Source organism: Oryzias latipes, chromosome 18, assembly GCF_053564925.1.
Source record: "Oryzias latipes strain Hd-rR chromosome 18, Olatipes_Hd-rR_3.1".
NCBI classification, from domain to species: Eukaryota; Metazoa; Chordata; class Actinopteri; order Beloniformes; family Adrianichthyidae; genus Oryzias; species Oryzias latipes.
Window position 1 is genome coordinate 11,250,691 of NC_136254.1, and position 72,089 is coordinate 11,322,779.

Sequence of the window (72,089 nt, forward strand, 5' to 3'; positions counted from 1 at the left end):
CAATATGCTGGCTCAACTCCATTCACATCCAACATCTCCCCACTAAACAAACCTCTCTGTTTGTATAGCTTCACTTCAATTGTTTCAAACCAAGACAAAAGGGTTGTTGTTGTTTTTTAAACATTAACCAACTGCTTGGCAGCCAAAATGGCTGCCAAGCAGTTGGTTAATGTTTAAGGGGTATGTGAGGCCTGTAGGGTTTAAAGATGGGTTGAATAAATAAAATGAATGAGGATATTAAAGGGCTAGGGGAATGATCTGGGGAGAGCGCACACACACCACCAAAGAGGACCCGAGTTCTTGGCCACTATGATAATTTATTAGAATATAAAAATATGAATGGCCACAGGGTTCCAGTTAAAATACACTTAAACAAGGATAAAATGCGTCTAAAAATTCTAGGCACAGGTTAAAACAGTAAAACACGATAAAAATCCCAGGAACAGTTAAAAAGGATAAAAGAGAGCTAAACAGTCCAAAGAACGGTTAAAACCCCTTTGAAAATGCAGCTCAAAGGGAGGGGTCACTGATCCCAACCAGGGGGCGTCCTCTCCACGCCAGGCTTGGCTTTTGGGGCCGACTTCTCCCGACGCTGCGCCGAGGGTCCCTCCGGACATGCACACCTGGACCTGGGAAGCGGGGCTCCCCTCGCCTCTGGGGTTGCGAGTAACGCGGACACTCCTCCGTGTCACCTCCAGCTGGCCACCCGGACACGCTGGAATCCTGCGGAGACAGGCAGACGGCAGCACCAAGCAATCTCCGATGCAGGCTGCCACCAGCCTTCCCGCCGACTTAGTTCGACCAGTCTGCAAAATCACGTCCGGCTACTTACAACACAGGCAGGGTCCCTGCCCTGCCACTGCGTGTTGACCGCGTTGCAGACTGGTGTTTCCAGCGTTCCAAGCGCTCCCGGTGCGTGTGCGGTCACGGTGGGTCCCCACTGCGTCTGTCGCTCCGGTGCTCCAACCGCGCCCCGTGTGCGTGTGCCCTGCTGCCGGCATGCGACTTCCCTGTGCGCGTGCGCGCGTTCGCTCTCTGCCGGCGTGCGTGCGACCTTCCGGCCGGCGTGCGACCCTCCGGCCGGCGGGCGGCCTCGCGGCCGGCGCGTGACGCCTCTCCCAAAGCGCGGACCTCCTGCGCTTTTCCCCTGATGACTCTTAGTCCTCTTCTAATTTGGAACAGGTGTTGTTGATCGCCAGCTGTGTTTCAAGGGGGCGTGTCCATAGCATGCAAAAACAGGTACCACAAACATGCAAAACATGCACAAAAGAAAACACACTAAAACATGCAATCTCCCCACATCATCACACCTGTCATATTCGTGATAAAATAGAAAAAGATAAATTAAGTAAATATTATTTTCCACTGATCTGTGTTAAATATACATTTTCAGTCAACTCAACACGATTTCCACAGTTTCTGAGGTTAAAATTGCAGAATTTGAGTGTTGTTACTGACGGAGCTGAATCCCTGGGTGAGGCTCTGGAGCGCTGTGCCTCGTGTCTGACGGCAGGACTCAATCCTAACCCTTGTGCTATCCTAGGCACTATACCATTGGGAGTGGGGTCATCTGGACCCACTAGACAGTGCTCTGAACCTTTTTTCTTAAATGATTTGTGATCTTCACTGGTGTCCATACATGAAATCTTTCCACCTTTATCCACCTTTGTCATTGTAGGAATAATGTAACGGTGACAGAAAGTGATGAGCGGGCCTGACATGACGTCAGAGGCAGACGAAGGCGCGAGGACACAGACGTTGGAAAAGAAAAAAGGAAGATAACGGTTGGACGGAGGGAGAAACTTGTCGGATGGGAAGTCACAGCTTCTTAAAAAATTTTGAAGAAAATAACCTGGAGCAGGTTCGACGGTGATTTTGGGGCGGCAGTATCTCACTTGTTACGTGAGCAGTGCAGGAAGACAGCCAGCACGTAGAAGGAGATTCCCCAGGCCGCGAGCATCGGGATTTCGGAGGCGGAGCGCGGAGGCAGGGCACGGAGGCGGGGCGTGGAGTGACAGCTCCGTCAGCGGAGAAGAGCAGTTCCCGCAGAGCGGCCGTGTTTGAAAAGGTTATTCCCCTGCCATACAGCTAACATCGCAGTGATACGCTGTGGTGATTCAACAACTGTACACCATTCTACTGGTCTGGAGAGAAGGTACTGTTTTTTTTAAATTCATTTTCTAAAGCTGAGAATTCAGTTCAAGTCGGGAAAACAGCTGAAGCCAAGGAGGCGAGCATCACTGACTTTGAACATTTACATTTTTGAAGACCATTCGGGATTAGCGACCAGTCTGATTTACCTGCAGAAAAGAACCGTCCGAACCGTTTGTTTAACCGACTGTTACGCCGTTCGGGCTTTTCGTGCCCATTCTGGAAGGACACTGTTTTCAACGTCTGGTGTTAGTTGATCAGAGGAAGTCAAGAGCCTCACTGTTTTGAGTTATTCGTTCCTATCTGGTCATTTGTTTGATTGCCATTTTATATTGTATCTATCTATCTATCTATCTATCTATCTATCTATCTATCTATCTATCTATCTATCTATCTATCTATCTATCTATCTATCTATCTATCTATCTATCTATCTATCTATCCATCCATCTATCTATCTATCCATCTATCCATCTATCCATCTATCTATCCATCTATCTATCTATCTATCTATCTATCTATTTATTGAGTGATTTATTGACTTTCAAGTTTTGTTTCTTGTTATCAGACTTTCAAATAATTCACCTGGTGTTTTATCTTTGTGTTTTCTTTTGAACATTCAAAATGGAGAGTAATATTTCTTTGATACTGTAGAGGGGTAACACAAATTAATCCTTGTTAAAATAAATATTTGCCGTTTTCATTGAGCCAGTTACAAAGGTTTAGGTTTTACTTTTTGAAGATTGTTCTGGGTTAGGGGCACTCCATCACCCTGGCTGGTTGTTGTAAAGGCAGGATCTGTGCAAGTGAGCTTCAAGTGCACTGCAGAACGACGCTTCAGCTGACTGTCAGGGATCAACTTCTGAAGCCTGTCTTACTACACCTTTTCACAATTACAAAGTTTTAGAGTTAGGCCAGGGTGACAGGACACACACCTTCCAAACGAAGGCACAGGAGTTAAAGTGACTGACAGGTGCGGGCAGAGACCTGCTTTACTGTTAGTCGACCAGAGCAAGCTTAATATTGCTACCCCTATTAGTTAGGATTACAATCCTTTACATTTGGCGTCACGAACAGGATCTACATTACATTGGAAACCCAGATTTAGTGCAGGAATATTGATTCGTAGTCATAGCTTCAACATGTCGGAGTTGGAGGGTTTAAAGAGAGATTTTGCTGATTTACAAAGGAGGCTCGCAGAGCAGGCTGGTGCCTTGGAACAGGCTAGGAATGAACAAAGAGAAGCTCTCTCCCTTGCCAAGGCAGTTATTGATCAGCAGGCTACAGCATTGAGAACACCAGCTGCGGTCGTCATCCACAGAGACCGTAAACTACCAGACTTTGGGGGTGGATCAGTAAGAGGCGGGGATGAATCTGTTGAAGAATGGATTGCCGAAATGAAGTCAGCTTTTCGAGTGATGAAAAAACACCCCATGACGATAGAGTTGAGCTGGTTAAGCAACACCTGAAGGGTGAAGCAAAGGCGACAGTTAAATTTATGCTAACAGAGCCGATAGACAGTGTCGAGGAAATATTTGACATTCTTATTCAGACCTATGGAGATAAGATCCCGATTGGCACAAGGTTAAAAGAATTCTATGAAAGAAAACAAATGCCCGGGGAGACCATTCGGTCTTATGCATATGATCTACAGGACAGGCTAGAACATGTGATAAGAAGAGAACCAAAGCGTGTCCCAGACCCCGATGTTGTATTAAAGGAACAGTTGGTCTTAGGACTGAAAGAGGACTTTTTGAGGAGGGAATTGAAGAGGAAAGTTCACGAAATGAGGAGCCTCACTTTTGTCGAGCTGTTACAGGCTGCAATTGACTGGTCAGAAGAAGAAGAGATGCCATCTGACCCAGCTACCTAGTGTAGACCCAAAATAAGGGGGGGTGTAAATGCTGCTGTGGCAATGGAGGAGAAACCATTATCTCTGACAATGGAGATGCTACATGAGGAGATAAAACGAATATCTGCTCGTCAGGAAGAGTTGTACCATGCTCTGCAGAGAAAAGGGGAGGAGGCAGGACAGCGAGCTGCAGCCCCCAGGAGGGGAGTTCAAGTCGGGAAAACAGCTGAAGCCAAGGAGGCGAGCATCACTGACTTTGAACATTTACATTTTTGAAGACCATTCGGGATTAGCGACCAGTCTGATTTACCTGCAGAAAAGAACCTTCCGAACCGTTTGTTTAACCGACTGTTACGCCGTTCGGACTTTTCGTGCCCATTTTGGAAGGACACTGTTTTCAACGTCTGGTGTTAGTTGATCAGAGGAAGTCAAGAGCCTCACTGTTTTGAGTTATTCGTTCCTATCTGGTCATTTGTTTGATTGCCATTTTATATTGTATCTATCTATCTATCTATCTATCTATCTATCTATCTATCTATCTATCTATCTATCTATCTATTGAGTGATTTATTGACTTTCAGGTTTTGTTTCTTGTTATCAGACTTTCAAATAATTCACCTGGTGTTTTATCTTTGTGTTTTCTTTTGAACATTCAAAATGGAGAGTAATATTTCTTTGATACTGTAGAGGGGTAACACAAATTAATCCTTGTTAAAATAAATATTTGCCGTTTTCATTGAGCCAGTTACAAAGGTTTAGGTTTTACTTTTTGAAGATTGTTCTGGGTTAGGGGCACTCCATCACCCTGGCTGGTTGTTGTAAAGGCAGGATCTGTGCAAGTGAGCTTCAAGTGCACTGCAGAACGACGCTTCAGCTGACTGTCAGGGATCAACTTCTGAAGCCTGTCTTACTACACCCGTTCACAATTACAAAGTTTTAGAATTAGGCCAGGGTGACAGGACACACACCTTCCAAACGAAGGCACAGGAGTTAAAGTGACTGACAGGTGCGGGCAGAGACCTGCTTTACTGTTAGTCGACCAGAGCAATCTGAATATTTCTACCCCTATTAGTTAGGATTACAATCCTTTACAATAACACATCAATAAGATAGCACAAGAGTTAGAGACATGCGGTGGAAGCACTGCTGTAGGCCTGCAGAAAGGGCTTCAGGTAAGGCGAGCCTCACCAGCAGGGGGCAGATGTGAGTTGACAGCTGCTTTGTAGCTACACTGCTGCCGCAGAAACAGACTAAGAAAGTCTTTCTCTATTGAGAGGGAGAAACTCATATAAACTAAAAGAAAATAAGGAAAACTTTACAACAGATCATAGGGATTTTTGTGGAGAATGATTGGAGGACAGACTCAAAAAGAAAGGCCAAACATGGTTTTCAATGTGTTTTTTTAAAATATGGGAGTAGGTAGAAAAAAAATAATTTCATTTTTATCATCATTTTCACAGACAACTTTTGATAACACTGATTGAAGCTCCAGAATTTGAAGTTGGAAAAATACCAGAAATAGTTACTGAGGGTCAAATGTGTGCTGAACACATCTGTATACTTTTATTTGTTTACAGTACATATGAATAATGTATGCACAAGAAGACTGTTCCATTTGTCTATAAAAAAAATGTTCTCTGTAGGACAATTTTTTTCTTGTGTGTATTTTATAAACTGTTAGCTGCTGTTGGATAAATGCTGAAATATTGAGTTATTTCATTGTAAATCTGACTCCAGAGGAGTTAGTGCCTCGGCAGCCAGCAACCTCACTGCACGTCACTGCAGTTGCAGCTTAAACATTTGTCCAATCATGGCCTAAGGAGGAAGTAGGCAATTACAACAGAAATACATGTACAAGAAACAGGGAAACATAAGTGGACACAAAGGTAACAAATGTCACTTTCTTACAAGCACACATTCAGCCAGGATAAGCAGTGGCGGTTCTACACTAACTTACTCCCTGGGCGAGTAACCCCACCAGCCCCCCCGCACACATACAAAATTTGACAACATCCTGTTGTGTTCCCTATCTTCTATTTAGCCATTTTACACAAAAAATGCATGAATTTTCTAGACTCGTATTACAGGGGGGGTCAAACTCAGTCACACAGGGGCCTAAGTTAAAAACACGCTTAAGGTTTTGGGCCGAAGAAGATAAACATTTACTGAACACACTAAAGCTAAACTTTTAAACTGAACTTTTTGAACATAATATGAATAAAAACAGGAACATTAACCCAGCATAACTCAAGTTAAGCCTTAAATATGTCATGATACGGACGTGAGTTCAGAATGACCCAGATGCTGGAACCCGGAAGGAGGCTAGGACTCAACGTTAAGTTTCAAGAGATTTAATCAGAACCAGATCTTGACAGGTTTTTCCCTAGGAAGAGGGCGGTGGCAGGCTGGAGGAATCTTGAGGCGGCGTAGGCGAGGCTTGAACCAAGACGAGAAGAGGCGGCTGGCTGGAGGTTTCTTGAGGCGGCGTGACAGCAGCGTAGGAGGACAGTGACCAGGTGAGGATCCAACAGGTTTATAGTCCTGAAGCAGAGCGAGAGAAAACCATGAGCATGAGGCAACAAGACGTGAGTCAAAAACATGAGCTGACCAGACTATGCACCATAGGAGGAACAACGAACTGGCACCGGCTAATGATCCTGGAGGAGCTTATGAAGGCAGGTGTAGATGAGGTAAATGGATCCAGCTGGTCGCATCCAACACAGGAAGGAGGGGGGAGGAGGGAGTAGCTGACAGGCCATGACAAAATAACTTGTAATATTTTGCTCTCCATAGAAATATATTCTGTCAAAATTATACAAATATGAAAATGCTGCAGGACAAAACAAACAAAGCCTGGAAATATTAATAAGAAATTACAAATCAAATAATTCTTTTTTTTTTGCTCTTTTATCATTTTTAAGAGCATTTTTTTAGAGCTGGACTCCTGCTTCATTTTTAGAAATAATGTCTTAATGTGTGACGTCCTGTGTGTGTCTTTGTGAAACATATCAGAGGTATTAGATTTAAAAAATAAAACTTATTGTGATTAATATGTTTAGGTCTTATAAAACATTAAAGACTAAATCATAGAACTCATCAGTGGGATTACTCCAAAAATATTTGGCATTTCCCTAAATTTGTGCAACACCAACAGTAGAAATCCTCTAAAAAAATTAAATCCATAAAAAATTGCGCCCACCACCCCTCCCCTTCCCTCTGACACACGCGGCTCCGTCTCTATGACGGGAGGCGCAGCTGCGGCCCAGAGTTGATTGTCAGATAGAAAAGACTCCCAATCACCTGTTAGTGTGATTCAGCCAGCCACCGGCGAGTTGCGCTCCCCTCTAGAGTTTTTTGACTTATGTTCCAAAGACTACCGCAAAAAGGTGTGGCCGCAAGCGTCTTGCAGCAGAGGGCAGTGGTCACGTGCGCGTAGGGTCTGCTGTGTCGGAGCAAGGGATTGTGGGAAATAATCCCCATTGCCTGCTTTTGTCGAAATTGGGTTGAGCACGGATGTTTGTTATGCCTAATTCCTTTTCATGTGCCTGGTTTACGTTGTTTCACTCTGAGTTATTTCATCTTTTTTTTTTTTTTTTGCACCATAAGTGTGAAGACGAAATAGGAGGAAGACATTCTTAACAGTCTGATGTGTCAACATTAAAGCGTAAAGTGTCGGCAGCTGAAGCAATTTCAAATTAAAAGCTCCAAGCTTCCTCTTTGAAGATAGTAGCACATTATGTGTAACGCATCGGACACAGCAAATGCCGCCCCCTATGACGTGCCGCCCTGGGTGACCGCCCACATCGCCCATATCAAAAACCGCCACTGATGACAAGCAAGGAGTGCTCCGTAAGAAGGATGTCAGGGGTCTGGAGTGGCCTCCAGTCTTCAGATCTCAACTCAATAGAAAAACTTTGGATGGAGCTCGAACTCCGTGTTTCTCAACATCAGACAAGAAACCTGATTGACCTAGAGAAGATTTGTGTGAAGAAGTGGGCCAAAGTCCCTCCTGCAGTGAGTGCAAACATGGTGAAATACTACAGGAAATGTTTTATCTGTGAAAAACAAGTAGCTGAAGAGGTATTGTCTTGCCACAGGTTTTACCATCAGATTTTGTCATCTTTTGAAATTCTGCAGCATCTGTTGGAATTGGTTCGGTGTCCAATTTTTCCTGTCTAAGAATTCTGTAGATCCCATTTTTCCCAACAAAGCTGTCTGTTCTCAGTGACCTTGCATAGAGGAAAACAACTAAAATGTTTTTTTCTGCTCAACCACTGAACTTAATGTATTATACAACCCTCACAACAGAAGGACTAACATATTAAAGACAACTTCAAACATATTTCTAGAAATATAGATTCTCACCTGAAGCTTTGGATAGCAACCACTCTCCAGTAAGGCTTTGCATTGAGAGAATGCTTTAAGTAGAACTTGAGAAATCCGTGTTCATATGGGAATTGTTTTCTTAGTCCCAGCTTTCTGGGCCTCACTGTTAACATTAGTAAAATAAACTATACCTCTTTATGCTCAGCATGGTCTTCAATGCTGATTGGTTTGTTTTCCTGCTAGGAGAAATGCCGCTTTAAATTTAGGAGTTTTAGTTGGACTTTCGGGTAGCAAACAAAAGTTCAATTCCGATTATTTCCTTAATGGAATCACGAATGGGAAATAGTCTTTTATCTCGACTCCTTCTTCCTTGAAAGACAACCAGAAATGATCTTTCAGCAAAAGTCTTTTATTGTAAAACAATTGTTCTAAAAAACCGATGGATGGGGACCCTGTGGCAGTGAACCCAATACCTGTGGATCCACTGGTTGCATCCAAAGGCTTTAAGAAATAAAAAAAAGAGAAAATTCAAACCAAAGTTGACAAGCAAACAATTATACAGTAGAAAGTTGTTAATTTAGCAAAAAAAAGGACCCACGTCATGCTTGTCAGGCTTACATAGTAAGCTATATCCGTATACATGATTATATTTTAGCTCTAATGAAATATGAGTTATTTTCACAGCTCGAGAGCTCTATCTGTGAGACTCTGGCTTTCGCTCCTTGTGGGGGCCCCCCCATTTCATGACTGACATGCATGACTGGATGAAAATATTGCTTTTGGGTTGTTTAAAGTGAAGAATGAATATCATAAATCTTAAAATCTCAAAAAGTAGGTTTTTCCTGATATAGGCCCTTTAAATATTTTTATACAAAAACATAACATTTATGTTGTAATAAAAACTTATGTAAAAAAGCTGTTTGGCATTAAGTTTGCCAAGACTCACTGTTGCAAGAAGAACTATACAAAATGGGTTTGCTGTAGTCTGAGTGAACAACTAAAAATTGCAGTCAGACTAAAAGTTTAAAGACCAAAATAAACAACAATAAAAGTAATAAATTACGTAATTACTTTTGATGACCAGAGGAGGATGGATAGTTAGATACATGATGCCAACACTTAACGAATTAAAGTAAAGCAATAAGTGATCAGACAAAATACAGAAAAAGCTGATAATTCAGAACTGCAATTGAGAATCTAACCTTTGCATATTCATCTGTACATGTGAAGCAGTTAGCCACTCTGTTGATTCCTGTGATACACTAAAGGACACAATAAACTTCATTTATCTATTTAAAATAATTTGATTTATCTAAAAGAAAAGGTAAAAATAATCCTTAACATTCAGATAAAGCTTTAGGATCCAAATCCACACCTGTCGTGTTTTTGTGTACTTTATTGCCGGCCCCCACCTGCCTTTGCAGCTTCACATAAATCAACATAAAGAAAGTTCAGAAAAGACAAATAATATATTTTAACTCATTTTTTTGCATCCTGAAAAACAAAATTAAACATCTTTTTCTGAACAATAAAACTACTTTTACTCTACGGTGTTTTGCTGTGATGTTTGTTGATAAAATAAGCAGGAAGAACAAAACAGACAGGTGATATCAGGACATGAACAAAACGGACACAGATCATGTCTATGACGACTTTTAATTGCAGGTCATCTCATGGTCTTCAGTAACAGATAGGGTTAGTTCCCCCACCTGTTTGTAGTTCTTTGATTTGGTAGTTCTTAAAACATTAGCACACATAACATGAAAAATGAAAATGAAAACTTTCTAAGTTGTTCATGTTTGTACAATAACATCATGGAGTACCAATATATGCACAGAGAAAAAAAAAGCATCTTTCATGTATGAAACCAAATAAGAAGGAAACATTCTGACAAGACCTTCATGTGGATAACAAGAAGGAGAATAAAGTTTTCCTGTTCACCATTAGAAACATGAAAAGCTCTAGAATTCTTCATTTTAATGTAGAGGAACCATAGAGGTTCAACTGAAATTCTGCTTTTAACAAAGAAATGTCTAATTTGTTTGGAAAAACAAAATTTTAACTGTTACAAGAAGGCAATCAGGTTGAAATGCAGATGGAGGAAGGACTCTGACATGGCCAAAATAGACGTTCACTGTCCTAAGAAAGAAAAGCTCAGAGCAGAACACATAAAACGCAGTGGTATGGAACACAGAAAGAAACCTGCTTAAATACAAAAACCCTCATTAGTGATTGCAGGCAAGTTTGACCAACTCATAAGGAAGCCACAGCTAACCTGCATGAACAAAGCATTAGAAAAACATAATAAAACAAAACCAAGAGACAATTCATGACACTAAGAACAGTTTTAAGATGTGGAACAGAAAAAGTTGAACTTCTCCTCATCATGTTTCTTGAACCACTTGTGTTCTCCTCCTGTCTCCATGGCTCCTGACATGTCACACTCATTCACCTGTCCAGGTGAGGCCCAGTTCTTGTAGTGGACCACCTCATCACTGACCCAGAACCAGAACCCCAGAGAGCAGGTGTAGCGCAGTCCAGTCCACACAAAGGGAGAGGAGGCATTCTTGGTTTTCTCCTGGACCCATCTCTGTTCATCCATGTTAGTGATGGTGACCAGGTCATGGTGGTGATGTCTGCAGTAGTATAAGGCCTCCTCCCAGGTCATGTTCTCTTTGATCAGGATCACATGATCTGTTAGTGAAGGAACATGTGAAAAAAAGAACCAAAACAGAAACTGAGAGTCATTTCAAAGATAATGGCTGCAAAAGGAATTTTCCAAAAACACAAAAATATGTATTCAATAGTAAAGACGGTTAAAATATTTATAAATCTCTGTAGCTTTGAATAAATAGTAGTTTCACAGTTGTACTTTCAGAAGAAAAGCTTGACATAAAGTATTGGGGTGTGACTCACTAGCAAAAAAACAAATTGTGTTAAGACGAAGAGGAGAAACATTGAAGACTTCTGACAGAAATCCTAATCTTTTACTCTGAAGTTAATCTGTCTTCTGCTTCTGATTGCCAAGTTTGTTTGAAATGTAAAAAACATTTAAGTAAAAAATGTGTTTCCTGAAACTGAATGAGAGAAAGACAAAAAGAGACTGTTCTTAACATCTGATCCTTTTAAAAACTGTCGTAATCAAATTATGAGTAATAAAAGAACAATTAACAATTTAAGAAATTAACATTTCGAACCATAGATAAATTCCCAGAATAAAAAAAGGAAAGGTAATTAGAAATAGACCTAATAATATAAATTTCACGACAGAGAATCCAAAATCCACTAAACTACATTTTATCAAGAGAGTAAAACAATTTTCCTAAAACAAACAGAGGAGGCCTGTTAAACATGCAGACACAGCAGCTGAACATCCACCTCCACTGATCTGTCACTTTCAAACTCCTCTTACCATCATAGCAGATGAAGGGATGTTCTTTATTACATTTCTCAGAACTCCACCTTCCTCCCTCATTCAGCATGGCACAACTGCTGTCCTTTATCTCATCATCATACTGCAGATTCCAGAACCTGAAGGAAAAGCTGCTCCCATCAGACCACTGCCAGGCGTCTCTAAACAGGCCGATGAAAATGAAATCATACGGGGATTGTGGGAACAACTCCTTCGTCTTCCCCTCATCCACTTTTTTCATCTGCTCTGGTCCACTGATCAGGTCTGTGTGACGGTTCCTGCAGAAGCTCTGAGCATCAGTCCAGTTCAGACTCTTGTTAGCATAAATGACATCAGATGTGGTTTCTGTGGAGGCAACAAATATTCATACAATTCTGTCAAAAATGTTTTATAAAGAATGGAAGAAGTTTGTATTATTTGTATTCTCACCATTATAGCAGATAAAAGGTTGTTTGCTCTTGCAGGACAGGTCCGCCCACTTATTGTTGGGCCTTAAAGTCCCACAGTTTTCTGTTATCACATCATTTGGTTCTCCTGTATCCCATTCTTTCTTTTGGCTGGCATTGAACTGCACATCAGGCTGAGACCATTGCCACATTCTGATGCCATTAGCTTCTCTGTACAGACCAATCCAAGCCTTCCTGGTTCCTAAATCCTGCCTGAGTCTGTTCATGTCTGCCATGCTGCTCACTGTGGCCAGGTCAGTGTGATTGTTGTCTTTGCAGTAGCGCCGGGCTTCATCCCAACTCTTGTCTTCATCGATGAAGTGATACTGGAGAAGCTGGTTTGTCATGAAGCAACAAGGACCTGAGAGAAAAACAAAAATCTGCTTCTGAACAATCTGATCAAATGCAAACATTCTTCTTCTAAATCAGACTTTTTCTGTTTCACTGTGACTGTCAAAGAAAAGGAGATGATCAGAGAGCAGCTGACGGTCAACTCACCAACAAGGATGAACAGGAACAAACTCAGCTTCATCTTTGCTCTGCTACTTCTGTAACTGCTGAGACAGATATGAGAATAGTTTAAAAACTGGATTTATGATTATGATACTTAAATAAATGTGGTGGCCATAAAAACCTGATCAGAAACAAAGAATATATTAATAAAATGGAAATAAAAAGCGTTCCCACTGGTCTTTCATTAAGATTGACCTTTTAAGCTCAAATCAACAAACTTTTGTCATTTCTAGGACTCCCACCTTCTGTTATGTCTAGGACATGACAGAAGGTGGGAGTATGGCAGGGGTTCATTAGAAATTCACCTCTGAGTTGTGGGTGGAACCCTTGGTGCCGACTTCTATCATCCATCTGTTTCGACACTCTACCGCTAGCTTACAGCCCCTCACATCCCCAATCTAACATTGCTGGTGCAACAACAATACAGAGCCATATCAGAGCTATCTAGTCATACAGTTTTGATCCAGATATCAGCTCAACCGAGGAAAAAAATGACTTACATGGTTCCATTGTCTGTAATGCATCAGAATAGAAAGAATTAAGGAGCTTGTGGCTTACCATTGCAGGTTCTGTGTCACAGCTTCAAGCTTTTTTCAATGGTGTTTTTTTGTGTCTATTCCTGATTCACAACGATTTTGAATAAAGAAATACTCAGAAATGCAAATTTTGGCTTACATTTTATAAGTCTACCATCATGAGAAAAATGTCATGAGAACAAACTAAAAACACAAAAATACAATTTGTATTGGAGTGGGTCTAGAAAGTCTGGTCTAACAGGTTTGACACTTACAAATGTGGTTTATGACCTTTGGTTTCTTTCCTACATGCCAAAAGACGCAGACCATTGAAGGAAAAATGACCCTAGATGCTGCTCATCACGTCTTCATGCTTTCTGAAAATCCAGGTGAAGGATTCTTAGGTCATGTCAGTCATGATCCAGATAAAATAAATTAGACATTTAAAGAACTGATTACAGATTAATCCATCAGAGCAGAGCATTAATTTATTTGTCAAAAGCTAAAATCTACAAAGATTAAATGAGGACAGATTTCAAACTCAGACTCACTAGTCTCTGCATCTGAACTACATGAGGCTTGATGTATAACATTTAAGGATTCTGAGCCTGATGGCTTTACTGCTGATTTTAAAGACATCTGGATGACTCACATTTTCTGATTGATTTATGACTCCCCCAAGCATCTAAAACTAGGGTTAATATATATTTTTCCTTATAAAATGGAAAACAATTTACTGTTTACCTCTTGAAAAGGAGACATGACTTTAGGTCATTTTTCCTCCCATTTTTAGACCTTTTCAAGAATCAACAACAAATAGTTATCTATGGTTTATATACTAAGTAAACGTGTGAAATATTAAGGCACTTAAGTTACTTGAAGTCACTGACACCAACAGCATCATCTAAAGGATCAGTTGTAACCTCCATAACATGGATGCTTGTCAAAGGTGTAAAGGAAACAGTGTTTATTTACAGAAATGCAAATTCTTTGTAATCCAATCTAAAACTAAGTTCCATGTGGAAAAAGCATTACACACAAACATTCACACCTGTACAGTTTTGAGTCAGATGACAGATGCCAACCCTCGAGGCCTGGATTTGGACACCCCTGATCCAGTCCTCTAGTTGGTGCATCAAAATGGAGCGGAGTAGGGAGCTTGTGGGCCGCCAAACTTCTACGTCACAACTCCAAAAGCATTTTTTTTATCTGCTCCTGATCCACCATGATTGAGAAATGAAATTCAGAAATACAATTTTAAGTTGAATTTTCTTAATATATGTCTTCCATCCGAAAAATTTCACAAGAACTTGTTAAAAACACCAAAAACACAATTTTTATCAGATGTCTAATTAACCCAAAGTCAACTTTGTCAGTTCAGACATATCATGGAAAAAGAATATGTGCACAGCATGGTGGACCTTATTTCAAGAGAAGTTCAGAACAAACTCACTCATTTGGTCTGAAGGGACATCATAAAAATGGTACATACCATTGTTGTGTTAGTGGTGAAGTGTTTGAAAGGCTAACTTAAGTTACATGCCTTTATGATGTATGGAGGATGCTGTAGTAAGGTGCTCTGGATCCTCACTGACCTCACATAAATGCTGCAGGAATGGAGCGCACATGAAACACAAGTGCCCATAGTGCGTCCATGGGATCTCCATGCAAACTACACTCTGATTGTCTAATTTCCTCATTTCTAAAAGTCAGGCTGCCAGCACAGTGGACACAGCAGGCTCACTTACCTCTTGAACAGCACCAGCAGTGCACAGGTTAGAAGGGGTTGAAAAAAAATCTGCATGATGTGCCTGTATCATATCTACTTCACCCTTACTTACCTTCATGTGTTAATTCAGAATTCTCTGTGAACTGTCACATTCAGCATGCTTGTAAAGAAATTGTGCATTAGCATTTTTGCTCTCCAAGCTAACTGTGTGGTCTACAATTTCTAAAAATGTTTTGGGGTCATCTGCGTGCTTTGTACAGGTTTGCTGGCAGACAGCTCCTGAGCCTCATGACTTTACTGCTGATTTTACAAAGACATCTGGAAACTACTGTAAACCTACTTTTTAACAAGAAAAAAACGTTGAAATAATGAAGTAAAGCCAAACATTACTAGCTAACATGAACTCAGTCAACATTTCTCCTCCTCAAACTGGAAAATCCATGTCTCCATTAATGTCAAATATATTTGTAAATCAGGGTTGGACATTTCCCGCCTCGCTCTTTACTGCTTTTTGAGCCTCTGGCTGTAACAACATGTCAGCCTCGTGAAATAGAGTGAATTGAAACACACCTCTAGTAAAGTGGGTCTATAACCCTTGTGCTATCCTAGGCACATTAACATTGGAACTGGGTCTGTCAGACCCACTAGACAGTGCACTGAACCCTTTTTCTTCAATGATTTGTGATCTTCACTGGTGTCCATGGATTACATGAAATCTTTCCACCTTTATCCACCTTTGTCATGGTAGGGAGAACACGTCAATGGAAGGGTGGGGTCACCTGGACCCCTTGGGATAGCACAAGGGTTAAGTAGATGATGTTTGACCTAGTTTAAAATTTATAACCTGTTTGGAGATGAGTTACAATTATTTTCATCAATTTCAGACCACTCCCCAAGTTAGTTTATTACCATTAAAATGTTGGATAGAGCAGATGGTAAAATCATGAACTTATACACACCTTATAAAACTAAAAAAATAAAAAAATAAAATCAGAACTGGTAGCGTTGAACCCCCTTCAAGCAGACAGGTTAACTTTGAGTCAGTTTTTAGAGAACAACCTTGATCATAACCTTAAATTATTTTCTTGCCAAAGAAAATTTAAACAAATACTTAAAAAAGTTTAAATTGCATTCAAAAGGTAATTTACGGATGGCTTACGGCAGTTCTAAAAGGATGCCTAAGATGCACTGCAACTGTAGGCTAAGTAATGAAAACAGCCTGATATTTCCATGCACCCAACATGCTCATTAAAACCCAACCTTTATAAAAACAACAAAGCAAAATAGAAGTAATTTTTTTCTGCTATCCGTCTTAATTGTTTTTTAGCAAGGAATTTGGTGCAATTTTTTCCAAAACTACCAACATTTTAACCCTTTAACTGTATTTATCCTTATAGACTACATATTAGAGGGATTCTTTAGTACTTTTAAAAGCCTTTAATAAAGAATAGCATTAGAGTAGATTGGGTTGATTACTTTATCAACACAAACATGAGTCATGAAAGAGTTCAGCAGCACATTAAAACATCGCAGAGAAACAGGAAAAACCACTGACAGAAACATGTGTGTAATATAAATGGTGCATTTTCTATAAAATTACATTGTCAGCATCAGATCTTCTCACCTGTTGTCTTTTCCTGTCAACCTTCAGGTGCGATGGTCAGAGGAGAACAGCTCCCTGAGGTCTCCTGATCCTAGAATGCTGTTCTCTGATTGCCACAAACATTTGAATAGTAAATCCCTCAGGCTGTGAGGGAAATGAGGGGAGGACAGTTCTGTAAATGGAAAGAAGTCCTGCTGCCTCCGATCCTGACTGACATTTATTTCTGCAGAAAGAGCACAACACACAGGACATTTGGCGGGTGTCTAATTCAGTGGGAAATGCCTAGTTAGAAATGTCTAGTTAGAAAAACAAAATGGTAAGGAAATAGAATAAATAATTGAACGTCCATATTTTTATTTTGAATGTGACTAAACCAAATGAAAGAAAATTATTTTCACCCACCAATCCCAGGATCATAAATCTTTGTATGCCAACAGTTGCTGCATTTCATCCTTCATATGCGCAAAACTTGATCAAAATTGTAGAAATGTTGGGGAAAAAACACATTTTCTCAATTTCACTGTTTCCATTAAATCATAATCATGTGAACTTGGGAGCAGCTACAGATGACTTTTGGCAAATGGTGGTTGTTGATTTACAGAAGAGTTATGAATCCAACAATTCCATATGACACGCTCAACTGTTGATGAGCTGTGTTACGGTTTCTGTTTCGTTGCCCTTGTGGTTTGTTTCCTTTTTGTTCTGTGATGTTTTGAGTTTCACTTCCTGTTTTATTTTGTAGGGTTTCCTGTTTCGTTGTTGTTTTGAGTTTTACCTTGCCCCACCAGTCCTGCTTGTTTCCACCTGTGTCTTCTTGCCTTGTATGTATTTAAGTCCTGTCTTTCCCTTCCTCCTGTGCTGGTCCATATTGTATTGTTCCCCGGTTTTGAGCTTAGTGCGAGTTTCGAGTTTCTAGCCTGCCGTATGCAGTGGTTTTGGTTTTGTCTTTAGTTTTGTCATTAAAACCCCGTTCCCCTGCAACCTCCTGTCTCCTCTCCTTCTCTGCGCTTGGGTACTCCCTCATCCTGTCCCGCGTTACAAGCTGTGTGATGCTGTAAGACCTGTGTGACACCCGCCAGAGGTATATTCCAGAAAGCAGGTTATGCTAGCTCCCACGATAAGTTTGAGGCTAAGGAAGTTGATAACCTCAGCTTTCGGTTCCAGAAATGGAGGTATGTTTCAGGGTAGGTCAAGCTGCCATGGAAACTCATGCTCTGAACATAACCTGGTCCGGAGCAGGTTTAGTTGAAGCTTAGTTTGTTTACAGAGAGGTGAAGCAGCATGGCGTGTCCATTTGAAGATGATTTAGTGGATGAAGAAGCTCAGATAATACTTTTTCCACAGTGAGAGGATGATAAGACCACTTATGGATGTTGGAAAAATAAACTTTTTTACTTTGATCTAACTTAATTATTTGCTTCAGTTAAGATAAATCATTTTTTGTTAGGTCACCTTAAAAATAACACGTAGTTTTCAGACAATTATTTTCCTTTCATTCAAATTAATTCAATTAAGTAGGTGTAACTTTGGTGCTGCTGTTAGATCGGCACCGCAAGGGATTCTGGGATATCATTCCCTTTGCCTGTCTGGACGGATTTGGGTTTAAGTTTGGGTTTTTTACCAAATGTGTTTAGTTGTATAGCTGTTTTACTGTGTTTCACCGTGTTTTGCCGAGCTATTTTGTCCTACTATGCTTACGTCTCTGCACCATGAGTGAGAGTAAAGGAGAGGATGATTAGTTTATATAGCACTCCTACCAAAGGAGCTGTACTTATAATGACAGATAATTCTTTAATGAATTTATACACTCCGTGCAATTTTTTTCCCGTCCTTTTAATTGTTATAAAAATGAGCATATCTGCCGGCTCAAACGTAGACATATGAGAGTTCAAGAATCATAATAAATTAAGATGGAAAAAAGATTAATTGAACTGGAGTAATATGACATTTAGTTAGATAAATATGTAAATATGAGTTGTACAAAAATTTACTGAGTTTTATAGATGTGAAATGAGGTTGAATAAATTTAACTCAATTACTTGTTACCAATAGAAGTAATTTATTTAAGTTGGTAAAATTGGATAAGTTATAAATATATGCGTTACAAGGAAAATGGAAATAAGATCAGAAACTCGTGCGTTTACTTTGTCTGTTCTTCTACTACAAGCAGAAACTCTTTCTTTTGCTGATGCAGCCGTATTATTTTTTGATGGACGTATAATCTTCATACGCCATCATTAAAAGCTCAGACTCCGCCTCACTGAAGTGTCGCGCTCTCTTTTTTTCTCCACGCGTTTCCATGGTGACTCCGTAAATCGGCGATCCATTGAGAATGTCTTTATGTACATGCCGCGCACGTGCATTAACCCAAGGTTACCAAGTCGTGCGTAATTACGCCAACTCATATCCGGTCTTTTGGAACCGACATACCCAGAGTAAGCAAGTCAGGCTAGTTTAAACATGCTTCCTGGAATACACCCCTGGTCCGGAGCAAGTTTAGTTGAAGCTTAGTTTGTTTACAGAGAGGTGAAGCAGCATGGCGTGTCCATTTGAAGATGATTTAGTGGATGAAGAAGCTCAGATAATACTTTTTCCACCATGAGAGGATGATAAGACCACATATGGATGTTGGAAAGATAAACTTTTTTACTTTGATCTAACTTAATTATTTGCTTCAGTTAAGATAAATCATTTTTTTGTTAGGTCACCTTAAAAATAACACGTAGTTTCAGACAGTTATTTTCCTTTCGTTCAAATTAATTTAATTAAGTAGGTGTAACTTTGATGCTGCTGTTAGATCGGCACCGCAAGGGATTCTGGGATATCATTCCCTTTGCCTGTCTGGGTGGATTTGGGTTTAAGTTTGGGTTTTTTACAAAATGTGTATAGCTGTTTTACTGTGTTTCACCGTGTTTTGCCGAGCTATTTTGTCCTACAATGCTTACGTCTCTGCACCATGAGTGAGAGTAAAGTAGAGGATGATGAGTTTATATAGCACCCCTACCACCTAAGACTGTTATGATAGTGATGGAAAATTCTTTAATGAGTTTTTGCACTCCATCCATTTTTTTCCGTTCTTTTTATTGTTATAAAAATGAGCATATCTGCCGGTTCAAACTTAGACATATGAAAGTTCAAGAAATATAAGTAATTAAGATGGAAAAAAGATTAATGGAGTAATGGGACATTTAGTTAGATAAATACGTAAATTTGAGTTGTATAAACAATTATTGAGTTTGAATAAATTTAACTAAATTATTTAAATTATTTTTCAGCCGTGTTACTTTTTTGATGGACTTATAATCTTTATCCGCCATCATTAAAACCTCAGACTCCGTCTCAAGTGTCGCGCTTTCTTTTTTTTCTCTCCACGCGTTTCCATGGTGACACTAGAAATCGATCTATTGAGAATGTCTTTATGTACCGTGCGTTAACCCAGGGTTACCAAGTCGAGCGTAATTACGCCAACTCATATCTGGTCTTTTGGAACCGACATACCCAGAGTAAGCAAGTTCAGGCGGATTTCAGCCAGAGTTCAGGCTCAAAGTCAGGCTAGTTTAAACATGCTTCCTGCAATACCCCCCAGATCCTACCAAGAAGCACATTACCATCCCTATTTACAAACTGGCTTCCTGTAGTCATGTGACTTGTTTCATTCGAAAAAAAAGGGTTGCCATTGCAGTTTGTCCATTTTGATCCAGTTCAAAAACTGCCTCTTCCAAGTGTTTAAATGTAAATGACTTTGCAAAAAATAGTCTGTGGTGTGCATGAATATGTAAAGAAGCTTATTCAAATGAGTGAAGATTTGTCTATATTTATTTACTAAAGTGGCTGTTTTTACTTGTCGCCTGAGGGCAACATTGTGCAGTTAGACTACTTTTGTGTGAACCATAACATGCTGATAGATGTAGATGTGTAGGGATACATTGTTATCAATGGTAATACCTACTATTAATACCAGGAAATGGAAGCACAAACATTTTATGAGTGTTTGGATCATAATCAAGCTGTTGGGCTCAATCCTTCAAACACAGAATCGTTTTTGCGGTAGAACTGGTAGATCAGCTTACAGTCAGAAGAGTTACATACTGTATAGTAAAGGCATGCATTTGCATGTGTTTGTGTATGTTTATTCAAAATGTATGAGTACTGGTTTCATTTAGAAAAAAAGAGTACTTATCTGTTGACAATGAGTCCATTGATGAAAATGAAAATGATGAAGTATAACAGGAAGATGTTTCACGTATTCACCTCACAGTATCAACATCATTGCTTACTCAGAATGGAATAATTAAAATAGAATGAGTAAAGTGAAAAAAATCCATTATTTTGAACACACTACAGATGATCTCTAAGGCACTAATGGCTAAACAATTAATGAAACAATTGAAATAAAACTTTTTCTAATAAATGTATGCCCTGAGGCAACAAACCTAAATATTGCTGGGGATCCAGGAAAACTAACATTTTCTGATTGATTTATGACTCCCCCAAGCATCTAAAACTAGGGATAAATATATATGTTTTACTTATAAAATAAAAAAACAATTTATTGTTTACCTCTAATAAAGGAGACATGACTTGAGGTCATTTTATTTTTAGACCTTTTCAAGAACCAACGAACAAATAGGTATCTATGGTTTATAAAATAAGTAAACATGCGTGAAATATTAAGGCACTTAAGTTACTTAAAGTGAATGATACCAACAGCATCATCTAAAGGATCAGTTGTAACCTCCATAACATGGATGCTTGTCAAAGGTGTAAAGGAATCCGTGTTTATTTGCAGAAATGCAAATTCATTGTAATCCAATATTAAACCAAGTTTCTTGCGGAAAAAGCATCACACACAAAAATTCACACCTGTACAGTTTTGAGTCAGATGACAGATGCCAACCCTCGAGGCATGGATTTGGACACCCCTGATCCAGTCCTCTAGTTGGTGCATCAAAATGGAGCGGAGTAGGGAGCTTGTGGGCCGCCAAACTTCTACGTCACAACTCCAAAAGCATTTTTTTTATCTGCTCCTGATCCACCATGATTAAGGAATGAATTTTTAAGTTGCATTTTCTTAATATATCAAATCAAATCAAATAAATCTTTATTTATTTTTTACTTTTCCAACACATGTCGTTCAAAATGCTTTGCATAAAATACAATAAAATTTTAAAAGAAAATGACACAACAAATAATGACTTACCAGAATCTCTCTGGTAAGTCGGCTACGCTCAAGCCCTGCACTTGCCTTTAAGTCGTTCTTTTATTTTGGCTAATGCTTGTCTTCCATTGCCAGGGACTTTCTGATGCTCCCATTTGCTGAACAGCTTCTACATCTGCTTTACTTATTTGACTGTTTTGACAACTTGAATAGCCTGTATCTGCTTGTGAGTTGCTAATCACTGTTGGACTACAAAAGATGGTTCTGCTGGGGTGCTTGCCAGCTTCTAGCGCCAAGGGAGGACTGTACATTGTATTAATCCTTCTTTGTTTGCCCCCTCCCTCAGTGCTGAGGACCCAGGTGTCAGTCTTGTGCTAATGGTGGAGGTCGTTCCTGGTTTGGAGTGAAGTCTCCTGGGGTTGAAGGGTTCATGAGTGTGCGTGATCTGCATCACATGAGGGGAGGGATTTATACTTTTGTTCTTAGGGAGCCTCCACCTCCCTTAGCCATTAAGGTCCTCATCGTACTGAAGTTTGTCATTTTTGGTGTGCATGTATTTTAATAAGTCGTTTTTAATTGGTTTTAGAATTTTGTAATAAAATCATTTAATTCTGCTGGCCTCCGCTCGTGCCTTTGTGTGCATCCATCAAATTTTCTCGAGACCACATTACCTTCATGTGTTGTTTCAGTGTTCTCTATGATCTGTCACCTTCAGCATGCTTGTAAAAAATGCTCTACAAGCTCACTGAGTGCTCTACAAATCTATAATTTCGTTGGGGCCATCTGCGTCCCCCTGTACAGATTTGCCCTTTTTTTGCTTGCAGACATGCTTTTATTCATCCATAAGATAGGTTTTGTCTAAGGTGTTTAGGAGTGACTGCCTGATAAAACCTCCTTGACAGATCGCAATTAAAAGCAATACATGGTTGATAAACAAAACTTATCCATCCAAACCTGGCATCACATGCGGCTGGAGCCTATGCCAACTAGTGTTGGGCTAAAGTGGGTTACACCCTGGACAGGTTGTCAATGTGTTGCAGGGCCACACATTCAGACACATTTTCATACATAGGGACAATTTACTAATTACCTAATGGGATTTTGGACTGTGGGAGGAGACCTGGGGCCTGTTTCAGAAAGGAGGTTCAACCAACTCTGAGGTTAAACTTGAACTCTGAGTTGGTCAATCGAGAGATTAACAACTCTGAGTTTTCTGTTTCAGAGAAGCTGATCGGAGTTAGGTCAATCAATTCTGAGTGGACTGATTCCGAGTTAAGCGTGACTATTAGAAGCCATTATCAATGGAGCGCAGATATTACGAGTCACCATGGCAACCATGAAAAAAAGAGGTCTGCATATTTTTCGCCAGCTGAACTTGACGTGCTGCTGCAGAGTTACAGTGAATATGAGCACATATTCCAGAAGAAAAGCAACACAGCTGCATCTGCAAAACAGAGACAGTTAGCGTGGGAAAACATAGCTGCTCAAGTTAATGCCTAAGTTTGCATTTAAATCATTGTTATAAAATATTGGCTGTAATAACTTTTTAAATAGCGTAAGGTGTGAAATAAAAAATGGCGATATTTAGGTGTACTTTTGAAGTGTTATTCCTGGTGTAATTGCATGAAATGCTGCACAGTGTACAGAACCAATCTGGGGGAAAAATGCATTTAACGTCGGTAATGTTTAGAGGACTTTTTTGTTAACCTTCCCCTCTTGCAAACGTTGGTCAGTTTAATATTAATACATGCAATTGTGTTTTTTAAAGTGAACTTTTGTCTACCCTTGTATTGATCAAGTGGTATAGGTTTATATGGGATTAATAAAGTAAGCAGTACTGGCAAATTGTGTTTCCAAAAAGTAATTGTTACATTAATCTAATTCAATGTCCCTGATTTCAGTTTCATGTAGATTCAATCCTGCAGGAATTAAAAGAACATGGCAGCAGCTAAAAATGAAGTATAAAAACATAATTCAATCAGGTCAAATTTGAGCATGTCATGGATGTAGGCTTTGTTGACAATATTTGACATATGAAACATCTACATAGCAACACATATCTAATGTTGTTTTCATTGTATATATGTAATTGACTGCAACGAAAAACGGTAACGCTCAAACAAAAAACGTATGGGGAAATGACAAAAAATCTAGTATAGGTCTCAAAATCCTCGCACGACGTAAATGTAATTCTCTACGAATTAATGCAGCCTCCTCGTCTATTGGGTCCTCCAAAAAAGGACAAGCCATTCTTGTCACTTAGACCGTCTCTGTGTGACGGAAATGTGGGCAATGAAAGTTGAAGCGAAAAATACCGCTTCGTCTTTAAAAAGGGGAGGGGACCGGCAGAAACCTTGAGTTTAGAGATTAAAACCTGCTCCCGACCAGGTTAGGTTCACAGCGTAAGTAACCATGGACACTGACTCCGAGTATAAGTTACCTCGCTTTCAGAAACGGGTTTGACTTACTCTGTTTTCTCTGGTTTAACAAACCTCCCATTCTGAAACGGAAAACCCAGGGTTTCCCTGATTTCAGGGTTAACGCACTCAGAGTTTTCACTTAACCTTCTTTCTGAAACAGGCCCCAGGTCATCCACTAGTCGTCATTATCGCAACACTGGACGCACTGTGGACCACAGCGTTCTAGCCAACCTGGTTAGAGACCGGCAGGCGCGGATGGTCCTGCCGCTCATCTCCACATCAACACCGCTACAGTCAACTTCGGTCTCATTAACATCCGCTCACTTTTGAGCAGGACTTAATTTCTGACCGTAAGTTTGACTTTCTCTGTTTAACGGAAACCTGGCAGCATCCAAATGACTTTTCACAACTCAACGACTCCACCCCTCCCGGCTTTGTTTACATCTGCAAACCTCGTTGCGCCGGTCGCGGGGGAGGTCTCGCGATAGTACGAGAAGTGGAAAGTCGTGCCGGTTGAGATTCCCTCCTTCAGCTCCATGGAATGCATTGCCTGCATGCTTCCTGGCCCCGCCCCAACTGTTCTGGCTGAGGTTTATCACCCTCCTAAGACAAACTCTGACTTCCTGAATGAACTTGGAACTCTTCTCTCCCACCTCTGTCATAATGATGGGTGATTTCAATGTCCACTTTGACAAAAGCCTTCCTCCTCTCACCAGAGACTTCAGTTCATATTTGGACAGCCTTAACTTCACCCAGCTTGTCAGTTCTCCTACTCACTTTAAAGGACATATTTTAGGTCTAGTTTGCTGCTCTGGATTAACCCCCACTAAATGCTCTGCTGATGAAATTCTTGTAACTGATCATTTTCTTGTGTCTTTTAACATCTCCATTACCTTATCTGTCACTAAACCCTTCCACCTTTTTTCTTTTCGTAATGTTAAAAATATCAATGTGAACGCACTTTCCTCACTCATACCTGATATTCCAATCCCTAAAACACCAAACCCTGATGAACTCGTCTCCTCTTACAACAATTTTCTTTCTGCTTCTCTCAACCATCTTGCCCCAGTCAAAACTCGCCCTGTCTCCTTCTCCAAATCTGCTCCCTGGTTCACCCCTGAGCTCCGTCACATGAAAGCCAAAGGTCGCCAGCTTGAGCGACTCTATAAAAGAACTGGCTTAACCGTTCAAAAAGAAATCTATAAATCACATATCCCTCAGTATAAGGACCTGGGGCCTTATTTATAAACGTTGCGTACGCACAAAAGAAGGCGTACGCCACTCTCTACGCAATAGTTGAGATTTATAAAAAGCAAACTTGACGGGTCCTTCACGCAAGCTCTGACCCAGGCTTACGCACAAAAACGGGTGAAATGAGAAATGGCGACACCGTCGGCAGATGGAAGAAACACTTGAAAGTGAAAATGACAATACTGCCTCTCATAAATAACATGAAGACTTCACAAAGCAAGTCTTACAATTAACAGCTACACGAACACCCGTTTGATCGATCGGCAGTGAAACAAACAAAAAAGATAAAACAAAAATTACAACAGAAATTCAAATGAACACTTATTTGGAAAAAGAAAAGTGAAATATGTTCTACAATATTGGCATGTTGTGCAATTCATCCTCATAAATAATATAGTTAACAGAACGAAATAATGTACAAAACTGATATTCTCGTCAATGTGTCCGTCTGGCGGAGCAGATATAGGTGCAATCAGACAGACAGACAGACAGACGGACAGACGGACATATTAATTGTCAACTGGGGAAAGTTGTTTTCATAGTAAAACATTTCTTCATAAGCTATGGAATTATGGTATTCATGCAAATGCCTTTAGTTTGTTTTATTTTTGATAAAACAATGTATGGCGTATGTCTCAACCATTCATAAAGCAACAAGAAATTACATTTGCGCTGATCAATTTCCCATTTCCACGTCGATTATTACCGACATCTGTAGCTTGTCAGATGTTATTAAATGGAGGGAAATAAAATGCCCCATCCCAATGCGTAATGACGCACAATGGCTGATCTTGCGCTTTTAGAAGATGTGGCAAATGGAAGAATTCGGAGTGAACGCAACTTTAGACAGCAAGAAGACTTGCTTATGAGTGGCTTATGAGCCGGTTCCGACTTCCTCGAGCCGTCCTGTTGGACCTCTGCGGACTTTTGGGCCCGGCGTTACAGAGGAGCACTCGGAGGAACCACGCGTGTCACCCAGTGCATCTGGCGCTCCGGTGTCGTCGTCCCCCCCCCCCGATGGAGCGCTACAGCATTTACGGCGTCTGCCACTGTTTGCCACTCAAGTGCCTTTTTGGCATTAGTAATGCCCACACTGTGGCCTCCAAACAACACTTTTCACCTCTTTTCCACCTCGCCAACGATAACTTCTACTTCACATTGAGTGAAGTTACGTTTTTTTGATTTCCTCTCTGTGTTTGCCATGATTTAGCAAGCCATGAATGTTAACTTGTGGGCGTTTCACGGACTATTTATGGGCAACTATGGGCGTGTCATGAAGCCGCAAAAGCTGCGCTGCATTTAGAATTGGTTGTGATTTATTAAGGGAAAGATGCGTAGGATGTGCGTGCGCACGGTTTTATGAATCCGAATATTTCTGTGCGTACGCACGTCCTATGTTTCATCCGTACGCCACTTCTGACGCAAATCCTACGCAAAGTTTTATAAATGAGGCCCCAGGTTTCTACCACAAAAACAAACTACTTTTCTCAGCTCATCTCCAAAAACAAAGGCAACTCCAAAACTCTTTTCTCTGATGAACACTATTTTCAACCTCCCTGACTCTCTCCCTCCCCATTTCTTTTCCACGGAAACCTGCAACTCCCTTATGTCATTCTTTGATCAGAAAATTTAAGTCATCTATCAACAGCTTAGCTATCCTCTCCTCCCTCCCATCCCTGACTCTTTTCCCCTCAATAATATGCTTTCCTCCAATTAGCTGCCTGATAACAATGATATTTCCTCCCTCATCCTAACATTCAAACCCGCCACCTGTTATCTCGATCCCCTCCCAACATCCTTAGTTATAGCCTGCCTCCCCTCTCTCCTTCCGCTTATTACAGCCATTATTCATTCCTCATTATCAACTAGTACTGTCCCATCACTTTTTAAAATGGCAGCTGTTAAACCCATCCTGAAAAAACCTGGTTCAGATCCCAACTTATTTAATAAACTCCGTCCAATTTCTAACCTCCCCTTCATTTCCAAAATTCTAGAGAACATAGTTGCCTCCCAACTCTATGATCATTTAAAACACAATAATCTCCTGGAACCTTTTCAGTCCGGTTTCCGCCCCTCCCACAGCACTGAAACTGCTCTGCTCAAGATCATCAATGACCTCCTCATCGCAGCTGATTCTGGCCTCTTCACCATCCTCATCCTCCTTGACCTGAGTGCAGCCTTTGATACCATTTCTCTCTCCATCCTCCTCCAAAGGCTCACCTTCCTCGGCATCACCTCCATCCCTCTCTGTTGGTTCCAATGGTACCTCTTAGGCCGCACCCAATTCATTCAGCTTAAATCATTTAAATCTCAGCCTTCCTCTGTCTCTTCTGGTGTCGCCAAGGTTCTGTCCTTGGTCCTCTTCTTTTCATTACTTATCTTCTTCCCCTTGGCAATATTTTCCGTAAATTTAATGTTAATTTTCACTGTTTTGCCGATGACACCCAGCTCTATGCACTGTAAAAAAAGTCCGTAAAATTTACAGTACATTTTTGTAAAATACCAACATAATTTTACTGTAATTGAGAAAAAAACAAAATGGTGTATTTTTTACGTGCATATGTAGTATTTAAAATAAGTAGATATCCTTGTTATTTTTACAATAAAAACATGTTAATTATGTAGATATTTCCTTGTAAAATATACGGGTCACATTAAAATAAACACAATTGATTTGTCATTTAAAAAACAATATAATCTCATGCCACCAACAGCATAAATATGTGAAAAATGCATTTGTCCTCTGTTAAGAAAAGACATTGCTGTGTGTAAATGTTTTTCATTGCTGATGTATTTTTTGCTTTCGTGAGACCACACTTTTATAAGTATATTTTATAAGTTTATTTTATATAACATTTACCTATACCTCTGCACTTGGGCAAATGGAACCGGTGGAACAGGTCAGATAAAGGGCAAAAAGATCTTTATTGGTGAGAAAGGGCTGCCCTTTATCACCGGTTCTGTTCATAGTCTTTATGGACAGAATTTCCAGGCGTAGCCAGGACTAGAAGGCGATCTAGTTAAGGGACCACAGGATTTCTTCTCTGCTCTTTGCAAATGATGTTGTCCTGTTGGGTTCATTAAGACAGGACCTTCACGATGCATTGGAGCGGTTTGCAGCAGTGTGAAGCTGCTGGGATGAGGTTCTCAGACATAGCGGTGCTAAGCCTGAGACCGCTTTACGGCTAAATCTGGGGCCATGGTTCTTGATCGGCGAAAGTTTGCCCTCTCTGGATGGGTGGAGTCCTCCTGCCCCAGGTGGAGTAGTTTAAATATCTTGAGGTCTTGTTCACGAGTAAGGGAGGATTGGAGCGGGAGATCGAAAGGCAGACTGGAGTGGCATCCGCCATTAGGCAGGCAGTATACTGATCCGTTGGGGTGAAGACTGAGCTAAGCCAGAAAGCAAAGCTCTTAATTTAACAGTCAATCTTCATTCCTACACTCATCTACATGATCCATGAGCCCTGGGACACGACCGAAAGAACAAGGTCCTGAATACAAGCAGCTGAAATGAGCTTCCTCCGCAGGGTGGCTGGGCACTTCCTTAGAGATGGGGGGAGAAGGTTCGTCACCCAGAGATCTCGGAGTACAGTCGCTGCTCCTCCACATCAAGAGGAGCCAGTTGAGGTGGCTCAGGCATCTGGTCTGGATACCTTCTAGACACCTTCCTAAGGAAGTTTTCCAGGCATGGGCAGAGGCCCCAGGGAAGACCCAGAACGCACTCGAGAGACTATGTCTCTCAATTGGAATGAGATGCCGTGTGGTCCCCCTCTACGAGCTGGAGGAAGTGGCTGGGGAGAGGGAAGTCTGAGCATCTTTGCTTAGACTGCTGCCTCTGCAACCCGGTCATTGGTTGAGGAGAAGAAGATTGATGGATGGATGGGTGGGTGGATCAGAATTGGCCAAAAAAGTGCAAAATTCGAGTTAATCTTTAGTCATAAAGATGTGGATGTTAACTAGTTCTCATTAAACATGTTTACCAAAAATAAACACGGCCTGTCTGAATAAGATGATTTAGCATTTTTATATAAAAATTGGAAATAAATAAAAAGGACAAAAACAAACAAGCAAACAAAAATCCTATGTTGAACAGAACTGTCTCTTTAATGTAGTGAAACATTAATTTGTCATTTTTGCTCATCTCCGTCCAAAAAGCTTTTTTTTTTTTTTTTTTTTTTACAAATGGCAATTATTAATAGTTACTTTATCTGTGCTCTAAATAACATTTGGCATTTTTCATTAAATATAGAAATGAATGAAGAGAGTAAAAACAAACAATCAAACAAACAAAAACAATTGTAATTTTCAAAAACAGTTTTTTTTATTTTAGTGAAATCTTAATTTGTCACTTTTGCTTATTTTAATGCAATATCTTTTTGTTTTTTACATATGTGATCGATTAGTCGTTACTTTAACACAGGAATTACAATGCAACATTCCCTCCAGAAAACTGGGTTAGTCTTTAATTTCAAATTTTAGGCGCCTCACCTCCCCCTATCGCTGTGCAGATTAGTCTGCTTCTGTTTGCTGATTGGACCAACAAGAGCGCACAGTCTGCCCTCCTCCTGCTGGAACTTTCCATACGTGATTGACAGCCACAACAGAAGAGAACTGCGTGCGGTAAGCTTTTCTATTCCTTCCAAACTCTGTAAAACGCTAATATTTTGATATTTTGCCGAGATAAATCCCATGTGTTTGTATTTTTAATGCTGTGGACTGACGCTACTTTCGCTAATAGATACGATGCTAACAGGTTTGTCATCGTTTACGTGTATTTTCTGCTGCAGACCGTCGATGTTAGCTTAACATGCAGTCATGCTGTAATGTGGCGCTAATGTTTGTTTCATCCTCACAGACAGAAGCTTCGTAGAAAACTCCACAGATATGTGGGATTGTTATGTGCTGCTGCTGCTGCTGCTGCTGCTGCTGCTGCTGCTGCTGCTGCTGCTGCTGCTGCTGCTGCTGCTGCTGCTGCTGCTGCTGCTGCTGCTGCTGCTGCTGCTGCTGCTGCTGCATTCCAACACTCTGCTCACCTGGCAGGTGAAGCCAATAGTCTTGATCAGCACCTGCCAGTTATTTAAGTCAGGGAAGACATGCAGAGAGGGCAGGCAGGAGGCTGAGGAGCAGTTGTTTTGTGTTGGAGCTGTGCTGGTTGGTTGTTTCTCTTCTGATTCCCTCTTGGTCCTCAGCAGTCTTATACTGCTGGGTTTTGTTATTTTAGTTTGGGGGTTGGACCTTGGTAGTCCTCATTTACGGGCTTTGTTTATTTCTTTTCGATAGATAGATTCTGTTAGGCAGCCTTAGCAGGGAGCTGCTGACTCCGACGGTCAACGTGGCTGGGTCAGTAGTCTTCCTGACTTATTTTATGTTTGGCCAAGGTTCCAATCCCTCTGTTTTGTCTTTTGTTGGGACCAGCACAGTAATTATCTATTTTCTTTTGTTTCACAGGATACTTCTTCCTCATAATAAACTGTTCCTTAACTTATTTGGTCCATTGTCCATATGTTTGGCCCCTTTTTGATTTACCCCTAGACTGGGACAGGTCTGCCTGTCGGGGGCCGTAACATATTTGGGGGCTCGTCCTAAAAGTTTAACCTTCTTGGCCAGTGGCATTCTTGTTTTGGCGGTACTTGTTTTGAGGTCTGTCTTTGTACGACCTGTGCTGTCTTTTGCCCTGGGCTTTGGGCGCTGGGAAGCGCATTTGTGCTTTGTGTCGGCACTCTGTTTTGGGGTGCTTTTGCTTTATGCCTCGTGCTGGCACTTTGTTTGGGCCTTTTGGTTCGTTTGAGTGAGGGCGTTTGCACTTCTTTGAACGCCAGGTTGGCCTTTTGTTCTTTGCTGCCCCTGCCTCTTTTTCTTTTGGTTGTTGTTGCAGGTTTTCTTTTCCTTCTCTTGTTAAATGGAATTTAGCTTGGAGGGTGTTGTTGTGCAGCCGTCTGTAAATAAACTGAAGCGCTGCACTAAGGATCAGCTGCTTGGTATAGCAGATTATTTTGAGATTGTTGTGTCTAAACAGTCGAAGAAGCAAGCTATTTTGGATGAAATTGTGTCAGTCCTGTCTGAAAGGGGTATCTTGGTTAGCAGTCCAGTAATGAGCAGGATGAGCTCACCGGAGAGAAAGGGCTCTGAATCACTCCGCCTGAAGGAGCTTGAAGTCGAAATGTTCCGGTTGAGTATCAAGGATCGTGTTCTACAATGTTTTTTCTGGCCAGGTTTGAAGCGTGATGTTCGACAACATTGTGCTTCATGTCATATATGTCAAGTAGCTGGGAAACCCAATCAGGTAGTTCCACCTTATCCCCTGTATCCAATACCAGCTATAGGAGAGCCATTTGAGCAGGTCATAGTAGACTGTGTGGGCCCTTTGCCAAGGACAAAATCTGGGAACAAGTTCCTCCTGACCATAATGTGTCAGTCTACCCGCTTCCCAGAAGCCATTACATTGCGCAAAATCACTTCTCGTGCGGTAGTCACTGCACTGGTAAAGTTCTTCTCACTATTTGGTTTACCCAGGGTTATCCAAACTGACCAAGGATCCAACTTCCTTTCACGGGTGTTTGGGCAGGTAGCTGAAACCTTAGGTGTGTCTCACTGCTACTCCAGTGCGTACCATCCAGAAAGCCAAGGGGCTGTCGAGCGGTTCCATCAGACACTCAAAACCATGCTTCGTGCTTATTGCTTAGAGTACAATAATGAATGGGATGAAGGGGTCCCCTTCCTCCTCTTTGCTGCTCGTGAGGTTGTGCAGGAGTCAGTTGGGTTTAGCCCAGCAGAGCTGGTGTTTGCACACACTGTGCGTGGGCCACTAAATCTTTTAAAGCAGAAGTGGCTTTGCAATAATAAACCAGTAAATGTTCTGGATTATGTGTGCAACTTTCGTACCAGACTCCATCGGGCTTGTGAGATTGCAAAACAAAACTTGACGGCTACGCAGATCAGGATGAAACGCTGGTACGATAAAAACGCCAAAGAGAGGAGCTTTAGCCCTGGAGAGGAAGTCTTGGTCCTGTTACCGGTGCCAGGATCTGCTTTGCAAGCTGGGTACAGTGGGCCTTATACTGTGAAGGAAAAGATTAATGACCGCAATTACATAATTGCTACTCCTGATCGGGGACGTAAAAGCCGGTTATGCCATGTGAATATGCTGAAGCCCTATGTTCGCCGCCAGAATGCTATATCTTCACAGGAAATGCACACAGTTATGCTGACCAACGCTCTCCCTCTAACCCAGTCCAGTGCTGAAGGTGGGGACATTGTGGAAGATCAGGTGGGATCACATGATGATGGCATTGCCCCCTCCAGTGCAGTTATCTGTGGTCGTTTAACAAATTCTGAGTATTTAACTAGTTTAGATTCAAACCTGTCCTATCTCCCCTCCTTTCAGCGGGATGACGTGATTGAGCTGATAAACTCACATCCTACATTGTTTGCAGATACGCCATCCCGTACCAATATCATCGAGCATGACATCGATGTAGGGGATTCTCTCCCAATTAAACAACATCCTTATCGAGTGAACCCAGAGAAACGTGCTCGCCTACAACAACAGGTAGCTTATATGCTAGAGCATGGCATTGCAGTGCCAAGCTCTAGTGCTTGGAGTTCGCCCTGTCTGTTGGCAATTAAATCAGATGGCTCAGACAGGTTCTGCATTGACTTCAGGAGGGTCAACGACATCACTAAACCTGACTGTTACCCTTTACCCAGAGTAGAGGACTGTGTAGATCATGTTGGTGGGGCAAGGTATGTCACAAAACTTGATCTATTAAAAGGTTATTGGCAGGTGCCATTAACTCATCGTGCACAGGAAATTTCAGCATTCGTGACACCTGATACCTTCCTGCAGTACACAGTTATGCCGTTTGGGGTGCGAAATGCTCCTGCTACCTTTCAGCGCCTGGTCAACACTGTTTTGTCTGGTTTACAGTGTTGTGAAGCCTACCCGGATGATGTTGTTGTCTACTCTGATTCTTGGGAAGATCACGTTGGAATGCTGAGTGTGGTGTTTGACAGGTTTTGCTCTGCTGGTTTGACTCTCAATCTCGCCAAGTGCGAGTTTGGCCGGGCGACTATAACGTACCTTGGAAAGATTGTGGGGCAAGGCCAGGTCCGTCCAGTTAACACAAAAGTTGAGGCCATTCTGTCTTTTTCGCCTCCCACAACACGACGTGAATTGCGTCGATTTTTAGGAATGGCCGGTTATTATAGGAGTTTTTGTAAGAACTTTTCATCTGTTGCCGCTCCTTTGACACAGTTACTTAGTCCCATGATTCCTTTTGTGTGGTCAAGCACTTGTCAACATGCTTTTGACTCCATCAAGGCATTGTTGGCAAATGCTCCTGTTTTGGCAGCACCAGTGTTCAGTCGACCCTTTAAAATCGCAGTGGATGCCTGTGACACTGGAGCTGGGGCTGTCCTTCTCCAGAGTGGAGAAGATGGGATTGAACACCCTGTGTCCTATTTTTCCCGGAAGTTCAACAGACATCAGCGAATCTATTCTACGATTGAAAAAGAGGCCTTGGCTCTAATTCTTGCTCTTCAGCATTTTGAGGTCTATGTGGGATCTGCCTCCCACCCAACCATTGTTTACACCGACCATAACCCTTTAGTTTTTCTTGGACGTATGAAAAATGCTAACCAGAGGTTGATGCGTTGGGCACTTATCCTGCAGGGTTTCAATCTGGATGTCTGTCACATCAAGGGCCCTGAAAACATAATGGCTGACGCATTGTCTCGTTGCTTGTGAACATGTGTTGTTTTGTTTTTTTATTTCTTTTTTTTCCCTGCAGAGACCCCCATGTTCACAAGCTAAGGATGGAGGTGTTATGTGCTGCTGCTGCTGCTGCTGCTGCTGCTGCTGCTGCTGCTGCTGCTGCTGCTGCTGCTGCTGCTGCTGCTGCAGCTGCATTCCAACACTCTGCTCACCTGGCAGGTGAAGCCAATAGTCTTGATCAGCACCTGCCAGTTATTTAAGTCAGGGAAGACATGCAGAGAGGGCAGGCAGGAGGCTGAGGAGCAGTTGTTTTGTGTTGGAGCTGTGCTGGTTGGTTGTTTCTCTTCTGATTCCCTCTTGGTCCTCAGCAGTCTTATACTGCTGGGTTTTGTTATTTTAGTTTGGGGGTTGGACCTTGGTAGTCCTCATTTACGGGCTTTGTTTATTTCTTTTCGATAGATAGATTCTGTTAGGCAGCCTTAGCAGGGAGCTGCTGACTCCGACGGTCAACGTGGCTGGGTCAGTAGTCTTCCTGACTTATTTTATGTTTGGCCAAGGTTCCAATCCCTCTGTTTTGTCTTTTGTTGGGACCAGCACAGTAATTATCTATTTTCTTTTATTTCACAGGATACTTCTTCCTCATAATAAACTGTTCCTTAACTTATTTGGTCCATTGTCCATATGTTTGGCCCCTTTTTGATTTACCCCTAGACTGGGACAGGTCTGCCTGTCGGGGGCCGTAACAGGGATTTATGACACGTTATTCTTTTTAGCTGTGGGAAAAAAATGTAATGATATTTTGTAATAGTATTATGAGTTGTTGTTGTTTTTGTAATAGAGGTGAAGTTCATTCATCATATGCATGTTATTAGTGCTGGGAAAAGTTATATTTTATATTGGGCTCTGAGAGTTGTCAAATCACTGAGATTTTATAGAAAAGTCTAAAATCTACATATTTTTATTTGACTGACTAAATTAAGATGTTTTTATTTATTTTATTTTTTCCGTCTTAGAGCTTTTAGTTTAAGGGTTGTTAGCCAGGACACACCAAGAATTTATAGAAAATTCTGGAAGTTTGCACAGGGGAATGTTATGACAATAAATATGTCAATGTCTCTTGAACAATTTTGTCTTTGTACATTTCTGCATGTTATTAATTGTTAATTTTTTCTCTCTCTTGTTTTGGTTTTTCAGGTGCAGTTATTGGGCCTTTCCTGAAGGACTATAGTTGGTAAATATGATTACATGTCAGTTTTGCAGTTGAATATGAGCAACATTACAGGGATTTGCATTGTATTGTAATGTTCACAGAAATGAACCTAATAGTGTTTTTTTTTAAGTGCCATGGCCCAAACTGCAAGCAAACATTTACTACTTTTGCTGCTTTTAGGGCCCATTTTTATCAGGTTTACAGTTTTTCCACACTAAAACTAATGCTTCTTGTGTTGGCATAGATTTAAAATGTGTTTTTGACCTGTGTGTCAATTTAAAAGCTTGTAATTTTAAAGACCTGGTAAGGGAGGGTTGCTTTGTATCATGTCCAGTGAGTGGTTTTAAAAACACATTTAATGTGATGTATTTACTACTTATATGTCCAAGAAAAATAGAATATTCACATAGGAAAATATATATGTAGTTTTCAATAAAACAGTCACTAAGCCTTCTGATGTCACCTATGCAGTGATCTGCTGCTGCCCGACTTGGATGAAAAGGAAGATGCAATGTTTTGCGATGTGGATGACGTGTGCCTTCCAGAAGAAGTAAATACAGAGGACGTGAATTTGACTCTTAGTTGTTTTAGTACGCAGTAAGTAATCCATTTTATTTTTTTATACTGGCAGGTGCAAATAATTGATGATGGTAAAACAGATCTATGACTCATGAAACTGTTTGCACGAAATTTAGCCTTTCACTAATTTCTCCTCAACCCTTTGTCTAAACTATAAGCCAAAACTAACATTAGTTTAGCAAAAACTGGTGAACAACATTGGAGCAATGCAGCCGTACAGTTTTGATCCAAATGACAGCTGAGAGGAGAAAAATGAAGACCAACATGGATCTTTTTTGTCTGCAAGTGGAGAATTCAGAATTTGAATGGAAGACTTTCACCCACTCATCGCTTTTTCAAAAACTGGGTTTTCATCTGCTCCTCATCCAAAACCATGTGAATAAATAAATACTCAGACGCCCAATTTTAATCTTAAACTATTTAATATATATTCTTCATCATGAGAAAAAGGCTACAAGAACCTGTTAAAAACACCCAAAAAAGGGGGGTCTTGGAAGAGCCTCTCCATTGGAAAATCATGTTCTTGCTGCTTTGTGGTGCAGTTTAAAAAAGTTTGTGTTTGTGACACAGCAACTGCGATGGGCGTGCTGAAGTCTCCCTGCTCTGATAAAATTGCATCTGGCTCAAAACTGTACAAATGGATTGCTCCAATATTGTTTCCACTTTTTTTTTGTTTGCTATGCTAATGTTAGCTTGGGGTTTTGAGGAGCTGTAAGCTAGCGAGAGAGAGTCTAAACAAGAGTATTTGCTAACCCACCCAGAATCCAGAATCAGGTGTCCGATTACTTGGTCTGGCCACAGGTGCATTAAATCAAGCCTTGGGTTTTTAAAATTACATAAACCTAACCTGTTTTTCTACTGTTCCTCATTTTTAGGGCATTCATGCCTTTCTACAAGAAAGTTCATGCTAAGTCTGGATCGAAACCTTGTGCAGGCCAACAATGCTTCCCACATTTCTCTGCTATGCGTGATCTTCACAAACTACTAGAGCTTCAACATCCACTATCCATCCACCGGAGCTGGCATCAACTTTGGAGTTTCTACAGAGGTTTGTCTTTTTAACTTCAAGTTATAATCTTACAGATTTTGATCGCTCTAGAACAGGGGTGTTCACAATTTGTCAGCATGCGAGCTACATTTGACACTACAAGCTCCAAAAGATCTATATATATAATTTGAAATGATCATTTCTGTGCTTAAAGACACATACTAATTGTGAAAATCAGATTTACAATTCAATGGATACATTTAGATTAACATGCAGTGATGAAAGTCTTCCGGGAATTCCCGGAAATCCGGGTTTTTGAGCAAACCGAACGTACTTTCCGGGAAATAAAGACCTGATCTCTACGGACAAATCGCTTTCCGGATTAAGAAATGGTCTGAAATCAGCTAATTTTAGCTTTATTTTCTATATTTCTCCGCAGATCGCTTCCTCTATGGTCGTGGCCATCTCTCGCCTTCCCGGCCTAATTGACCAATGACGGGACGTTTTAGTTGCTTTCGGATGCGTCGACGGGTCTGATTGGCTCTGTCTGCACCACGTGGTCGGCGTGACTCGCTTCCCTAGAGACCAAAACTGGCGGACCCACGCTAAACTTTCACAAACACATCTGAAGAGTTTGCGATCAAATTTGTGTTAAAATAATGGCAGGCATCGTCATTATTGAGCGTGGTCACGACCTCAGTTGTGAGAAGACGATAAAAAACAAATTGAAGTGGTCTTGGCTGGAAAAAAAAGATTAAGGTAGTGTAGGTCAAATACTTTTTTGTGTAAAATAATCTCAAAACCACATTTTGAAATAATATCAATTTTAGTTTTGAGTTTCAGTTTTTATTTTGAATACATTTCTTTATCTAATTTATTTGTATTTCCTAATTACCATGATTTAGTTCAGTATAGTTAACATTAATTATAAGTATTTGATGGTTTGGACCCGCACTCCCTTAAAAAATAATGTTTACAATGTTTAGTTTAGTTTGTATGTTTGTTTTGATATTTCCCAGATTACTTAGTATTGGTGTTAAAGAATTGATGTATTATGTTATAGAATTATAGTTTAAAGCAGATCCCATATTTTGATGTAATTATAGTTTGAGAAAACAGTGCAAGTGGATGTTGTACATCAGTCATTTCTAAAGCAGAAATAATGTATAAATAACTGAGGTATTTTCATAGAATATCATAGTTACTGGTGTTCTTTTTGCCATTTGGGGCTTTGATGTTACTATATTTTAGCAATTGTATGTTTTGCAGCTTTAAGGAAAAGCATAGATTGTAGGATTGTGTTACTTTGAGCAATTTTCCAAATTCTTTTTTGGGACCAGCAAATCCTTAATGGAGAGTCAAACTAGGGGTTTGAATGACAAATCATGATGCTCCAATTAGTCTTAGTTTCTTGATAAAGAAGTGAATAACTAGCTGCCAGAATGCACCAGAATGCATCTAAGACCACGTATTTTTTCCAAAATTTCGCTCTGTGCCCGCCATATCGCTCAAAGAAAAGTTCAGGGATTTTTTCCTTACCTGACTTTCATCACTGAACATGTAAGATAACAACATGATAAAAAGTTTCCAGCATTTTCCCTTCAACAACTTGTTGATTCGTATCATGTCAGCGGCTCCGCTCGGCTTCTGTGTGCGTTCTGTTCTAGTTTTTTCTTTCTTTCCTTTTTTGTGACTGACCTCAGGCCTGTCGAGACGAAATAACAGCTACATCTACGGTTAGGAGTCTGACACTGAACCTTCACACCTTTCTGAAGACGAGGAAGAAAAACTCCACATCAGGCGCTCATTTTTTACTTTTAAACTTTGAGACAAGCATATGCTATTGGTAGGATCAACCAGGCGTCCCCCAGGAGCTAGCCCGTATGGGAAGGCAGTGGGGGGGTCACTGTCACTCACTCAGGGTCTATAATGGATGGCGGGGCTGGTGGTGAGAATTGGTGGCGACAGAGTGCTTGCCATGCAGCCCAGCCAGGGCCCCGGTCCTTGGGTAGGGCTTGAGAAGCACATGCTTCTGGACGACGCTGCTGCCTAAGCGGCCTCGGATCCCTTGGGCGGGAACTGCGGACTTCCCAGCAGTCGCCATGACAGGACGGCTTGATCAAACGGGGCGTCTCTGTCTCGCTTCTAATTAAGGATAAATAAACACTCCTGCGGGTCATACTGAGCGTCTTCTGGGACCTGTCACACTGCTGGGCCAATAGAGACTCTCTCCCATGTCAGCCACAATTTGCCAGTCAATCACACATCTGGCACTCAGTGTAGTTGAACACGCTTGTGCAGTGACATGTATCAGAGGATGTTTGACTGGCCATTGTTCATGTCAATCAAGTGACATCATGGTGAGGAGGATTATTCCCTAACGGCAATGTTTTAAAATGTAATATTTGTATTTTTTTGAGTATTTAGTTTTGATGTCACACTGTTTATTGGGTAACACGATTGACGTAATGAGCACCCCTCCTCTAGAATACTGGAACTGTTCACCCGCAAACTTAATATTTATTTAAAGTGAGCCCTTTCATCGAGTGTGTATTAGTAATGACTTGCACATTACTTTCTAACTTTGACCCTTTTTTTTTCTCTCTTTCTGAAGATGCTTTTTCTCCATCAACCCAGAGAGAGACAGACCAGAGTGGACAAGAAGGGCAAATCTCGTCTCATCTTGAACCCAAGAGTCCTAACCTTGATTCAGGAACGGTCAGATTTTGAGTGGAGAGGCGTGTAAACACTGTAAGCAACATTGCAAGCATAGTTTTAAGGTTTTTTGTTCTTTGTTAATCTCTTGCAAAAAAAAAGTGATTACATAGTTTTCTGTTTTAGGTGCAATGTTTTTTAATAATGTTTTATTATCTACAAATGATAAACATTTGCTGTGTTTAGAGGCGAAAGGTTGAGTAAAATAAATGAATGTAAAGACGTCTTTGTATTGAAGTGATTCTTCGGTTTGAATTTTGCTACACAGTTAGCAGATATTTTGATACTGGGTTACATTTTCAGTACATTTTGTTTCTTTTTAGGTCTTAGCAAAGCTAATGGGCAAATGTGATAGACCTCAAGAAAAAAGTAGGCAATCAGGATTGTTGAGCAATGCTTTAAATTCATCAGTAAGATTAGGAAACACCTAAGTTCAAATTTCTAAATTGCATTTTATATTCTCTATTTGTAAAAAGTATCTTGGTTTCAAAAAAGTAATTAAACACAAAAGTATGTTACTGTGATTGCATTTTTAAGAACAACATGAAAAAAAAGAAAAATGTTGTTATTTTTACGAAAATAAATTGGCAGCAGTGGTTGCCAGAATAAAAATGTAGAAAATACGGTAAAAATGTAAACAACTTTACGGAACATTGTATAAATTTAACGTCATAATCTTGTAAATACAACAACATATCCTAGACTGTGAAACATCAGGTTGCTGTAGATAAGACATCATTTTATGTGAAATAAATGTTTATTGCTGTTATTTTTACCCATAATATTGGTCAAATTAACCTTAAAATTCAGTATTTTCTATAAAATATGACTTAGAATTACAGTATGGCCCAGTAAATTCACAACATTTATCTGTAGGTTTTATCAGAAAATAATTTTAAATGACAGCTTATTTACTTAAATTAAAACAATAAATTATGTAATATTAACAGTGTGCCTGTAAAGTTTTTTACATAGTTGATGTATTTTTTACAGGTTTATTCTGGCAACCACAGCTGCCAGTTTTTTTCCGTAAAAACTACGGAATTTTTTTTACAGTGTGTATCAAGCAAACCTGATTCCTCTCCTCCACCATCCTCCCTCCACTCTTGTCTATCTGAAATCAAAAACATGGTTCACCTTAAACCTTCTCAAAGTCAATAGTGATAAAAACCAAGCTACTTCTCGTCAGTTCTAAATCCACCCTCTCCAAAGCTTCAAGTCGTATTCTTTCCATTGATTCATCTTCTGTCTCCCCCTCCCCTCAGGTAAAGAGTCTGGGTGTCCTAGATAGCTCACTATCTTTTCAGTCCCACATCAATAACATTACTCGGTCAGCCCATTTCCATTTACGTAACATTAATCATTTACGCCCCTCCCTCACCGTCCCCTCTGCTTCTATTCTGGTCTACAGCCTGGTCACTTCTTATCAAGATTATTGTAATTCCCTCCTCTTTGGTCTCCCCCAACATAGCTCCAAAGGGTCCAGAACTGAGCTGCCCGCATCATCTCCAGTACCCCCTCCTTCAGTCATATCACCCTGGTTCTCCACCAGCTGCACTGGCCTACCATGACCTCCAAAATCCAATTCAAACTCCTCCTGTTCACCTTTAAGGGCCCTCCATAACCTGGCCCCTCCTCCACATCAAAACCCCCTCTCATTTTCTTCGGTCCTCCTCCTCTGTTCAGCTCTTTGTTCCTCCGGCCCAACTCGTCACCATGGGAAGCCAAGCCTTCAGCTGCTCGGCTCCCAAACTCTGGAATTCCCTCCCTCCTGATCTCCGTAACATAGACTCTCTTCCAACTTTCAGATCTAAACTCAAAACTCATCTGTTTATTTCTGCCTTCCCATCCTGATTCATGTTTTATTCTTGCCTTTTATATTTATATTTCTTGTGCTTTTAATGTCTATTTTTAACCTTTGTTTTGTAAAGTGTCCTTGGGTTTCTTGAAAGGCGCTTTAAATAAAATGGATTATTATTAAATAAAGAAAATTTGGTGACATGCAGTTCCCTGGTCAATGCGGTCGCAGTATCCTGTTGGGCAGAAAAGGGGAAACCTGTCACATGTGCCTCCTAAAAACTTCTAATTTCTGCAAAGTTTGCAGTTTACTTAACCCTCCTGTAGTGTTGCAGGTCAAATTGACCCATTTTAAAGTTTGAACATCTAGGAAAAATAGTTTAAAGTATTTTTTTGCATTTTCAGCTGCAAACCTCAAAATATATTCAAAATGCAAGCAGAGAACAAAGGCATTACCTTGTCTCAGTTGTCTCAGCACAAACAAGGGAGGGAGGGGATGGTGCACAAACAACTAGAAAAGTCTCTTAAAATGAAAGTACAGGTCTTAGCACTTGTGTTTTAAAAAAAGCACATCCTGATTATGAACAAAATTAACATTTTGTAAAATATATATAAAAATGATTTGGTGAAGTTCAAAACAAATAAGCACACAAATAAAACAATCAGTCTTGTTACACAAGGTTCCTGCATCTTATGGAACATCAAAACCAAGAGAAAAATTTGGCTGAGGAAGGTTTAACTCACTTTTTCCCCTTGAGCCATTTCACTTGTCTCTCCTTTTCCAGCTTCTGGTCTCTGACTGCTTGAGACTGGACTAAAGTTTTCCCCAGTTCTGCCAGCTCTTCCAATCTGTCTGCTGAGCTTGTTGCTGCCATCATGTTTGCCACTTAATACAGATTGAATCCCACTTCTGACAGCACTTGTAACAATGGGGCAGAAAGCAGCTGTGCTACAGTGACAAGTCTTTCTAGAGCTAAAGGGTTTTACGATCACCATGTCAGCATGTTCCCCATATAGTGGCTCAACTCCATTCACATCCACCATCTCCCCACCAAACAAACATCTCTGTTTGTACAGCCTCAATTGCTTCAAACCAACACAAAAGGTGTGTTGTTTTTTTAAACATTAACCAAACAACCAGATATAGAAAAACACCCATGTCAATCAAAATTGATCCATTTGATTATTCAAAATGGCTGCCATGCAGTGACATGCCGTCAGGTGAGGCAAGTGAGGCAGAGCCTCACATGTCATAATCATGATAAAATAGAAAAAGGTAAATTAAGTAGATATTATTTTCCACTGATCTGGGTTAAATATACATTTTCAGTCAAATCAACACATTTTCCACAGTTTCTGAGGTTAAGATCGCCTAATTTGAGTGTTGCGCTATCACAGATGGAGCTAAAACTCCGGGTGAGGCTCTGAAGCGCTGTGCATCATGTCTGACGGCAGGGCTCAATGTTAACAGCGACATGCGCTGAAAATGCTGCTGTAGGCCCGTAGAAAAGGCTTTAGGTGAAGTAAGCCTCACCATCAGGGGGCAGACATAATCTGACAGCTGCCTTGTAGCTACACTGGTGCCGTAGAAACAGACAAAGGACGTCTTTCTTCATTGAGAGGGAGAAACTTATATAAAATAAAGGAAAATAAGGAAGACTTTACAAAAGATCTTAGAGATTTTAGTGGAGAAGGTTTGACACATGAACTCATAAAGTAAGGCCAAACATGTTTTTCAATGTATTCTTTTTTTTTAAATATGGGAGTAATTATAAAAAAATATTTTTATTTTTATGATCATTTTCACAGACAACATTTGATAACACTGATTCAAGCTTCAGAATTTGAAGTTGGCAAAATACGAGAAATAATTTCTGAGGGTCAAATGTGTGCTGAACACATCTGTATATTTTCATTTGTTTACAGTATATATGAATAATTTATACACAAGAAGAGTGTTCTATCCATGTCTATAAATCAAATGTTCTCTTTAGGACAAATATGTGCTTGTATGTATTTTATAAGCTGTTAGCTGCTGTTGGATAAATGCTGAAATATTTAGTTCTTTCCTTGTAAATATGACTCCAGAGGAGTCAGTGCCTCAGCAGCCATCAACCTCACTGCACATCACTGCTGCCAAGCAGTTTAACAATCATTTGTCCAATCATGGCCTGAGGAGGAAGTAGGTAATTAGAACAGAAGTACATGTACAAGAAACAGGGAAACATAAGTGGACACATGGTGAACACAAAGGTAACAAATGCCACTTTCTTACAAGCACACATGCAACCAGGATAACCAAGGAGTAAGAAGGATGTCAGGGGTCTGGAGTGGCCTCCAGTCTCCAGATCTCAACTCAATAGAAAAACTTTGGATGGAGCTCGAACTCCGTGTTTCTCAAAACCAGACAAGAAACCTGATTGACCTAGAAAAGATTTGTGTGAAGAAGTGGGCCAAAGTCCCTCCTGCAGTGAGTGCACACATGGTGAAAAACTACAGGAAATGTTTTATCTGTGAAATACAAGTAACTAGCCGCGTTTACATGGGCAAAAGTAATCGGAAAGAACGCCTGATCAGAAAGAAAATGCGTCATGTAAACACGCCGTCACTACTGCTCTGGTTTACGTCACGCATAGATGGTGTTTTGCTGAGGGAAAGCTTTGGAGCGCATACAGGACCAACCAGCTGCTCTGCAGACGCCCCGTGAAAAGCGCCGCTCCGCTCTCGCCCAGCTGGCTCTCTGCCTCTCCCCTCTCCTTACACCGTTCACAAGGGGGATGCGGGGCAGGAGCGCTTCGGTCCACTGGCACCCGAGCTCCGGTGGACCAAGTGGACCAAGTGAGCAGAGCAGCCGGATAACTTTGTGTTTGAGGGGAGGGAGGGATGCTTAGTTACGTGTGCGTTTTTTGTTGTTGTTTTGTAAAGTGTGGGAGAATTCAGACTGCGAGCCGTCCCGCCGCTCTGGGTTAGCGGCTGCAGGACTCAGGAGGAACCGTGTTCGAGCAGAGCACGGGCCGCTAGCTCACTGAGTGGCTTTGGGGCGGTTTGTGTGAACTTTTCAGAGCATACATAAATGTCGCTCAGTCCTTAGAAACTGTTCAATCACGTGGATTTGTGTTTCCAGTCGTGTCCCAACAAAATAAAGGCTGATTATAGGCCCACATATTTGCGTGCAGCCAAGCTGCAGATTGCATTATTTCCCCGCACGGTCCTGGATTTTGTGTCCACAAGGCTAATGTTGTTAGCCCGTGTTTATAGCCTGTCCTAAGCCTTCCAGCTCCGTTCTTCCACAAAAAAAAGTAATGACCACATGGATTAAATAAAACGATGAGCGAACAGGCACTTCATACTATTCATGACATTAATAAAAGCACGTTTGGAAGATCGTCTCGTATTTTGCCGAGCTGCTGCATAAAATGAATGTGGCAGCGGTTTGTTTACAACGGGACGCATCTCCTCTTCCGGAAGTTTTTTAACAATACTGCGCATGCCCAAATGATTAATTCCGACCGAAAGTGTGACCCATGTGAACGTTTGTTCTAATCGGAAAAAGGTTTTCTGGGCCCATGTGCACGGGTGAATTTTAACCCGACCATTGATCCGATCAAGATATTTTGCCCATGTAACCTCGGCTAGTGAAGAGGTATTGTCTTGCCACAGGTTTTACCATCAGATTTTGTCATCTTTTGAAATACTGCAGCATCTGTAGGAATGGGTTCGGTGTCCAATTTTTCCTGTCTAAGAATTCTGTAGTTCCCATTTTTCCTATTACAGCCGTCTGTTTTCAGTGACCTTCTATCACAACTAAAATATTTTTTCTTCTCAACCACTGAACTTAATGTATTATGCAACCCTCACAACAGAAGAACTAACATATTAAAAACAACGTCAAACACATCTGTTGAAATAAGGATCCTCACCTGAAGCTTTGGATAGCAACCACTCTCCAGTAAGGCTTTGCATTGAGGGAATGCTTTAAGGAGAACTTGAGAATTCCGTGTTCTGATGGGAATTGTTTTCTAAGTCCCAGCTTTCTGTTAGTAAAATAAACTATACCTCTTTATGCTCAGCATGGTCTTCAATGCTGATTGGTTTGTTTTTGTTAGAGTGTGATGTCTGTCATTATAGACAATCTTTGTTCTGGTATACGTAATTACGTCAGCACATGTAAACGTTGCTTTTACGTGCAGTTGAAAATAAAAAGGAAGGCGGGATCCCTCATCTGTGAGTGAAGGAGAAAGATGAAGTGAGTGGGTACCGCACTTCAGTGAACAGAACTTGTTTCCTGTGTCCATTTGTGAAAGCTAAGTAGCAAACTCGGTGTGTGGAGAGGAAGGATGTCTTTGACGGCTGCAGCGTCGGGAGAGAGTTCCCGGGCGGCGAGAGAGACAACGGCTGCGCGAGAGCCAACAGTTTTCCTAGTCCTGCTAGGAGAAATGCTGCTTTAAATTTGGGAGTTTTAGTTGGACTTATGGGCCGCAAACAAAAGTTCAATTCCGGTTATTTCCTTAATGGAATCACGAATGGGGAACAGTCTTTCATCTCAACTCCTTCTTACTAAAAAGACACCTGGAAATGATCTGTCAGCAAAATTTATTCTTTTATTGTAAAACAATTGTTCTAAAAAACAGATAGATCGGGACCCTGTGACAGTGAACCCAATAGCCGTGGAACCACTGGTTGTGTTCAAAACCCTTAAGAGAACAAAAAAAAAGAAGAAAAAAAAGAAAATTAAAACCAAAGTTGACAAGCAAACAATTATACAGTATGCTTGTCATGCTTGTCAGGCTTTCAGTAAGATATATCCGTTTATATGATTATATTTTACCTTTCATTAAATATATGAGTCATTTTCACAGTTCGACGACTATTTCTGAGGCGCTGGCTTTCGCTCCTTGTGCCCCCCCCCCCCCCATTTCATGAGTGACATGTGTGACTGGATGAAAATACTGCTTATGGGTTGTTTATAGTGAAGAATGAATATTATAAATCTTAAAATCTAAAAAAGTAGGTTTTTGCTGATATAGGCCCTTTAAATATTTTTATACAAAAACATCACATTTACATGTTGTAATAAAAACTTATGAAAACAAGCTGTTTGGCATTAAGTTTGCCAAGACTCACTGTTGCAAGAAGAACTATGCAAAATGGGTTTGCTGTGGTCTGAGTGAACAAATAAAAATTGCAGTCACACTTAAAGTCTAAAGATCTGTCATGGTTTGGGTTTCTTTGTATTGGTTTTTCCTTTACATCTTGTTCTGTCATGATTGAGTTCTGTTTCCTGTTTTATTTTGAAAGGTTTCCTGTTTGGTCATGCTTTTGAGTTTTACTTCCTTGGTCCCAATTGTCCTGAGCATGTTCACCTGTGTCTTGTCTGTCCTGTCTGTATTTAAGTCTTGTCTCTGCCATCCTCTTGTGCTGGTCCATTAACGTCTTTATCGTCTCTTCCCTCATGCCATGTATTCATGTTTTGCTCTCAGTAAGTTTAGTTTTGTTTCCTTGCTCTGCAGTCCTTTTTGTTGGTTGATTAAATCCCTTGCCCTGGAACCGTGTGCCTCCGTCTCTGCATTTTGGGTCCTTCATGCTCACCAGCCCCTCCAATTGTGACAAGATCAAAATAAACAATAAAATTACACAATTATTTTGATGACCAGAGGATCATGGATAGTTAGATACATGAGGCCAAAACCTAAAGAATTTAAATAACACAATAAGTGATCAGACAAAATAAAGAAAAACCTGATAATTTTAAACTGTGTTTGAGAATCTGAAGAATATACAGTGATCCCTTGCTATAACACGGTTTACTTTTCACGGTTTCTCTACTTCACGGATTTGCATCTTGCATTGTGTTCTGTATTCTGATTGGCTAAATCTACTACTGACGTTCCAGCAAGGAGTGCATCACAGGAATGGACTTATGAAGGGGCATGACTAGGTGTCCTCCATAAAGGCGTGATTGCTCCAACCGGAAGCCTGGCCATACAAGGTGAGTGCTGCAGCAGACATGACTAACGCTGTAAAATAATTTGATTTATCTAAAAGAAAACTTAAAAAGTAACCCTCAACATTCAGATAAAGGTTTAGGATCTAAATCCACACCTGGGGTGTTTTTGTGTACTTTATTGCCGGCCCCCACCTGCCTTTGCAGCTTCATATAAATCAACACTAAAAAAGTTCGGAAAAGGTGGATCATATGTTTTGAAAAGCTGGCGCCTCGGTAAATCATTTTTTTGTATCATGACAAACAAAAATACACAATTCTTTCCAGATAATAAAATTACTTCTACTCTACAGTGTTTTGCTCTGTAATGTTTGTTGATAAAGTAAGCAGGAAAAACAAAACAGACAGGTGATATCAGGACATGAACAAAACGGACACGGATCATGTCTATGACGACTTTTAATTACAGGTCATCTCATGGACTTCAGTAACAGATTGGGTTAATGTGCCACATGTTTGTAGTTCTTTGATTTGGTAGTTCTTAAAACATTAGCACAAAAAAGATGAAAAATTAAAAAAAACATTCTGAGTTGACCATGTTTGTACAATGACATGAAGAATCAATATATGCAGAGAATGAAAACAAGCATCTTTCGTGTATAAAACCAAATAAGAAGGAAACATTCTGACAAGACCTTCATGTGGATAACAAGAAGGAGAATAAAGTTTTCCTGTTCACCATTAGGAACATGACAAGATCTAGAGTTCTTCATTTTAATGTAGAGGAACCATAGAGGTTCAACTGAAATTCAGCTTTTAACAAAGAAATGTTTAATTTGTCTGAAAAAACAAACTTTTAACTTTTACAAGGCAATCAGGTTGAAACGCAGATGGAGGAAGGACTCTGACATGGCCAAAATAGACATTCATTGTCCTAAGAAAGAAAAGCTCAGAGCAGAACACATAAAACGCAGTGGTATGGAACACAGAAAGAAACCTGCTTAAATACAAAAACCCTCATTAGTGATTGCAGGCAAGTTTGACCGACTCATAAGGAAGCCACAGCTAACCTGCAAGAAAGAAGCATTAGAAAAACATAATAAAACAAAACCAAGAGACAATTCATGACACTAAGAACAGCTTTAAGATGTGGAACAGAAAAAGTTGAACTTCTCCTCATCATGTTTCTTGAACCACTTGTGTTCTCCTCCTGTCTGCATGGCTCCTGACATGTCACACTCATTCACCTGTCCAGGTGAGGCCCAGTTCTTGTAGTGGACCACCTCATCACTGACCCAGAACCAGAACCCCAGAGAGCAGGTGTAGCGCAGTCCAGTCCACACAAAGGGAGAGGAGGCATTCTTGGTTTTCTCCTGGACCCATCTCTGTTCATCCATGTTAGTGATGGTGACCAGGTCATGGTGGTGATGTCTGCAGTAGTATAAGGCCTCCTCCCAGGTCATGTTCTCTTTGATCAGGATCACATGATCTGTTAGTGAAGGAACATGTGAAAAAAGAACAAATACAGAAACTAAAAGTCATTTCAAAGATTTTGACCGCAAAAGGATGTTTAAAAAACAAAAGAAATATTCTTTTAAATGACAAATATGTTGAGAATATCTATAAATGTCTGTAGCTTTGAAAATAAAGCAGTTTCACTTTGACTGTTGTACTTTCAGAATAAAAGCTTGACATAAAGTATTGGGCTGTAACTCACAAAATAAGAATTGTGTAAAGATAAGGAGGAGAAAAAGTTAAGACTTCAGACAGAAATCCTAATCTTTTACTTTGAAGTTAATCTGTCTTCTGTTTCTGATTGCCAAGTTTGTTTGAAACGGAAAAAAACATTTAAGTAAAAAATGTGTTCTTGAAACTGAATGAGAGAAAGACAAAAAGAGACTGTTCTTAACATCTGATCCTTTTAAAGACTGTCTTAACCAAATTCTGAGTAATAAAAAAAAATAAACAATTCAAGAAATTAACATTTTGAACCATAGATAAAATCCCAAAATAATAAAAGGAAAAGCAAAGTAGGAAATAGACCTAATAATGCAAATTTCACGACAGGGAATCCAAAATCCACTAAACTACATTTTATCAAGAGAGTAAAACAATTTTCCTAAAACAAACAGAGGAGGCCTGTTAAACATGCAGACACAGCAGCTGAACATCCTCCTCTGATCTGTCACTTTCAAACTCCTCTTACCATCATAGCAGATGAAGGGATGTTCTTCACTACAATTCTCAGAACTCCACCTTCCGTCCTCATTCAGCATGGCACAACTGCTGTCCTTTATCTCATCATCATACTGCAGATTCCAGAACCTGAAGGAAAAGCTGCTCCCATCAGACCACTGCCAGGCGTCTCTAAACAGGCCGATGAAAACAAAACCACCCTGGGACTGTTGGATTAAGTTGTTTGTCTTCTCCTCATCCAGCTTTTCCATCTGCTCTGGTCCACTAATCAGGTCTGTGTGACGGTCCCTGCAGAAGCTCTGAGCATCAGCCCAGTTCAGACTCTCGTTAGCATAAATGATATGAGATGGGTTTTTTTCTGTGGAAGCAACAAATATTCATAAAATATTTTCAAAGTCTGTCAAAAATGTTTTATAATAAATGGAAAAAGTTTCTAATATTTACAAGCTTTTTTGTGCTTTACATTAGAAGTGACACTTGCACATTCTCACCATCATAGCAGATAAAAGGTTTTTCTCTGTTGCAGGACAGGTCCGCCCACTTTTTGTCTGTGTTTAAAGTCCCACAGTTCTCTATGCCATAGTCATTTGGTTCCATTGTGTTTGTATCCCACCCATTATCTCGGCTTTCATTGAACTGCACATCAGGCTGAGACCATTGCCACGTTCTGTTGCTGCTAGCTTTTCTCTGCAGACCAATCCAAGCGTTCCTGGTTCCTAAATCCTGCCTGAGTCTGTTCATGTCTGCCATGCTGCTCACTGTGGCCAGGTCAGTGTGATTGTTGTCTTTGCAGTAGAGCCGGGCTTGATCCCAACTCTTGTTTTCATTGATGAAGTGATATTGGAAAAGCTGGTTTGTCATGACGCAACAAGGACCTGAGAGAAAAACAAAAATCTGCTTCTGAACAATCTGATCAAATGCAAACATTCTTCTTCTTCTAAAGGAGACTTTTTCTGTTTCACTGTGACTGTGTCAAAGAAAAGGAGATGATCAGAGAGCAGCTGACGGTCAACTCACCAACAAGGATGAACAGGAACAAACTCAGCTTCATCTTTGCTCTGCTGCTTCTGAAACTGCTGAGACAAATATGAGAATAGTTTAAAAACTGGATTTATGATTATGATACTTAAATAAATGTGGTGGCCATAAAAACCTGATCAGAAAGAAAGAATAAATTAATAAAATGGAAACAAAGAGCGTTTTCACTGGTCTTTCATTAAGATTGACATTTTAAGCTCTAATCAGCAAACCTTTGTCATTACTATGACTCCCACATTTTGTCATGTCTAGGACATATAGTGACACACATTCTGGTGTATGGCAGTGGTTCATCAGAAATTCACCTCTAAGTTGGTGTGGAGTAAGCCTTTCCCACACTTCTATCATCCATCTGTTTCGACACTCTACCGCTAGCTTACAGCCCCTCACATCCCCAATCTAACATTGCTGGTGCAACAACAAAACGGAGCCGTATCAGAGCTATCCAGTCACACAGTTTTGATCCAGATTTCAGCTCAAACAAGGAAAAAAATGACAGACTTGGATCCATTGTCTGTAAGTGGATGCATTAAAATGGAGAATAGCAAGGAGCTTGTGGGTTACCGTTGCAGGTTCTATGTCACAGCTTCAAGCTTTTTTCATATTTTCAATAGCATCTTTTTGTCTACGCTGATTCACAATAATTTGAATTAAAAATACTCAGAAATGCAAATTTTGGCTTAAATTTTATATATGTCTACCATCGTGAGAAAAATGCCATGAGAACATGCTTAAACACTAACAATACAAATTTATTTTAGAGTGCGTCTAGAAAGTCTGGTCTAACAGGTTTGACGGTTACAAAGCGGTTTATGACCTTTGGTTTCTTTCCTACTTGCCAAAAGACACAGATCATTGAAGGAAATATGACCCTGATGTGGATCAAATTTGCAAATGTGAATGTACATAAATTCTAACACATAGACCTTTGTTTCTGAATGTTTCCTTTTGCAGCTTGATGAAAACAAACATAAAATTTTCCATCACATTTCCATCTAAAGCAAACACTGAAGAGCATATGTTCATTAATGTGGAACTCTGGCCCAGAGGCTCAGCCCCTCTACTTCATTCATTCTACTGTTGGGTGTCACATTGCAGAGGGGCTGATTTATTTTCATTAATATGTGAAGCTCTAAAAGCAGTTAACACAAGGCTTTTCTTTAAAAATTAACAAATTGTTCACAAGTTCAACTGCAAGTGCTGCTCATCACGTCTTCAAGCTTCCTGAAAACACAGGTGAAAGATTCTTAGGTCATGTCAGTCATAATCTAGATAAAATAAATTAGACATTTAAAGAACTGATTACAGATTAATCCGCCAGAGCAGAGCATTAATTTATCTTCAAAAGCTAAAATCTACCCAGATTAAATGAGTACCAGGTTTTAGACTCAGACTCACTCTCAGCATCTGAACTACATGAGGTTTATGTCTAACATGGATTCTGAGCCTGATGGCTTTACTGCTAATATCTGGATGACTCACATTCTCTGATTGATTTATGACTCCCCATCTAAAACTAGGGTTAAATATATATTTTTCCTTATAAAATAAAAAACAATTTACTGTTTACCTCTAAAAAATGACTTGAGGTCATTTGATTTTTAGACCTTTTCAAGAACCAAAGAAGAAATAGATATCAATGGTTTATAAAATAAGTAAAGGTGTGAAATATTAAGCCCCTTGAGTTACTTGAAGTGACTGAAACCAACAGCATCATCTAATGGATAAATTGTTATCTCCATAACATGGATGCTTTTCAAAGGTGAAAAGGAAACCCTGTTTATTTACAGAAATGCAAATTCGTTGTGATCCAATATTAAACCAAGTTCCGTGCAGAAAAAACATTACACACAAACATTCACACCTGTACAGTTTTGAGTCTGATGACAGATGCCAGATGGACACCACTGATCTAGTCCTCTACCAGAGGATGCATCAAAATGGAGCAGAGCAGGGAGCATTTGGGCCGCCAAACTTCTGTGTCAAAACTCCAACAGCATTTTTTTTTCTGCTCCTGATTCACCATGATTCAAATGGAAAAAAATAATTAGAAATGCAATTTTGAGTTGAATTTTCTTATTATATGTCCTCCATCAGAAAAATTTCACAAGAACTGGTTAAAAACACCAAAAATACAATTTTTTTCAGATGTATAATAAACCCAAAGTCAACCTGATCAATTCAGACACATCATGGAAAAATATGTGCACACCATGTTGGACCTTATTTCAAGAAAGTTCAGAACAAACACATTCATTTGGTCTGATGGGACATCATAAAAATGGAACATACCATTGTTGTGTGTGTGGTGAAGTGTTTGAAAGGCTAATGTAAGTGACACGCCTTTATGATGTGCGGTGGATGATGTAGTAAAGTGTACTGACCTCACACAGATGCTGCAGGAATGGGGTGCGCACATGAAACACAAGTGCCCATAGTACGTCCATGGGAAGTCCATGAAAACTACTTTCTAATTGTTTAATTTCCTCATTTCTAACAATCAGTCTGCCAGCATGATGCACACAGCGGGCTCACTTACCACTTACCAACGAAGCAAAATAGAAGTCATTTTTCTTCTTCTACTTTTCATCTTAATTTTTTCCAACAAGGAATTTGGTGACATTTTTTTTAAAACTACCAACATTTTAACCCTTTAACTGTATTTATCCTTATAGACTACATATTAGAGGGATTCTTTAGTACTTTTAAAAGCCTTTAATAAAGAATAGCATTAGAGTATTTTGGGTTGATTACTTTATCAATACAAACATGAGTTATGAAAGAGTTCAGCAGCACATGAAAACATCGCAGAGAAACAGGAAAAACCACTGACAGAAACATGTGTGTAATATTAATGGGAAAGTGAGTGAATTTTCTAGAAATTGCATTGTCAGCATCAGATCTTCTCACCTGTTGTCCTTTTCTGTCAACCTTCAGGTACAATGGTCAGAGGAGAACAGTTCCCTGAGGTCTCCGGATCCTAGAATGCTGTTCTCTGATTGCCACAAACATTTGAATAGTAAATCCCTCAGGCTGTGAGGGAAATGAGGGGAGGACAGTTCTGTAAATGGAAACAAGTCCTGCCACCTCTGATCCTGACTGACATTTATTTCTGCAGAAAGAGCACAACACACACAAACAAAAACACAGGAGATGTGGTCTGCATTCATAAAAGGCCCCCCCGAAACTTTATCTCTTTTAGGACATTTGGGGGGGTGTCTAATTCAGTGGGAAATGCTTCTGCCTAGTTAGAAAAATACAGTGGTAAGAAAATAGAAAAAAATAAATAAACTTCCATGTTTTTATGTTGGATGTGACTAAACCAAATAAAAAAAAATGGTTTTCACCCACCATTCCCAGGATCATAAATCTTTGTTTGCCATCACTAACTGCATCTCCTTCAATCATATGCGCAAAACCTGATAAAAATTGTAGAAATGTTGGAGAAAAAAAACACATTTTCGAAATTTCACTGTTTCCATTAAATCATAATTATGTGAACGTGGGAGCAGCTACAGATAGAGAGATTTTGGGAAATGGTGGTTGTTGATTTTACAGAGGAGCTGTAAATCCAACAATTCCATATGATGTGTGATGCTGTGGGACCTCTTGTGACGCCCACTGCACAGTGCCCAAGTCAGCCAGATCCTACCAAGAAGCACATTGCCATCCCTACCTACAAACTGGCTTCCTGTAGTCATGTGACTCGTTTATTTCAAAATAAGGGTTGGCATTGCAATTTGTCCATTTTGATATGGCTCAAAAAATACCTATTCTAAGTGTTTACATTTAAATAACTTTGTAAAAAATATTCTGTGATGTGCATGAATATGTAAAGAAACTTATTCAAATGATTGAAGATACTTTTGTCTATATTCATTTACTAAAGTGGCTGTTTTTACTTGTCGCCTGAGGGCAACATTGTGCAGTTCGACCACTTTTGTGTGAACCATAACATGCTGATGGATGTAGATTTGTAGGGATACATTGTTATCAATGGTAATACCTACTATTAATAACAGGAAATGGAAGCACAAACATTTTATGAGTGTTTGGATCATAATCAAGCTGTTGGGCTCAATCTTTCCGACTCAGAATCGTTTTTACAAGAGAACTGGTTGATCGGGTTTCAGTCAGAAAAGTTAACTGTATAGAATAGGGATGTATGTGCATGTGTTTGTGTATGTTTATTCAAAATATATGCGTACTGGTTTCATTTAGAAAAAAGATAACTTATCTTTTGACAATGAGTCCATTGATGAAAATGAAAATGATAAAGTATAACAGGAAGATGTTTCACGTATTCACCTCACAGTATCAGCATCATTGCTTAGTCAGAATGGAATAATTCAAATGGAATGATTGAAATTACTGGAATGAGATAAGTGAATAAATCAAATATTTAAAACCCACTACAGATGATCTCTAATGCACTAATGGCTGAATAATTTAGGGAACAGTTAAAATAAAACTTCTTCTAAAAAAAAAAATAATGCCCTGAGGCCACAAACCTAAATATTGCTGGGGATCCAGGAAAACTAACATTTTCTGATTGATTTATGACCCTCCCAAGCATCTAAAACTAGGGATAAATATATATGTTTTACTTATAAAATAAAAAACAATTTACTGTTTACCTCTAAAAAGGAGACATGACTTGAGGTCATTTTATTTTTAGACCTTTTCAAAATCCAACAAACAAATAGGTATATATGGTTTATAAAATAAGTAAACATGCGTGAAATATTAAGCCTCTTGAGTTACTTGAAGTAAAGGATACCAACAGCATCATCTAATGGATCAGTTGTTACCTCCATGACATAGATGCTTATTATTTACATAAATGCAAATTCATTGTAATCTAATATTAAACCGAGTTCCGTGTGGAAAAAAGCATTACACACAAACATTCACACCTGTATAGTTTTGAGTCAGATGACAGATGCCAAATGGACATTCAAATTTCATGAATGCAATTTTAATATATATATATATATATATATATATATATATCTTTGATATGTATATATATGTATATATATATATATATCTTTGATATGTATATATATGTATATATAACTAAATAATATGACAAATAATGCCCCCGCCAACACACCATGCCTAGGATAGCCCAAGAATTACAGGAGTTTATTCGCCCGCCTCATGACTCTGTACTGTTTTCAGCTACGGATAATAAATGTCATTGCATTAATTACAGCCCCTGCAGTTGAGTGTGGTATGATTTTGTACCTACCAGGTGATGAACAGAATCTTTCTGGTAAGTCGGCAAAGCTCAAGCCCTGCACTTGCCTGTAATTACCCCTTGTGCTATCCTAGGCACTGGTTAAGCCGTTGTGCTATCCTATGACACCGGCTTTACTTATTTGACTGTTTTGAAAACTTGCATTGTCTGTATTTGCGTGTGTGTTGCTAATCACTGTTGAACTACATAAGAGGGTTCTTCTGTGGTGCTTACATTGACGTGATGAAAGATGAATTACTTATTATGTAAAAATAAACATAAATATTTAGAAATCAACATAGCAAATGCAGATCAGTTATGTGAAATACATACGGATTCTGTTCAGTGAAAAAATCATGACTATGAATAAAAAAACACTATATCGGAAGAAAAGACATAACTGCTTCAGAAATCTTCATAGCATATATTGATCAAGTATCAAATGTTAAAAATATGTGCAAATTATTTTTAAATAGGAATAATAACGAAAAAAATTTGGGAGCAAGAGAAGGGATGTAATTACAGCTCAATCATTTCAATAATAACAATAAAGCCATTAATGTAATTAATACTTCTAAAATCCAATTAAAGATTTTGATTTGATCAGAAAAAATGTAGATTTTTCAGACTTGGACAATCAGTTTAAATGAAAACGGCAGCTAAACTGGCATCACATGTAGATGTTCACCATCCCAAAGGAAAGACACACAAAAACTACACAAATGTAACGTCTGCATTAATAAAGCTCTGTATAAAATTACCGGAAAAACAAGACGTACATTAAAATAAGCAAAACCATCAATCCTGGACAGGAGACTCACGTTCTCTGTGCTAGATTTATTTATTCTGCCTGAGTGTCTGTCATTTTTGTGATAAGACCTATCTGTAAGTGAGACAGAATTTTAAGTGTAGTTTTGAACTCCTCTAAACTTCCACAGCTAAGGCTGCAGTGCAGTAATATTTGCAAATCTTTCTGCAGCCTTTTGTGAAGTGACTGCCTACTGTACACAGTGAACAAGTGTCCCTGGTGCAGTTTCTGTGCTTATTTGAACAAACGTTTTAAACTACTCTAGCAGAAAAGTAATTGACCTCTTAATGCCTCTCTTCTGGTATTCCACAGGGTTCTGTAATTGCCCCCTTCTGTTTCTGGTACATTTCTCATCTCTCTGCTCCATCCTTCACTCACATGTTTTTTTGGTCATCATTTTAATACTGACAATAACTATTCCTGTCTCTCCCTCCAGATGAAACGACAAGTCATCGTCATCTCTACTGGAATAAGAGAAATTCTAAATACTCAACAACTGCAACCCAGACATTTCCTGTCTCTCTTTTTCCTTCATCCATCTGGGTTGTAGTTTAAGAATTTTTCATTTTAAAGAAAACATCTCCAGATCCCAGCGTGCAGTTCTGTCTTCTCCAACATCAGAAGATAAGTGTAACTCCCTCACGTCCATCAACTCTCACCAATAGAACAGAGACCTCAACAGCCCCTTCTCCCTTGAACTCCTTTATCCAACCCTTGCTATCTAAATGTGCCCCATAGAGCAATCTTAACCAAATATAAGCATATATTTTTAAAGAATTTCTCAAAAATGTTTTTTTACAAGCTTTTGTGTAACAGTTTTTAATTAAAAGTACAGTGGTATTAAAAAAGAAATAGCCTTTTATTGAATTTTTTGGTTTTATTCATAAAATGTGTGTTTCCAAAAGAAATTTAGTGAAAATTAAATCTATTCACTCTAGAAAGCAATAACATGAAGAAGTTACGTATGTTTTTATGTCCCAGTAATTATCTCGTTATTATGCTAGTGTTCCTGGTTTTATAACAAACTGGTAGTGAAAGAGAAAATATATGAATTTAGTTTTACACTAAGTTCTTACAGAAATTCCAAAAATAAAACTCTATTGGAGGAGAGTTTCCTTTTATTATTTCCAGAAAAAACAAAGGCTTTGTTCTTGTGAACCATGTTGGACTTATGTGATTGACGGGCATCTCATTTAAGCAGAACTTTGGATCAAAGAGTCGGAGCACCTATAACACTTCTAAGGCGCGGTGGGATGTTGATTAATTTTACTTGCGCAATTTTATGATTTAGAAAATGTCTTAACTTTTTAAACAAAAAAAGTGGTAAAAGTGTCATGGCTAGCAGGCTGAGGCAGACTCAAGTGCTGGAACCCGGAAGGACACAAGGCAAGCAGAGAGGTAAGAGTAACTGGTTTTAATGTGGTAGCGGGGATGGAGCTGAGTCCCAGGTTTCCTGTGTTAGGCAACGGAGGTGGTTGGAGGGTCTTGGCGGCGTCAACCGTTGAATCCAAGGTGGATATCCAGAGGAGCGACAGGAACGTGGACAGCGAGACGTGAGCAGCCACCAGAAGGGTCCAAACGGAGATGTAATCCTGGGACGAGGTAAGACAGACTGGGTTAGCAGGGAACGAGGCAAACATGAAACAAGAATTATACGAGGCCAGGAGATGCACCGTGGAAGTACAACGAACTAGCGTTGATTGCAGGTCCGTGGTCTCCTTAAGAACCTTCGGCCAGACGAGGATGAGGAGGTGCAGCTGGAGGCATCAGGTGTAGCTGATGAGGAGGAGGAGTCAACCGGGGGCACCGTGACAAAAAGTTTTAAAAAGATTTGACCCACTTCTTCAAAATCTTTAGTTCTGGTCATACAGCTGCTGTAGTCACATGCTCCTTCAGAACTGAGTTCTCCTCAGGGTTTACTGGCAGTAGAAAGTCAGGACGTTCTGCTGGTTTCCTCGTATGAGCACGGCGGGGCAGTGGAGGCCATAGGTCAGTGTCCAGCCAGGCCATGTACAGAGAGCTGGGGCAGTCTCTGTGCGGCACAGGGAGGCTCCTGAAAACACATTTCCATCAACAACAAGTACTATCTGTTGACATGCAAACAAAGCTTTGACTCCTTAACTTGTCACTTGTCTGTGTTTATGAAGGTTACTTTGTGTTCAGTAAACGGTAAACTTACACGAGCACCAGAGCAGTGTGTTGTGAGTTCTTGCGGATGATTTCATTCAGCCTGATCTTCCTCTCAGACTACAGAAGGAGAGCAGTGAAGGAAGTGATTCAAAAAAGAAAGAACACGCATGGGAGTAACGCCATGAAGACGTTAACTTTGGACACAGAAAAACTCACCTTTAGCCTGAACACTTCAAACTCTTTGTCAGATATTTTCCATGGGGCGTTCTGTCTCAGCTCCTGCACTGTAACGCCTTCCTGCTGTTCATCATACAGCCTGAAGGGGGCGACGCTGTCCACAAACCGGGTCAAGCTGGAGAACAAAAGCACAAAAGCACTCCAGTACTGGAGAAGTAGTGTAGATAGAAAGTACTTCCATAACAAAGATCTTTTGATTTAATAATCTTAAAATGGTACAGAATTAATGGTCTCCAGTCAAACCATCTAAACCAGGGGTGTCGAATATACTAATGGCCCATGGGCCGTATCTAGCCCCCCAGATGGTTTAATCTCGCCCAATCAAGAAGAGAAAAAACATTAAAAGGGTGCTTTAAAAAAGCAAAATTTTAGCCCATTTCTGTGGTGAGTTACTTTTTTTTTTAAATAAATGACCAAAATTTGCAATTCTGCCACCAGGGCGAGTAAAGGGAACGCAAGACCAGTGTTAGCATGGCAAGCAATCAAGAAATACAAGGCATGGCTTTGTCAGAATTCCTTCACTATTCACTACATAATGCACTTATATAGCCCATGTTTTAGTGCTGTCTGAATCTGCAATTTCAAAATCAAGTGTCCTACAAATTTCCCAGAGGTCTTTGCGAAAAACTATTGTGCATCGATGCTCACTAGATAGGCGAACATAGACCACAGGGCGTTGTTTGAACAATTTCTGCGAAAAAAATGTTTATATCTTTTTTTAAAATAAACAATCGACATTTGCATCATCAGAACACAGTTGAGTCCTTAATAGACATTTTATAATGCTTGCATTGATTAGGGTCTCACTTCATAAAATCCATGACATCATATTTCTCGTTAAAAAAAATTGTGAGCATGGTTGCTTTAAAAATCCATAGCACTAGATAGTCCCGCACAATATTGTTTTTTAGTACGTAGTTAGGGATTAGGGTAGGAATTCAGACATAGCCCATATCTTTGCAAGCACGTGCCACATCTGGGTAAGATGCAGTTTGGTTCCTCGGGAGCCTTACCACTGTTAAGTTGCGATAAAAATGATCAGGTGTGAAACCCCAATTGCCATTACGATTACAGATACAATATATCTTAGAAGACTTGGGCAGCCAAATAAAGGACAGAATCCAGTCATTTATTGCATTTTCGGATGGCGTTAAAGAAACACCAACATCACAGATATTGCACAGCTGTGCATATTTATAAGAGGTGTTGATGAGACTGTCAGCTGAGTTTCTTGGGTTGATTCCTATGATGGACACAACAGCTCTCTAGTTACATAGTCAGCTCTCTAGTTCCTGCGCTGGACAATGTTGGAGTGAACTGGTCATATGATGTCAGTCTGGCCACAGATGGAGCCCCATCAAAGGTCAGAAAGAAGGCAGGTGTTGCCACAAAATTCATGGAGCCAACGTGGGAAAAGATCTTTGGACATGTCATTGTCTTTTACACACTTGAATGAATGGGAAAATGTGTTGCTGCACAGGATTTGAATCCTGATATTGATGGCCTGGTGATTTTTTCAGGAGAGAAAGGGAGGTCAAATTCTTGTTATGTTCACAAATGTTTGCAAGTTACATTTAGTTGAATTGAGTGTTCTATTTTTATTTTCTGTAGCCCTTTCATAAATTTACTATTGGGAATGCTTCAGAGTCAGATGTAAAACATTTAGTAGGTTTTTCCTGATTAGGCCCTGTCACACTGAAAGTCTAAAGATCAAAATATACAAAAACAATAAGATTACAAAATTAGTTTTGATGACCAGAGGAGGATGGATAGTTAGATACATGAGGCCAACACCTAATGAATTTAAGTAAAGCAATAAGTGATCAGACAAAATACAGAAAAACCTGATAATTCAGAACTGCAATTGAGAATCTAACCTTTGCATATTGTTCTGTACATGTGAAGCAGTTAGCCACTCTGTTGATGCCTGTGATGCTACTCTTGATTTATCTATTTAAATACTTTAATTTATCTAAAAGAAAAGGTAAAAAGTAACCCTCAACATTCTGATAAAGTTTTAGGATCCAAATCTACACCTGTCGTGTTTTTGTGTACTTTATTTCCGGCCCCCACCTGCCTTTACAGCTTCACATAAATCAACATAAAAAGTTCAGAAAAGGTGGATCATATGTCTTTACTCAGTTTTTTGCATCATGACTAACAAAATAAACAACTTTTTCTGAACAATAAAACTACTTTTACTCTACGGTGTTTTGCGCTGTAATGTTTGTTGATAAAGTAAGTAGGAAGAACAAAACAGACGGATGATATCAGGACCATCACATGAACAAAACGGACACGGATCATGTCTATGACGACTTTTAATTGCAGGTCATCTCAAGGTCTTCAGTAACAGATAGGGTTAGTTCCCCCACCTGTTTGTAGTTCTTTGATTTGGTAGTTCTTAAAACATTAGCACAAATAACATGAAAAATGAAAACTTTCTAAGTTGTTCATGTTTGTACAATAACATCATGGAGTACCAATATATGCACAGAGAAAAAAAAAGCATTCTGACAAGACCTTCATGTGGATAACAAGAAGGAGAATAAAGTTTTCCTGTTCACCAGGAACATGACAAGATCTAGAATTCTACATTTTCATGTAGAGGAACCATAGAGGTTCAACTGAAATTCTGCTTTTAACAAAGAAATGTCTAATTTGTTTGGAAAAACAAAATTTTAACTGTTACAAGAAGGCAATCAGGTTGAAACCCAGATGGAGGAAGGACTCTGACATGGCCAAAATAGACATTCATTGTCCTAAGAAAGAAAAGCTCAGAGCAGAACACATAAAACGCAGTGGTATGGAACACAGAAAGAAACCTGCTTAAATACAAAAACCCTCATTAGTGATTGCAGGTAAGTTTGACCGACTCATAAGGAAGCCACAGCTAACCTGCATGAACAAAGCATTAGAAAAACATAATAAAACAAAACCAAGAGACAATTCATGACACTAAGAACAGCTTTAAGATGTGGAACAGAAAAAGTTGAACTTCTCCTCATCATTTCTCTTGAACCACTTGTGTTCTCCTCCTGTCTGCATGGCTCCTGACATGTCACACTCATTCACCTGTTCAGGTGAGGCCCAGTTCTTGTAGTGGACCACCTCATCACTGACCCAGAACCAGAACCCCAGAGTGCAGGTGTAGCGCAGTCCAGTCTACACAAAGGGAGAGGAGGCATTCTTGGTTTTCTCCTGGACCCAGATCTGCTCATTCAGGTTAGTGATGGTGACCAGGTCATGGTGGTGATGTCTGCAGTAGTATAAGGCCTCCTCCCAGGTCATGTTCTCTTTGATCAGGATCACATGATCTGTTAGTGAAGGAACATTTGAAAAAAAAGAACCAAACCAGAAACTGAGTCATTTCAAAGATTTTGACTGCAAAACGATGTTTAAAAAACACAAAAAATATTTTTTTTAAAAGTAAAGATGCAGTTTCACTTTGACAGTTGCACTTTGAGGATAAAGGTTTGACATAAAGTGTTGGGTTGTTAATCACTGACAAAAAAAGAATTGTGTTAAGACGAAGAGGAGAAAAAGTTAAGACTTCAGACAGAATCCTAATTTTGTACTCTAAAGCAAATCGGTCTTCATCTGATTGCCGACTCTTTTTGAAACGTAAAAAATATATAAGTTAAAGATGTGTCCTGAAACTGACTGAGCAAAAGCCAAAAAGAGACTGTTCCTAAACGTATTACCCTTTAAAAAACTGTCTTTAATTCTGGGCAGTAAAAGAAAAAATGAAGATTCAAGAAATTAACATTTAGAACAGGGGTCGGGAACCTTTTTTGCCAAGAGAGCCATAAACGCCACATATTTTTAAATGTAATTTCGAAAGAGCCATACAATAATGTAGTGTCCCTTCACCACAGTGAGGCACGGAGACTTAACCTCTTTTAAGGTTCTTTATTGTGGTTACTGCAGACCGCAACGAACGCCGTACAATTAATTCAGCAACTCCTGAATGAACTCCAGAATTTATAATGCGACCCAACAGCCACCCAGTCCAAGTCAGTCCACGATCATATGTTTAAAACTAAATATACAAGTGAATGTGTGCATTTGATGTAATTTCAACATTTTTAAAGTACAATAAGTCTGTGGATTCTTTTTAATAACATTGTTATGCTGTTGCTGATAAATGATGAGTATTTCTCGTGGTAGTTTTGCTGATGGTCTAGTCTGGTTGATACGTGGTGAGTTTCTGCTTCACGCAGGCGTTGAGACTCTAAACGTGATCGTTGGTCTGAATGTTCTTTAGATGTGACAAAGACTGCTCACATGCAGACGGGGAGCCAAACATACACTCACACGCTGCAGTGAGTGACTGGCAGCGGGTTTTACGTTTTTACAATCCCTGCGCGATTCACCTGCTGCCGGTCCCCACAACCCCTCACCCCCACCCTCTGCTTTCTTCCTCACACATCCCGTCCCCGCAACTGCGCGCTCTTTCTCAGAGACGGGAGCGCGCAGTTTTAGGCAAGGCAATTCACAGGTTTCCGGGTGGTACAAACTCTGTGAAATAATAGATAATAGTTAAGTGATAGAGCTGGCGCAGATTTTGTTCTCCAAGCACCGCTACTACTGCGCGCCTCTGGCATCGCACCGCGCCCGAGAAGGACTGGTCTAATGAAAAAAAAAGTATAATTAAAGATTTCTCTGCGAGCCACATGTGACCATCAAAAGAGCCATATATGGCTCGCGAGCCATAGGTTCCCGACCCCTGATTTAGAACAATAGATCAATTCCTCAAATAAAAAGAGGAAAAGCAATCAGACATAATAGACCTAATAAAACAAATTACATGACAGAGAATCCAAAATCCACTAAACTCTACATTTTATCAAGAGAGTAAACAAAGATTTGAAAAACAAAGAGGAGGCCCGTTCAACATGCAGACACAGCAGCTGAACATCCTCCACTGATCTGTCACTTTCAAACTCCTCTTACCATCATAGCAGATGAAGGGATGTTCTACACTACAATTCTCAGAACTCCACCTTCCTCCCTCATTCATCATGGCACAACTGCTGTTGTTCTTCTCATCATCATACTGCAGATTCCAGAACCTGAAGGAAAAGCTGCTCCCATCATTCCACTGCCAGGCGTCTCTAAACAGGCCAATGAAAACAAAACCACCCTCGGACTTAAGGACTAACGCATCCGTCTTCACCACATCCAGCTTTTCCATCTGCTCTGGTCCACTGATCAGGTCTGTGTGACGGTCCCTGCAGAAGCTCTGAGCATCAGTCCAGTTCAGACTCTCTTCAACGTAAACAACATGAGATGAGTTTGTTTCTGTGGAAGCAGAAAATATTCTCAAAACCCTGTCAAATTCTGTCAAAAAGGTTTTTATAAAGAATGGAAGAAATTTCTAATATTTACAAGCTTCTTAGTGCTTTATAATGACTTGCACATTCTCACCATTGTAGCAGATAAAAGGTTGTTTTCTGTTGCAGGACAGGTCCGCCCACTTTTTGTCGGTCCACAAAGTCCCACAGTTCTCTGTTTCCACATCATTTGGTTCGTTTGTATACCATTCATCCTTTTGGCTTTCATTGAACTTCACATCAGGCTGAGACCATTGCCACATTCTGTTGCCATTAGCTTCTCTGTACAGACCAATCCAAGCGCTTCTGTTTCCTAAATGCTGCCTGAGTCTGTTCATGTCTGCCATGCTGCTCACTGTGGCCAGGTCAGTGTGATTTTTGTCTTTGCAGTAGAGCTGGGCTTCAGTCCAACTTTTGTTTTCATTGATGAAGTGATACTGGAGAAGCTGGTTTGTCATGATGCAACAAGGATCTGAGAGAAAAACAAAAATCTGTTTCTGAACAATCTGATCAAAAACAAACATTCTTCTTCTAAATGAGACTTTTTATGTTTCACTGTGACTGTGTCAAAGAAAAGGAGATGATCAGAGAGCAGCTGACGGTCAACTCACCAACAAGGATGAACAGGAACAAACTCAGCTTCATCTTTGCTCTGCTGCTTCTGAAACTGCTGAGACAAATATGAGAATAGTTTAAAAACTGGATTTATGATTTTATGATACTTCAATACGTGTGGTGGCCATAAAAACCTGATCAAAAAGAAAGAATATATTAATTAAATTAAAAAAAATATGTAGGAGGGCAGTTCTAACCAGCTCAGCAAATATTGTAAAATTTGAAAGTCCCCTTCTGATAATGTTTGGATCTATTTTCAAAGCGTTCTCACTGGTCTTTCACTAAGATTGACATCTTTAGCCCAAATAAACAAACCTTTGTCATTTCTAGGACATAGTTTCTGGAGAGTAGCAGTGGTTCATTAGAAGTTCACCTCTGAGTTGTGGGTGGAACTGTTGGTGCGGAGTAAACCCGACCCAACTACCCATCATCCATCTGTTTAGACACTCTACAGCTAGCTTACTGCCCCCCACATCCCCAATCTAACATTACTGGTGCAAAAACAATAGAGAGCAATATCAGAGCCATCCTACCGTAAAGTTTAGATCCAGATTCCAGCAAAAATGAGGAAAACTAAGACTTATCGTAATTTCCGGACTATAGAGCGCACCTGATTATAAGCTGCAACCATTACATTTTTAAAGGATAAAATATTTTGTACATACAAAAGCCCCACCTATCTACAGCGGGGAAAATAAGTATTAAACACATCAACATTTCTCTCAAAAAACATATTTCTAATCGAGCTATTGACACGAAAATTTCACCAGATGTCGGCATCAACCCAAGTAATGCACACATAGAAAGAAATCCAAACATTTATGTCCATAAATGAAGTTATGTGTAATAAAGTGAAATGGCACAGGGAATAAGTATTGAACACATGAAGAAAAGGAGGGGTAAAAAGGTCTGGCAAGCCAAGAAAGCAGCTTGTCAGTATTCAGAAGGTTAACCTGCCCCCTATTAGCGCAAAGTAATATCAGCTGGTATAGTCCTGATTGATGCCTTTTAAAAAGGTTTCTCACCAGCAAGGTGTTAGACAAGAAGCATTGCATGATGGGTAAAAGCAAAGAGCTGTCCAAAGACCTACGCAACCTTATTGTTGCAAAACACACTGAAGGCATTGGTTACAGGCACATTTCTAAACTTCTGAAAGTTCCAGTGAGTACCATTGGGGCCATCATCCGGAAGAGGAAAGAACACGGCATTACCATAAACCTGCCACGACCAGGTGCTCCTTGATTCTTGTTTTTTGTTCAGTTTAGATCAATTTTTCACAAAAAGAGGACAATTTTTTATGTGGTGCTGCGTGTTGTCATGACTACAAGTTCAAGTGCGGAGCCGGCACTGTAGGATCATATGGTGATCGTCATGATAAAATAATCAAAGCGTCATTGTGCACCTCCTACCGCTCGTTATTGTCCAGATGATGAAGCAAAGCGTGTTAAAGAAACAAATACACAAGTATCTTACAAAATTTTATTATAAGAAATCTAATAATAAATCTGAAAATTTGTTGTCAACATATAAACATATAAATCACTTGAAAGCTGCGTCAAATGCATTTCTTCTAGCATTTTCCATGATGAGGGTCTGTTGGTGCTATTCTTTCACAAAGCGGGAATTTACATTAAACTTGCGTCTTCTTCGACACATATACCATATCCTCCCTGTCTCACTCTAACCCTTTCTGCTCGAGCGCCCTTAGTGGTCGTTGGAAAAATGCATTAAAAAAAGGAAAAAAATGCATATATTAGCTGCATCATTGAATACGCCGCAGGGTTGAAAGCGTGTGTCAAAAGTAGCGGCTTACAATCCAGAATTTATGGTTCTTAGATCCATTTGGCTGCAAGTGGATCCATCAGAATGGAGAGGAGAAAGGAGCAAGGAGCTTGTGGCTTACCGTTGCAGGTTCTGTGTCACAGCTTCACGCTTTTTTCAATGGTGTTTTTTTTTGTCTATTCCTGATTCACAACGATTTTGAATAAATAAATACTCATCTTAAATTTTATGTATGTCTTTCATCGCGAGAAAAATGCCCTGAGAAGAAACTAAAAACACCAAAAATACAATTTGTATTAGAGTGGGTCTAGAAAGTCTGGTCTAAAAGGTTTGACAGTTACAAAGTAGTTTGTGACCTTTGGTTTTTTTCCGACTTGTCAAAGGACCATTCAAGGAAAAATGACCCTGATGTAGATCAAATTTGCATATGTGAATGTACATAAATTCTAACACAGAGACATTGGTTTCTGAATGTTTCCTTTTATAGCTTGACAAACGAAAACAGTTGTTGTTTGACCTGACGTAAAATTTTCCATCAGATTTCCATCTAAAGCAAAGAGCATATGTACATTAATGTGGAAGTCTGGCCCAGAGGCTCAGCCCTCAACCATTCTACTGTCGGGTGTCACACTGCAGAGGGGCTGATTTTATTATTATTTTTTTATGTTAAGCTCTACAAACAGTTTACACAAGGCTTTTCTTTATAAATCCACAAATTGTTCACAAGTGCAGCTGTAGATGGTGCTCATCACATTTTCAAGCTTCCTGAAAATCCAGGTGAAAGATTCTTAGGTCATGTCAGACATGATCAAGATAAAATAAATTGGGCATTTAACACTAGAACGCCCAGGATTTTTCACTCCCCCTGCAGCGTCCAGAGCACAGCCAAATGGCTGGGTGGCTCGAAATGACTAATTCAACAGCATTCAATTAGCCACCTTTCATTTGTAAATGCAGCAGCAACTACCTGATCATCTGGATGAAGACATGTCCTAGCTAACCACATTCTTTACTCAGATCAGGGTGGGGGAGCTTTTTCTGCTTCAAAAGAGCCTCCAAGCTCTGAGAAACTTTGACTCCCAGTTTGTCAACTGAAAAACCAAAATGCTTTATTTTTACTACCCTGAGCAGACATTGAAAATCATCCTGGAGCAAGTCAACCCATTTGACTCTGAGGGAGAAGACATAGTCCTTCAGCTGGACTCAGACTGATATTTCTTTTGATAAGATTTCATGAACATCTTGTTCTCATTTGCTGATTCTGGCAGTTGTCTATCCATTTATTTTCTGTGCCTGCTCATCCTGGTCAGGATCACAGGGGTCTGCTGGAGCACATCCCAGCTAGTCACAAGCAACTGGGGAGGGGTACACCCTGGATGGGTCACCAGTCCATTGCAGGGCCACATAGATAAATAACCAGGCACACTCACATACACACCTAGCAGAAATTTAGTCATTTAATTTAACCACATGTTTCTTGGACTGGGGAGGCAAAGGAGGCCTATTTGATGTGTTTTGGAATTTATAGTTTCAACTAAAATTCAACAAAAAAAATTATTAAAATAAACAAGTGAAACAACACATATCTTTACATTGCAAGAAGGTTCTCATTGCTCAGATCTCAGAAATCAGATCACAGATGAGGAGATTTCATTGCCATCAGAAAAGACAGGACGACAGAGAGGAGACAGACTGTGCCAACAGAAAAAGCAAAAGATGGCACGATGTGGCATTCAGAAAAGGTTGGGAGGCCTCTCCATCACAGCACAATTGAATGTTACACTGCTGAGGAAGAGCCAACTGCTTTGGTCAGAAGTACGGTGTCGACTCGCTTACGGAGTTTCCTGTGTTTCCTCACTCTGAACATGCTTCAGACTATTAGGGACTGTGTTGTTCAGCATGAACGTCAGACAGAAAATGACAGCTGGTTCATGGCCCTCCCTGAACTAATGGGGTTCATTGCCATCCTCCTTGTGAGGGGGGGATAAAACTTCCATCCATGCAAAACGCAAGATGCAAAATGGTTGGCGAAAATGGGAAATCCACTGATCTAAAAAAACTATGGTCAGAAACCACTTCAAAGATATCATGCGGCATTTACACTTTGATGTCAAGGGCACGCGCATGGAACAAGTTGGGACTGACAGGTTTCCTGCAATCTCCAATGTTTGTGGGTTTGTTGTTGCCAACTGCATCAAACTTTCAACCCAGGCAAAATTCACTGGGAGCTTCTAGAATCAGTAAAAAACTTTGCACAGGTACATGCGGGAGCTGAGAAGGCGAAAAAGGACTACCGTGTTTGGTGACAAGCTCCCATACCTGGCAAAGGGAAACGGGCAATATGCCAGGTGAATAGTCAGTGCAAGAACAATAATGCCAGAGTGCGCTTTGCTGATTGCTACAAGTATACCTGTGGCAAATGCAGAAATGAGATTTTGGGGCAGTACCAAGTATGCACAGACAATTAGTGGGTTGAGGATATGACTTTGACCACATGATTTCTTTGCTTGAACATTTCAGTATTATGTCGGTAAAGAAGTGTTTTGTGCATGAACGATAAATCTCAGCCAAAAAAAGAAAAACCAAACTGTGGTGACCTCTTACTAGAATTGACAGAGGTGAGGGGAAATAGTGAAAACTTGCACAGCCACTTGGCTTGTCCTTTTTGCATGCCAAAAAAACAGCCTAATGGCTGTGCTGTTCATGTGCAAACTATGTTGAAGGCTGCTCTTTGGGCATGTAAATTTTAACTAATCCAGCCACTTGGCTGCCTCCTGGACATTGTAGGTAGAAAAGCCAAATGGCTGCTCTACGGACGTTCTAGCGTTAAAGAACTGATTAAAGAATAATCCGTCAGAGCAGAGCATTAATTTATTTGTCAATATTTAAAATCAACACAGATTAAATAAGGGCGGAGTTTCAAACTCACTCACTAGTCTCTGCATCTGAACTACAAGAGGCTTACGGATAACATTTAAGGATTCCGAGCTTGATGGCTTTACTGCTGATTTTAAAGACATCTGGATGACTCACATTCTCTGATTGATTTATGACTCCACCAAGCATCTAAACTATGGGTATCCATTGTGCTATCCTAGGCACTTTAACATTGGGAGTTGGGTCATCTAGACCCACTAGACAGTGCTCTGGACCTTTTTTCTTCAATGATTTGTGATCTTCACTGGTGTCCATGGATTTCATGTAATCTTTCCACCTTTATCCACCTTTGTCATGGTACGGAGAACACGTCAATGTAAGGGTGGGGTCATCTAAGATAGCACAAGGGTTAAAATATATATTTTCCATATACAATAGAAAAAAATGTACTGTTTACCTTTAAAAAAGGACACATTACTTAGGGCATTTTATTGTGAAGCATTTACCTGAAGTGACTGATACCAGCAGCATCATCTAATGGATCAGTTGTTACAGCCATAACGTGGATGCTTTTCAAAGGTGTAAAGGAAACCGTGTTTATTTACAGAAATGCAAATTCCGTGCGGAAAAAACATTACACACAAACATTCATACCAGTATAGTTTTAAATCAGATGACAGATGCCAGCCCTTGAGGCCTGGATTTGGACAACCATGATCCAGTCCTCTAGACCAGTGTTTTTCAAACAGTGTGCCGCGGCACACTAGTGTGCCGTGGGAGATGGTCAAGTGTGCCGTGAGAAATTGTCCTCATTCCCTGATTTAACAACATTTTCCATCTCCAGGATTTCAGCTCTTTGTTCATCCAAACAGGTCCTGATAAAACACTAAGAAATTAGCTATATGAAAGATCATAAAATACTTTTTTCTTTGTGTTTATTTGATTCTACTAAAGACATTTTGATAAGAATGACAGTACCACGATTTAGCAGCAACTAAAGCCATTTTCTGAAAAGTCCCGCCCCTTTAACTGTCCCCACCAATCATTCTTGGATTCTTAATCACATGTCATCAGTCTGACCAATCAGAAGTGGTTAAAGTCTTTACTTCCTTGCTCTGAATTCTGCTGATAAAGTCGCTCAGTTCTAACAAAAATACCAGCTAAAGGTCGTCTTTAGCGGTGGAGTTTTCCACAGAATCTGGTGTCAGACCGTGAAAAAAGGGAACAAAACCATGAAGCTCAGAGACGCTAGTCTTTCTGCGTACAGCGGATACGTTAACTACATCTTCCATGATACATTGGGTTAAAAGTGACAGCATGAGCGTGTCGGCGCACGAGTCTCTCCTCTTAACGTCTTGAAACAACAGCGAACACAAATCAAAACATTTTTAAATCTTCTAACTTAGCTTTTATTACATCTATTAGAAAAAACAGCTGCAACTTCCAGCTTTTTCTGCCACAATTATCACAAAAATGCATGTGAGATCATGGAGGGACTGTGGATCAATACAGACTGTTTTTATCCTTTTTTTTTTTTTTTTAATGCTGGTGTGCCGCGGGATTTTTGTCAAGGTTAAAGTGTGCCGTGGCTCAAAAAAGGTTGAAAAACACTGCTCTAGACCAGTGTTTTTCAACCAGTGAGGGATGGTCAAGTGTGCCGTGGGAAATTGCTCTCAATAAATGATCTAAAAACATTTACCATCTCCAGGAAATCAGCTCTGTGTTCATCCAAACAGGCCCTGATAAAAGACTGAGCAGTTAGGAATATGAAAGATCATAAAATACTTTTTTCTTTGTGTTTATATGATACTATTAAAGACATTATGATAAGAATGACAGTACTGAGATTTAGCTGCAACTAAAGCTGTTTTCCGAAAAGTCCCGCCCCTTTTACTGTCTCCACCAATCATTCTTGGAGGCTTAATCACATGTCATCAGTCTGACCAATCAGAAGTGGTTAAAGTCTTCACTTCCTTGTTCTGTTTCTGCTCATAAAGTCTCTCAGTTCTAAGAAAAATACCAGCTAAAGCTCGTCTTTAGCGGTGTAGCTTTCCACAGAATCTGGTATCTGACCGTTGAACAAGTGAACAAAACAATGAAGCTCAGAGACGCTAGTCTGTCTGTGGTTGCACCACATCTCCCATGATGCATTGGGTTAAAGTAACACCGTGTCAGCGCACAATGAGTCTCTCCTCTTAAACGTCTTGAAACAACAACGAACACACATCAAAGAGTTTTTAAATCTTTTAACTTAACTTTTGTTACATCTTTTAGAAAAAAACAGCTGCAACTTCCAGCTTTTTCTGCCACAATTATCACAAAAATGCATGAGAGATTGCGTAGGGGCTGTAGATCAATACAGACTATGATTTTCTCCTTTTTTTTAATATTTGGATGCTGGTGTGCCGTAGGATTTTTGTCAAGGTTAAAGTGTGCTGTGGCTCATAAAAGGTTGAAAAACACTGTACTAGAGGATAAATCAAAATGGAGCGGAGCAGGGAGCTTG

General features: G+C 40.0%; 1 protein-coding gene and 2 long non-coding RNA genes across 3 annotated transcripts; 1 reads left to right on the forward strand and 2 right to left on the reverse strand.

The window, feature by feature from the left end:
* Positions 1 to 28,804: 28,804 nt before the first annotated feature.
* On the forward strand, positions 28,805 to 40,141 carry LOC110013470 (uncharacterized). The gene is made up of 5 exons (XR_002872895.2): positions 28,805 to 29,996; positions 35,284 to 35,320; positions 35,771 to 35,896; positions 36,754 to 36,926; positions 39,481 to 40,141. It is a non-coding gene; the product is annotated as an uncharacterized LOC110013470 (long non-coding RNA).
* A 7,576-nt stretch (positions 40,142 to 47,717) lies between these two features.
* LOC101164797 (C-type mannose receptor 2-like) lies at positions 47,718 to 50,591 on the reverse strand. The gene is made up of 4 exons (XM_023953138.2): positions 50,536 to 50,591; positions 50,010 to 50,393; positions 49,529 to 49,876; positions 47,718 to 48,811 (listed from the first exon to the last, which is right to left on the reverse strand). The coding sequence occupies exons 1-4, from the start codon at positions 50,567 to 50,569 to the stop codon at positions 48,465 to 48,467; spliced, it is 1,113 nt and encodes a 370-aa protein (XP_023808906.2). The 5' UTR covers positions 50,570 to 50,591; the 3' UTR covers positions 47,718 to 48,464.
* A 7,446-nt stretch (positions 50,592 to 58,037) lies between these two features.
* Positions 58,038 to 59,084, reverse strand: LOC105357270 (uncharacterized). The gene is made up of 5 exons (XR_911280.3): positions 58,953 to 59,084; positions 58,786 to 58,853; positions 58,447 to 58,659; positions 58,280 to 58,382; positions 58,038 to 58,198 (listed from the first exon to the last, which is right to left on the reverse strand). It is a non-coding gene; the product is annotated as an uncharacterized LOC105357270 (long non-coding RNA).
* Positions 59,085 to 72,089: the final 13,005 nt, after the last annotated feature.

Coding starts and splice junctions, on each gene's coding strand:
- LOC101164797 (XM_023953138.2), bottom strand. CDS start 50,569: ATGAAGCTGAGTTTGTTCCTGTTCATCCTTGTTG. Junction 50,394..50,535: donor GTTCCTGTTCATCCTTGTTG/GTGAGTTGACCG, acceptor TTTTTCTCTCAG/GTCCTTGTTGCGTCATGACA. Junction 49,877..50,009: donor ACCTTTTATCTGCTATGATG/GTGAGAATGTGC, acceptor TTGCTTCCACAG/AAAAAAACCCATCTCATATC.